Here is a 71670-nt window from a genome sequence, read left to right as displayed (position 1 = left end):
AGAAAAGGCTTCACAAACAAAATATGACTTCATTTTACGTGAAAGGACATCTGTTCAAGGTCTGCTGTTGTGATCTTCATTTTGCCCCGACTTTGTTTGCAGGACATTCGTGCCATTTCACACGCAGTGAGAGCATTTAGGAAATAAAAACGTTTAACCACAATGAATCACTGAAGAAACAAAGGTTATTTTCTAATTTTCTCCATAAGATCAGACAAGTGTCTATGCATTTCCAGTGCCCACATCAGAAACTGAGACAGACACACACGCATAGAGACATAACATTTATTTTTAAAAAAAAACATCCTTTTCTTTGTGAAACCACATTGATTCATCCTCGTCTCCATTGCCTGTTTCAGTTTATATATTATATTATATATATATTTAGACTTCAGATACAGTATTAGGGGACCACTAAGGTCTATATAAAAGCATCCAAAGAGCACCATGTCATGGGACCTTTAACTTGTCCAGGTTTTGAGATACCTGTGTCTGAGATTTCTCCCACCACCACAGCACAATAGATGTGAATGGAATTCCAATTGTGGTGCTCAAAATATTGAAAAATAGCAAAAGAGCTGATCTTCCCACAATTTTTGTTCCCATAGTTTTGTATCTATTCTTTCTTTCTTATTCACAGCCACGGGGTCATATGAAAAGGGCATATATCACTGGGTCTGTATTTGTGTTGTCAATCTCCGAAATTGATTTTATTTATTTATTTCTGTATTGTAATGGCCTATGACAGATGTGTTGGCACATCTTGGTTTCATTTTAATGAGACTAGGTATTTAATTATGGAGTGTATATTTTGCAGTCAGATGGGAAAGCCAAGCCTCTGGAGTGGGAGTTAGGAGCTATCAACTGACAATCATTTCAAACCCCAGGTGGTGTGAAGTCCCCCTCACTGCCAGGTCATAATGTCTGCCTCATTGAACTGGAAGTGAAAACTCTTGAGTCAGAGCAGCAGAAATGTGTTGGCTGTGGGCCGCAAATAAAGCAAGGCTGGATTTTTAGACTCTCAAAACACTGTAATAGTCTACTGCTGTCATAACTTTGGAAGACTCTCAAGGGTGATTCAAATCAGAAGTCAGAACGAAAACCACATCTAGGTTTGAGCCTGGCCAGCCTGAGGAAAATTTCTGTACATTTTTTCCTTTTTTACAGACCAGAAGACTAGACACAAATTCATCAGGCATGTCTGTCATTGATTCTGGAAAGGTGTGTGTGTGTGTGTGTGTGTGTGTGTGTGTGTGTGTGTGTGTGTGTGTGTGTGTGTGTGTGTGTGTGTGTGTGTGAGAGAGAGAGGTCAAGAGAAGGGCAGCTATGGGTAGATGTGTAATAGTTGGATTTAGAGGAATTGTAAAGGGATTACATTTTTTTTGTAAGAAGTAAGTGAGTAGGCTACTCAAGAAGTTTGTTGTTATAAGAAATGACAGTGGTTTCCTCTTTTGGAGCATTCTTCACTCTGACAGTTGTAATCAACCCATGACAGGTTTAAAAAGAAAGAACCTTTTAGAACATCTTTGTTAATCCGAATAATGACATTGTGATTTCCTACAGAGTCAATAATTAACAGCCTCATGAAAAGCTATTGCCTAATTTAGCTGCTCCCAACACCATCACCTCCTCTATGGTATGCACACATGACTGAGTCACCTGAATAATATGAGACAAAAAGGTCTTGCCTATTCTACCTGCAGTATAGCACGTGAGACAGACTAAAGATGTATTACAATACATTGTTTCTCATGCATGAACACAGCAGCTCTGAAAATGTACATTATGTGACCCGAAGCTTAGAAAGCTATAGCATTTTCAAACCTCAGCATGTATATATGGGAAGCAGTGACTGGTTGTAATTTCAGGCTTTGCGAAATAGTGTAACTCTATACATCTTAGTCCGACATAGAAAGACGTCATGGAGCGTATGGTACATTTAAGAAGATCTGTCTTTCTAAGTAATTGTAAGGGAAGTTGACACACATTTATTCACACACGTCATTCACTATAAGTTTCTCCTGGTATCGTATATCTTTTTACTAGTTTTTCCAACTGCCAATCTCTCTTTTTAGTCATGGATACTGTGAGCTATTCAGATTGGATACCATGGTGTTTTGAGTTTATTGTCTCTGTATTTGGAGGGGGGGGTGGGGGCGTGCTGGTAGACGTAATTATAAACCAGTGGCTAGAAACCCGTGGTTATAAACCAAAACATAGAAATACTCTGAGTCACTAAAGAAATAGGAAATAAGAAGGTATGAGTTCAACATTTCTTTTCTTTCATTTTACATACTTTGCACATTTTTCTCAGTCTAAATTGCCTGCACCACCAAGGAGATCATAGTGAACCAAATACTTGTTCTTTCTCTATATTTTTTTATTGAAGTGTTCACATGGTTAACAAAGTAAAATATTACACTTCCTGTTTTAAGACATAGAGCGAGAACATGGCAAAAAAAAACGTTTTAAAAATTCATGAAAACGAAAAAGGTGCAATTTGTTATACTGTATCCACTGCAGAATAGAAATAGTATGTTGTATATTTAAAGGCACAAAACAAATAAGTTAGGTTAAGTTATTAACTTAATATAATACGTTAAAGTGGTTAAATTAGTTGATATGGTATATGCAAGAAGATACTGAAATCCTTGTGTTTACAAGCTGTGGTGTATTGAAAATCTAATTTAAGATGATATGTATTTAATAGGATTAAACCTATATGAGTAAATATGTTTAGTTAGATATATACTTTACAAGTAGCTATGCCTTGGGTGTTAAGATGTTACAGTCTGAAGTGGATAAGCTGGTATGTCAGCCAGTCAGTGTCCAGTATTTTAACTGTAAACCCTGTAAGGTCCTTGTGTAAAAGAGCACAAGCTTAAACAGTTTTATAAAACTCTTTTTACAACGGCATAATTATTCATTGGCCTAAATCACAAAGGCACAAGACTGACCTCTAGTTTTTAAAAGAGGTGTAAGTCCGAAAGCTGATCTAGTTTCACTCTGTTGTTCAGCCAAGTGATCCAATGATCATGTAACAAAGCGACTGAAGGCACTGGGGCACAGACACACAATCCTCTGTACCCACCGAGACACTGAAATGCATTTCCCATGCAAGGCTTGGGAGAGATTGCTCTAGGCCATACTGTTGTTGCAACAGTGTGTGACTTGTGGCTTAACAAATACATCAGTTCTTGGAACATATTATTACGTGAGTTCAGTTAGATACTTAGCCAGGCTAATATTGGACTCTAAGCAGTTGCTGAAAGACATTTTTAGAACAGAAGGTGCTAAATAATCTGCTAAATTTCATTTTAAGCAACATGTGCTTACTGACAGACTGACACTAATAAACCCTACCTGACATGCTCTGTGTACCTGAATAAAAAAAAGTCTAGTAATCCTTTAAGCCAATAAATACAGGACGCCGCAACAGAGATGAAGGACAGAAGTCAAACACGGTTGTGTGAGCAAACATGTGGGAGTGGAGAGCATTTACTGTTCCTAGTTGCACTGCTGTGATTGTGACTGAAGAACAGCTTCTACCCGGATGCGGTCAGACTAATGAACTCCTTCACACTGCCATGCCTTTGAGTCTCAAGAAACATGACTGCACTTTATTTATTTACTTACTTGCTGCTATTCTGATACTGTCTTTGCAAATTATTGCATTTATTTGTAATTGTTTTAAGTATGATAGGGCTTATTAAGGAACGTTTTTAATTATTTATCAATCACTATAGTAGTTGGTCAGCAATGAGAACTGAGTTCTTATTTCGTTCTCCTCATCTGTGTTGTGAGAATGACAAATAAAGTATCTATCTATCTATCTATCTATCTATCTATCTATCTATCTATCTATCTATCTATCTATCTATCTATCTATCTATTCAGCACTCAGGAAAAGGAAAGTTTCAATGGAGCATGTAGGGAAAGAGAAAGAATAAGTAATAACTGATGTGTTCATTTTCTTATGGTTTCACACTGCAGCTTGTGGAAACAAACAGTGTAGCCTAAAATGTATATGTTCTGAGGTCAAACCTAAGAGTAAGCAATAACTTCAAAGGAGATATTGAAGCTATGCTGGTTGTCTACTTTACTGACAGTCATCGATGATCATAATAGAAACTCCAACTTGCAGAAAGATGTCACAGACACCCATATATAAAATTAATATACACACCTTTGTGGGTGTTTGCAGTGATGAGGCTAATGGGTTACTTTATTTCCACTATAAAAAAACGGCAGTGTTGATATGTAACTAAGTACATTTACTGAAGTATACTGTATGTAGTTACAATTTGGATGTAACTTGAGTATTTCATTTTATGATAAATTATACTATATTATACTACACCCATTGCACTTTTTACCCTACTACATTCAACATTAGAATTACTCTGCAGATCAGTATTTTGTATATGTAAAACAGATTATCAGTTTTCAAAATATGCCCTAACTACCCAACTTGACAACATTAAAATGCTGCTTACATGTCAACGAATTAGTGATACTACTCCATTTATGATAAATTACAATGAATCAATCAATCAATCAATCAATCAAAGAATTACAACGTTTTTATATAAACTGGGCTTCAAAAAAGACCCTTAATTATTTCATAACTTAAAGAACAATACCGTAAGTGCCTCACACATTTAATTTAATAGTTACATTTATTCTAGTGCAATTTACCATGTTATGTGCTATGCTCTTGATATTTTTAGCTTATTTAATTTATTCACAACCAACAAGATGCATTATTTTCTACCTCTAATCTGTCTTTATTGAAATGTGTTGCTTTTGTACTCACAAAAACATCTTTGCGAAAAGAAAAAAAAATCTTCTCCTTACTTTAATGCTATACTTGTAACAAGTATGGAACAAACATCATAGTTTAAGAAGGGAGAAGAGACTAAAGTGGGATTACTGTGTTGAAAATAATCAAGAAGCACATGATTACACATCACGAGGCATCCCACTTGTAGCTACAGTGTTTTTTTTTTGTTTTGTTTTAAAGATTCCCATCATGTGTTAATTTTCATATGAAGCTCTATGCCTGGAAGAACTTCCAGACAGCTCAGACAGGGTCATATAGTACACTTATTTGAATTAACTCTTAATGTGCTGTTTCTTATAGTGAAATGCAACACAACAGCTATTGTGTGCTCCTGAATAGAGTAGTACACAGTATTATTGGCTAGTGAGATTATCCTCGTAAAAAAAGAAAGTTTTGATGTTTTCTCTCTCTCTCTCTCTCTCTCTCTCTCTCTCTCTCTCTCTCTCTCTCTCTCTTCATTACGTGTGGTCGGGCCTTTATCAAGTAGAGGCTTCTAATTCCTGAAGTGAAATCCTCTTAGGATCTATGCTCTATTTCTGTCTATGTTCTGGTCTTTTAAAATCTCCATAAGACCAATTTCATTGGCTGGAAGTGACACACACCATCCAGCAACAGATAGCTCAGTGAAGTGATTGAGTGTAGACCAGTGCAAGGTTAGCTATTGACACAAAGGGAGGACTTCACTGAAACTGTGAGAGGTAAGAAAAACTCTATTGCCATCTTTTAGTTTTGGAAGATAATAGATTGGACTTAGCTTAAACTCGTGCTCGTAATGTGTAGAAACGGTTTAGTTTTGAATGGATGTAATAGGAGGTAAGTTATTCTTGTTATTCCTATTATGTCTTTTTATTTTTACATAGCCTACATTTATTTGGGGACCATTGTGAGTTTTTTATGTAAACGTTTTCATTTACACTATTTTTCCATTTTAAGTATCATATATAGAGGTTATACCGTTTCTTTTTTGTTTTAAAATAAAGGTTTCTGCACAGAATAAGAACAAAAGATTCTTTCTTTCTTTCTTTCTGGTACTGAATTTAGTCATGGGTCTGTGTCTAATTGAAAGTCAGCTGTTTACACTAGTTTATTGTCTATCTCTTGCTCACACATACAGAGTTGAAACACTTATGTGACTTCATTTGCTCATGCTGGAACTACGGCAAATCTCTACTTGATTACACTGGATTTGGGGGGTTAGAAAAGTGACCACAAAGATCATCAGACCAGATCAGCCCTGTGACTGCACGCAGGAAGGAAGACACTAATTGAAACACTGGATAGGCTATTTTATCCAATGAGATATTGGCTCTGCCTACGTCACACACATCAACTGGTCCAAACACTGCACCCATTACAAAGCAGTGTGAAACCCAGAGTGCATGGAAGAGTGACTATAGAATTACATTTAAATGCATTGTACATTTTCTATATAAATGCTAAACAATCACATGAAATCACACATCAAAGTAAAGAACCTGAAATTATATATTCATTCATTTATTTCGGTTTTCCTAAATAAATGCATATATTGTGTTATGTACCCACATATATGTTTCATTAAATAATGTCATTGTTGTTGTTCATGTTTTTAGTAGCTAACCCCTGGGGGCTAACAGAAATCAGAAGAGGGATCAGTTGCAGATCAGTAATCCTCTTAGACAGCATTAATTTAATTAAATATCATGGGACTCACTTGGTATAGCCTACAGTAGCTCTGTCACAGTGCAAAGATTTTAAATCTGTAGCGATACATTTACTTTATTGACAACAATGAGAACATTCAAACATTGAAAGCCTCCATAATGCCCACATCATTTGAATTACATCCTTTAACTCAGTCTGATTTTCAAGTTTTTATCTTACAGGTAGCAAACAAGAAAAATGTCTGACAGAATGATTGATTTGGAAGAGACCGCAACCCAGACAGGTGAGTAGAAGCAGTGTTTCCAAACATGATACAGGAACTGAACATGTTTACAACTTGGTGACCAGTCTTTGCGTTTGTGCTATCGGCAGTGGGTCTGGTCGATCTACTATATTATTGCAAACTTACTGTACATTTCAGTTATTAGTCATTAAGAAGCCTTCTATATAAATTACCTTACAAACAGTAAAGCAAAAGCATTGATTACAGAGCAATCGGCTCTAAACGCATTATAGGAAGACCAAAGCAAAGTACAGTGTAGAGCTTCGGCAGTTTACCTGGCACTCTAATCTTCTTTTTGTTTCGTAACAGTGGTGCAATGACCTCACTTCCTAGAGGGTTGAGATGATGCTTTAATCCCTAAAGTAAAACAGGGCACAATACTTACCACTGACTCATAGCTGCACACTATCATTTTACAAAGGAATAAGCCATTCAAGCTTGAAATCCCACATATCATTGATTATTTGTACCTTGAGAGTAAAGTTTGAGAATGTTGCTTTTTTTAAAACCACATCCAAGTTACTCCTACGTATAGGATTGAATTGTGTCTGCAAACTAAAATGTCTTCCTTCTTTCTTGTCTCTATCAGCATTGCAGTCTTACTAAATAGTTATAGATATATACTTATACTTATAATAATAATAATAATAATAATAATAATAATAATAATAATGATAATACAAAGTGTATTTATATAGCACTTTTGAAATTAGAGTTACAAATCTAAATAAATAAAGAATACAGAATAAACATTTGAATTAACAATGAGCGTACAAAAAATAAAACCAAACAGGATTAAAACATAGTTGCAATTTAAGACCAGGCTTTCAAATAAAAGTGAGTTTTAAGCATGGATTTAAAAGAAGCTACGGAGTTGGCTAGCCTGAAATACACTCATCATCACTACCCTTTAATAACTAAATACAAAATACTGTTCGCCTTCTCCATAGGTCCAAAAGGAGTCATCAATGACTGGAGGAGGTTTAAGCTGGAAAGTATGGATCAGGAAAACTTGCCACCTGCAAAAAAGGAACTGCTGAGACAAATGTCATCCCCGAGCAAGCCAAAAGATGACACCAGAGCAAACCTTAACCGCAAGGTACAACAAAACAGACCACATCATTGAGAATTGCAAATCATGCAATTCCATAGCCAATATAAATTCTAACTATTGTTTGATATCATTTTTTCAGATGAGTGTCCAAGAGTATGAGCTGCTTAAGGAGGAGGATGAGGGATGTCTAAAGAAATACAGAAAGCGGTGCATGCAGGAGATGCATGATAAACTCAGCTTTGGGCCCAGGTTTGAAGGTGTGCATGACCTGGCCAGTGGAGAGGCCTTCCTAGAAGTCATCGAGAAGGAACATTACAGCACGGTGGTGGTTGTCCACATCTACAAGGTTGGGGTCAAAGGTTGTGAGGAACTCAACAACTGCTTTAACTGCCTGGCCACTGAGTACCCCACTGTAAAGTTCTGCAGGATTGATGCCGTCGCATCCGGTGCTTCCGAGCGGTTCTCAGATGAGGTTTTGCCTACGCTGCTGGTGTACAAGGCTGGAGAACTATTAGGAAACTTCCTGGCCTGCACGCAGCACCTAAATGAGGAGTTCTTCGCCACTGATGTGGAGGCCTTCCTCAACAGCTATGGCCTGCTGCCAGAGAAAGAGCTGGCCAGCATGGAAGATGAAGAGGAAAACGATGTAGAGTAAACAAAGAGTTTGCCTGCTGAGGAAGAAAGAAAGCTGTCTCGGAGGGCTGGATAGAGAGCAATGAAAGACAATTCATGACATCAGACAAGTTGTTCTTTTGTAAAGAATAGTTCTATAAAAAGCTATAACATCTCCACTAGTTCACTAGTGTTTGAGGATTGCTTTCTAAAGGATACATTTTACATCCAGTTAGAGAAACCATGATGTCCCATATATGGGTGGTCTCAAATATGAGTGTAAAGTAAGGTGAGAAGATAGAGCGATTCTTTTTGAAAATATATCACAAATTACCTCTCCACCACCCAAAGAAAAGCCAAACCAGCTAACTGTAATTTAAAATAATTACAATATTCTTTTTTGTAATAATAGACAATATTACATGCTGTATGTACTTGTAAAAAATATAAATTTGAATACTTTTTTGTAGCATTAGTTTGGGTTGATCTGTACAAAAGTTATTTATAAATCCAGGGTTTGTACAGAGTGAAATCCTCAAATGTCAACAATATTTAAACACATGTATACTGTGTAGGTCTCTATGGTGTTTTTGCCATGATTTAAAAAAAATAAAAAATACTTTAACGGGCTAAATAGGACAGGGACTAAGAAGAGGCAAAAGCATTCTGGATGTGGAAACATTTTTGTGTAAACATGTTTTCCATCTGTCCAGTGCAACATACGCTTGCTTCTTAAGCCAATATGGTGTCTGGAAAAAAACATTCATGAGCCTCTGTATTTTACCATCAACAGTGAAACATCATCAGTGAGTAGTTCATCCATGTCTGTGTATTTCCTATTGTGAAAGTGGGAGAAAGTCATGGAAATATACAAAAAAGAAATCAGAGTCTTGGGCTTTCTTAGTGACTCAGCACGAAGGTCAATATCATCATCATCATCATCATCATCATCATCATCATCATCATCATCATCATCATCATATTTGGTTTTGTTAAGGATTTGTTAACTGCGTATTGGAATATGTTGAAACATAGCCTAGTATAAATGTTGTTAAGAATAAAAAAATATATAATAATAATAATAAAATGACATAAAATAGTAAAGTTTTGCATTGCATTTCACTGATGTATGATACTAGATGGTCTGTTGATTAAACAAACAAGATACAACGTGTTCACTACAGAGCTTTAAAGGTGCTGATAGGTGGAATTATTTTACCTTTGGACAGCGCCAGGCTAGCTGTTCCCCCCCACCCCCTGTTTCCAATCTTTGTGCTAAACTATGCTAACCAGCTGCTGGCTGTACCTTCATATTCAGTGTACAAATAGGAGAGTGGTATCAATTTTCTAAACTCTTGGCAAAAAAGTAAATAGGCCCAGGAGGCAAATGTGTGTACAATCAGTGTATTCAAAATCAAAAGCACCATCAGAAGAAACCTGCAAAATGCACGCATGCATGCAAGGTTACATACCACTGCAAAAGATGTCTCTCTAATCTCATATTGAAGCAGGCTGTCACATGTTAAATAATCTCATCTGTTAGTACTGTAGCATAGACTTGACTCCACTGTGACCCCAATGAGCTGCAGGCATGCCAAAACCACAAAATAAAAGCCAATTAGATTTTTAAGTAAAGACTTGCAATACTAACCCACAATCTTGATATGTCGTGAATCAAATGAACTTGTCTCATATATTTCTACTGAAAATGCCACACACACATCCACTGCTACTGTAGGACACAGAGGTTTGTTATGAAGGTAGACCATTATAAATTCTTATAGAAGGTATATGTACATTTCTATACTATTAATACCGAGCCAATTATTTTCAGTTTCCTTTTCTCTTCAACTGAATTAACAGTGAATACAATGATGCAGTCTCCCTTTTACCATGCAACATAGTCATAATATCATATAGCAGCAAGTAATGCTTCATCAAAGAGTGTTATTTGATGCGTAGTGCAGAGATTTATGCTGAGGTAATCAGGCCGATCCTTTTACAGGATTAAGGTGGTAGCTTTGCTAGTAGGCCTAGCGGTATACTGACTGTATTAACACCTGTTTAGGTCCAAAGACAAAATAGGGTTATAGTCATCTCAATCCCACTGTTCAATTGAATAATATGAGGTTACACAGAGTATGCCATCTTTATGCCTTTGCAAAGCATGATCTTAGGTGTCTGCTTTTATGTGGTTTTATGTAAGTAAATTCCAATAATCTCTGACATGTTGCCTGCAAGAAACTCTTGATTTCTAATTACTCCAAATGTAAGCTAGTGAACTATGACACGCTAACACATATTTCTCTGAGGATATACCTGTGTTTGTGTTTTCACAGCACCGCGTCTGGCACTACTAGCATAGCCTCTAGCTGGAAACACCTCATTTTCTCACAGTAGCGTGTCTAAGATTTATCAAAACCTTTTGGATACCACCCACAGGAGCTTTCTGAGAAGTGATAGGTTTTCCTGAGGTGCCCAAACATGCTGCTGACCTAGACTACAGCACTGTATGCAAGAGTGGAAGCCAACTAGCCAAACACTCCCATTCTGACTTCAAACAGTGCATATGTGCCACCACTGGCCCACAAAGTTCACATCAACTAAAGGAGCTTCTACAGTACCCAGGAATATGCCTCCAAGCTTCAGCCACACTTCACAGAAATGTACAGTACTGTAAGGGGATGAGGGTTCAGTGAGTGCAACACAAGCCACAAGGGTCCAGGCAAGGGTTGAGAGAAGGTTCACTTCAATACAAGATGACTCCTCTGTAAACTCAGAATAAACAATAAATCATTAAGAAGTGAGGAGGTGTATTTTTGCCTCAATATTCTGTAGAACATTTAGGCTACATAAGCATAGGCGTCTTTTTGCAGGTTTACGGAGTTATCTGGATAACTATGAACAAAATTTAGAACAGCTTTTGTGTGTTTCAGGTTTTATGCAGCAAAGTTACTCAGTGATCTCAGTGAACTTTCTTTTTGGAAAAGGCCACAGAGCATGATTTGACTCAGCACTCCCCTCAAACAAACATTTACCTCACTGTTTAACCCTGCAATGACCACCTGATCCTACCCCCATTTCTGACGTTTTGATTCCCCCTTTGTTTATGCTGCTTCGCTAATTGGAGAACTTTTTTGATTTTTGTGTTTGGACTCTTGGAAAGCCCAGCTGCCACGCTCTAGTTCACCCACATAAAAAACAATTTCACAGAAGTGATGTCACGACACAGCAGTGGAGACCTGGTTTGAGGCGCGCATGGCCCCTGTGCCCAAATATGGACAGCGGGTGTGGGTGAGATAACATAACCACAAACTGTGCTCACTGGCTGTCATCATAAATGTAAACCTCTTTCAAGTTACTTTGTTTAGATATTTGTAAGTTCGTCATGACTCATTGTTTTGAAGGGCTGTAAATGTTATCCTTTGACTCAATTTCTCCCGATGAGATTTAACTTGTACATAGTTAAAAACTACTTTTCATATGAGTGGAACGAGAAGATACAATACAACCACTACATCAACCCAGAATGCTATCGTGTTATTGCTAAAACAAAGGTGGAGTGAGCAAACAGTTAAAGAAAACAAGAGGGGGGATGATAAGAATCAGAGGTATGCGGATGAAAAAGACAAAGCTGTAACCACTGCAGAAAATAAATTGCAGTGTATATACCACCCCCACATCACAGTTTATCTTTGGGTTGGTCTTATGGTCATTGTCACGCTAGGCTGACTGGACAGATAGATACATGAACTAATGCAGGGATGTGGGAAGGGATAAAGGATAATACTGTTGAAATCATTACACATCTAAAGTTCTTGTCACTGCTGCATTTGTTTGTCGATGTTGTAAAGGAACTTGTCAGCACAACTCAACTACCTCAAACACCATAGATTGCAGGGTGTCTCTGTCCATGCTTCTAGGCTTCCCTCTCATGACAAGTGCTGACAACAACCAACATGGTTGACTCAGATTAAGAGGTTTGCACAGCAATGTTGCTATAGGTTAATGTACATCTTGGTATCCAGGCGTGACAGCCGAGTGTAATAAATATAGTTCTGCTGCCTGTTCGTGCAATCAGACTTGTGTACCATTGATGTATCACCTTGGTTATGAACCAATAAACCACTGAGGTATTTGTCAAAACTGGTCCAGACAGGGTCTAAATACCTACCAGGTATGTCACCAGGGATGCAGTAAATAAATGACTTAAACTGAGGAAGTAATTAAAGCCCACACAATCCCACTTAAGGCGTATCAATATAACTAAAACTATTAGTTGCTAGTTGCTGTACACATGAAAAGAAAACATGTTTTTTAGAGAATCACTCTTCAAGAACCTCTTGAAGAGTGGTTGCCCTAAATTGTACAAAAGTACATTTTTTATATTATAAATCATGTTTGAGTATGAAGCTTTAAAGGGGATGAAGACAAGGTCAATAATTTTGAAACCCTTCAATGACAAAATTAGCAGTCATTGTGAGAATATATTGGATGTGTTCAAAGCCAAGATATTAAAACTGAGGTCATTAGTATAATCCCCAGCCGCAGTGAACAAAAACAAAAACAAAGTTCACAAAAAAATCACCCTTTATTTATTTATTTAAATATTAAATAATAGTTTTTGTAAAATATTTCTATGGTGAAATATTTCAAAGCTTTCACTTCACTGCCAGATATATAACTAAACCCTTTTTTATTTGGGCGGCACAGTGGCTCAGTGGCTACCCTCACAGCAAGAAGTTCATGGGTTTGATCCCCAGTCTGATAGGTTGGGTTAAAATGCAAAGACAGATTCTCACTACATTGTGCTTCCTGGACCCCACAAATTTCCAGAAATATTCTCAAGGATGTGACCTCTGTGTGTTCAATGGCAGCTACGGCCCTGCGTGGTTTCTGATACCATCATCATCATCATCATCATCATCATCATCATCATCATCATCATCATCATCATCATCACTATCCTGACCTTCTTAAAGGTGCCCTGCCACACATATTTAATTACTTTGTGGTAATGTCTGAAGTTGTACCATGGACTCAACATTTCTTGTGGAAAAAATGCCTTGGTTACCTTGTTTAAAGCCATTCTAGCGTGGTATAGAAAGCCTGCAGGAAGACTCTGCTCGATTTCTGCCAGTTCTCATTAATTCATATTCAATGAGCTAAGCTGCTTGACTCTGATTGGTTAACAGCTAGCCAATGAGAGCCTGGCTATCAGCATCCTTTATCCAGCGCAACTGGGCGAGCTCATGAATAGTAATCAGCTCAGGCAACACCACGTCAGACTGACCAGCTTTTGTAATTGGCCTGATTTCTCCGCTTATTTCTTTTCAGTGGCTAGAGCTGACAGAGGAGGTAGCAGTTCATTTTCACATTCACGACATAACACAAACACATATGGACCTAACATATTTCAAAAAATGCAAGTAAAAAGGGTTTCGTGTCGCAGGGCACCTTTAATAACATTGTAGGGAAAGCTGCAGGAATGGAGAATGAATAGAATCATATTATCCAATCTCAATGTTGTGGATGGTGAAACGTTTGCTACTGTGGTTTGTGCTGTGCTGTTTTGTATTATATTGTTTTTCACCTAATTGTTATATAACTGGAATTCTGTCAAAGGTCACTCTGCTTGGTCATCTCTGGACTTCCCAGGAGTGCACAACTTAAGTTTATCCAAAAACCTCCTTTGCTGAATTACATCTTCCTTCTGAGTGACACACACACACACACACACACACACACACACACACACACACACACACACACACACACACACACACACACACACTGATACTGTATGAATGCACACCTGCACACACACACACACACACACACACACACACACACACACACACACACACACACACACACACACACACACACACACATAACTGTCTTTAAGTAGGTGTTGGCGCCATCTGCTGACCATCTTCGACTGAGGGAATATTCAGTCAATACCAGATGCAAAGGACAAATAATATTAATAAATGAAGTGTTTAATCCATAATGATATTCAATTAGTTATGAAATGCCGAGCTACAACTGTTTTTTTTAGTGTATTCCTGGCCTTGGAAACAGTACTTTAACAAATAATATGAATCCAACCCTTCTTCTTCTTCTTCTTTAGAGTTTAACGGCAGTTGGCATCCAAATCGTTGCATTACTGCCTCCTATTGACAATTTCTCAATATCTATTTATTCAGACCAATACACTACAATTTCCTAAAAACACCAGTACCTTTCAAAAACGCAAATAGATATTTGTAATCCTGAGTTCACCTAAACCTAATTTCCGTAGTCCAGCAAACATAACCCCTCTTTCTCGGACATATTTCCTGCATGACATCAATACATGCTCTACTGTCTCCATTACCTCACATACATTGCACAGGCCAGTCGGATGTTTCCCTAATATAAAAAGTGTACCATTTAATCTACTGTGACCTATTCTCAGTCTACTGACAATTACTTGTTCTTGTCGGTTAAACCCACTGTAACTCATCCCTCCTTGGCCTACCTTAGCCTGAATCATATGCAATTTCCTCCCCTTATTTCCACCATCCCAATACTGTTGCCACTGTCTGGAAATTTCTTCCCACACAATGCTTTTCCCCTCTGACTTTGATAGTTTAGTATTCAGTTCCACAGCACCCTTCTTAACCGCCTCCTTTGCCAATTTATCCACACCCTTATTACCTGGTATTCCTGCATGAGCAGGAACCCACATGAACACCACATTCACACCCTGATCAACAAACCTTGAATTTGTAAACAAAATTTCATACACAATTTCTTGGTGATTCCTACCTGATCCTGATTTGAGACTCGACAGCGCTGACACTGAGTCACTACAAATAAGTACATTGCGCATCATCACCTCTTCCACCCATTGTAAAGCTAACAAAATACCTAACAATTCAACAGCATACACAATTAAATAGTCTGAGGTTCTCCTACTGACTCCAGTCTGATAACTGGGAATCACCACTGCAGCCCCCGTTGCCCCTGTCAGTAAATCTTTCGATCCATCAGTAAAAACCTGTACATACCCACCATAATTTCTATCTCTATAATCGTAATATTCTTGAACTATGTCAACTATCTTATTCTTGCGCTTAATATTCAGCAACGCCAGGTCTACACAAGCAATATTCAGCATCCAGGCTGGCATCACAGGCCACAGAACAGTTGAGCAAAATTCAATTTCCTGGACTTTCATCTGCTCTGCTATTTCCTCACCTATCCATCCAAAACTTGCCTTTCGCTCTTTACCCCTCTCCCAGCAATTCTCCAATACCCTCTTTGTAGGATGCCAGTCATCATGGCCTTTTAAATTGATCCAATAATTGACCATAAGCTGTTTCCTACGGAGCCACAACGCCATTTCACCTGCCTCAACTTGCAAAGCACAAACTGGAGCAGTTTTCATCAACCCCAAACAAATCCTCAGTGCACGGGCCTGAATAACATCCAGGTCAGAGAGTACAGATTTAGCTGCAGATCCATATACAATACTGCCATAATCCAACCTAGATCGTATTAAGACTTGATAGATACTTCAGTGACGTAAAATCCGCCCCCCACTCCAAACCTGCAAGACATCTCATAACATTGATCACCTTTTTACATTTACTAACCACCTGTCTAACATGTTCTTTCCACGTCAGTCTCATATCAAAATACACACCTAAAAAACGAAAAGTATCAACTCTCTCCAACTTATTTCCATATAGTGTCAGATTACACTCATGGAGTTTCTTCCTTGTAAAGAACATAGTTTTAGTTTTTTCCACTGAAAATTTAAAACCCCATTGTGTTCCCCAGTCTGCCACTCACGTAACTGCATCCTGCATTTTCTTAATCAAATAGTCAATATTTCTCCCTCTTTTCCACATAGCTCCGTCATCAGCGAACAGTGATCTACCTATTTCCATGAATCCAACCCGCTTACACTTCCTTTTAAATAATAAAAGCTAGTAGGTAAGTCAATCTCAAATTTCATATTTAGGTCTGGGGTTGACAACGGAGCTAACTCCATGACAACTGAACAAACTGAATACAGTTTAGAAGAAAAAGCTAGTAGGTCACAATTTAAATACTGTAGGCTACATGAACTGTACATGTATTGGAGTCTTGGATTCTAGGAATAATGCAATGCAGGTATTTTGCAAGTCTTTTTAAGATTCAAACTGTATATCACTGATTTTCCCTATCATATTTAATCATTTTGATTATACGAATCTGCACACTGCATTGGCTACACATGCTTGTTTCTGAAGTTTAAATGTAAAAAATACAACTCCCATAATGCTTCAGGAGAATTCAGAAGTCAAATCGCAAACTGCGCCTGCTCGAACTGTTGTTGTCGGAAAAATGGCGGCACTGCTGCTGCAAGAGTTGGAAGGTTCCGAGATATCCAAGCTACCAAAAACAATTCAAAACAAACTCGATAAGATTTTTTCGGATCAGCAGTATGAAATCGATTATTTGAAAGCACAACAGGAACAATTTCGTGTTGACAGCGGTATGATATTTCCTGGTATAATGTTTGCTAGCGATGCTAGTGTGCTGGATAGCTAAATGTTTTACTTTACTCATGCAAACATGCCGGTTAACGGAACACAGTTAAAGTTATTTATTTGTTTGCTTTGAACGTACTAGCTAACACATTACACTGGTAATTGTCTTAGCTATGTCTTTTAACGACTTTGGGAATTTGGACCAACGCTAACGCTTGGCAGCACTGCAGGTTAACCACAGTTTGACGCTAATGAGCTAACGTTAACCTACTGAGCTAGCTAGCTAGCGTTAGCGTTGACAACGTGACATGAACAGTAATAGTTACTGTATAAAGTATATATAACACTAGCGTTAGCCAATTAACCATTTACCGTTTCATGTTTGTGTGTTTGCTGACCTTTTTACAGAGCAACACTTCTTTGAAAAAGTTAAACAACTTGCCCAGTGTCAGGAAGAATTTGTGTCCCAGACTCAAGAACATCTTAAATTGAAAGAGGAGTTTACTAAGCAAGGTAAAAGTGAACTTATTGCAATAGTATAAACGGATTTAACTTGACTTAGCTTCTCTGGTTGGTATTAATTAATGATATCGGCTATCTTCAAATCTCCCCTATTTAGAGGAGGATCTTAAAAGTGTGCGTAGGAAAAACAAGGAATATGAATCCGCACAAGAAAGGCTGTCATCAGAGCAGGTAAGGCATACAAAATCAGCCATCTATTCTGTGTCTACGTATTATGGATATTGTAATAATTAACACAAACTATGTCACAAGTTGCAGGGATGCTTACTTGTCAGAAGAAGTAACATTAGTGCTGTTAAAGTCACAGATGTCAACACTTGACTCAATGAACTTATCTGCTCATTTTAGTGCAGCTTTTCTGTATATTTCAGATGTAAGGACTGCATTAGTTTGCTATATGTTTGATTCTAACAAGCCTCTGTCAAAACTTAAATTTTTAACAAGCTACACAATGCTTAACCTAAAGTGTCTGAAACCATGTTCGCTTTTTGGAAAAGTAAAAGCATGATAACATGTCAGAGGTATATTTGGGTTTTGTGTCTTTGTTTGAATTGCCTACTTTGCATAAATGTAGAGGAGAATATTTTGTAAAATGTTAAATAAACAAACATGTTAAGTTGGAGAATGGACCACATTTTTTGAATTGGCTAGTTAGTTGAACTAAGACGATGGAATGGTAATCTATTTAGTGACTGGTAGATTTTGTAATCCACCAGCCACAGTGGTAGGTGGACAGAAAAGTTAATTTGCAACTCTGCTAAGGGTTATATTGATGTCACCAAAATTCCAGATATTATCCGCAACGCAAGTAGTGCTTAATTTGTATGCGATACCAGCAATTACTATGGTTGAAATAATGCTTCTCTTTTTAGACTTTGCTGTCAAAAGCCAAAGAGGAACTGGAGGCAGAAAAGCGAGAACTTGTGCGAACACTTGAAAGGAGATCCTTGGAAGTGGAGCATTTAAATGGTATGGAAGGATGGATTAGTCTAGAGACCTTTACAACTTTTTATTGCTGTTCATACATACTAACCGTCACTTTGACATGGAACTTGTTGTTTCTGTTGCTCCACTAGATGACTTCCGGCAACTCAATGATAAATTGGTGGAGGTCAACACCTCTAAGATGGCCCTGCAGATGAAATTGGATGAGCTTGAATCAGCTGAAGTCAACATAAAAGTAAGCTATGTTGCTATTTTAACATTGCTTGAATAATATATTTACATCAGGTTTGTCTTTCAAGAAAGTGACTTTGAAAACAGCTATTAGCTTCTATTATACTGCACATGTTTCCTTATAAACAAGTCACTGAATAAAGTTGGGGTGGTTTGCCGTTACAGTACAAGGAGAAGCGCATGGAACAAGAGAAGGAACTGCTGAATGGCCAAACATCTTGGCTGAACGAGGAGTTGAAGGCTAAGAGTGAGGAACTACTGTCCTTGTCCCGACAGAAGGGAAACGAGATCCTGGAACTGAAGTGCAACCTGGAGAACAAGGAAGACGAGGCATGTCTCTTTTTTGTTTACATAAAGATGTTTATAAAGCTGAATGACTTGGAGAATAAAGCAATGAAAGCAGCAGCAACAAATACAATGATAATGACAGCATGACTATTTCATTTGGCCCAATTACATTGCATTATATGTAGAGCTAAGGTGTGATGTCCCACCCATAGACTAATAGTTGTAAATAGACATGGTACATGGTGGATGCAGTCACTTACTGCTCAGTTATGAATGATTACCATCATCTCCTATGGTCATTACTTAATGTTTTTTGCTTGTGACTTTCAGGTGAACAGACTCCAAGACCAAGTGGCCAGTTTGAAGACTTCAAATGAACACCTTCAGAAACAGAATGAGGACATGATCAGCAAACTAAAAGAAGTATGTGTTTGATAATTCTTACAGCCTATCCCACATTTTCATCCTGTCTTGGTTTACACAGAAACAAGAATTCCATTGTTGTCATGTACTTTATATTCTGCAACAAAGTGATCAATATTGTACACTCTTTGTTCATTCTAGGCCAAGGAACAACAAGCTACCATGGAGGAAAAGTTCAGAAACGAGCTGAATGCCAACATTAAACTTTCCAATCTATACAAGGTATGTATATGTATGAGAGCAAGCTGATGTGATACAGTACTTTGTACCACCAAAGCATTTACTCCCAGGGAGTAATTTCAGTTTATGTTCATGAAGTATCACTTTTTCACATTTTCAGAATATGCCAAAGCATCTCATGTCTTTTGGCTTATTTGTTTAGATGAGATTTTTAAACCTAGTCCAAGACAAAATTAATGCTACATATTTCTTTCACCTCAGAGTTTATATTTACCATTACTGAAATGATGTACTGTGTATTAGATAGTTCTTTGTGCCATTTATAAAAACTTTTTGCCAACTCTAACGTTGTTGTGGTGGCAGGGAGCAGCAGCAGATTCTGAGGCAAAAAGTGAAGAGCTGAGTGGGGCAGTGGAGGAGCTGCATAAGCTGCTGAAGGATGCTGGAGAAGGTGCGAGGCAATAACAGAATGACCACATATTCCATTTTTATTATTTAGTACTTGACTTCTTCCTAGACGTGGAGAGTCTGAATATGCTTAATTTAGTTCCCAGTTGTTGGTATTCCCTCACGTTGGCTCTGTTTATTCTTTCTGCCACAGCAAACAAGGCCCTTGAAGAGAAGTTGCAGGAGATGAACGGTGCCACAGACAAAAGTGTTGCTGAGCTAAAGGAGAGGATCCAGGGTCTCGAGAAAGAGCTGGACAATGCCAATGAGCTGCTATCCAGTTCTAAACTTAGAGGTCTGTTGGGTTGATTCTGGTACTTTCTTGAATTTAAAATAAGCCATTATCAAGTCTGGTAATTACTTATTAAATAACCTGTGATCTCTCTACTACTTTTTGAATGTCCAGGCCCTACTGGTACATCGGTGCTCACAGAAGAGCAAATGACAACCATGTCTCCAACAGCAGCTGCTGTATCCAAGATCAAGCCCGGGATGAAGCTGACGGAGGTTTGTGCAACTGATTGTTTTTTGGGGGCAAACTTTTTATTGAACAATGAACATTACATTACGAACATAGTGCCATTGCCTTGCCGTTTAAATAAATAAATAAATAAATAGAAAGAGGAGAAATAGAGGACAGGAGATGAACTAACCTACAAAGATAAAGTAAGCAAAGAAAAAAAAGGGGGGGGTACAGACATTTTCCAGACCCATCAGTGGGAACTCGTTGCATTAGACAACAGAGAGTCTTGCAGTCACACAGCATAATTCACAGTAACCCCTTATATGCGAGCAAGCAATGTTATGTCAGAAAGAGAAGTGATAAGAGCATCCCAGGCCTGCACAGTAGATGCTCGCGCTTTATGTATGACAGCCATTGACCTTTCTAAAAGCAATGTTTCTAAAATAATTTAGTCATTCTTTTGCCGAACGGGATGTCCGGGGAAAACCATGAGTGTATTATGGTCTTCTTAGCGGCAGTCAATCCTGCAAATATAACTTTCCTCTGTGCCAATCTGGTGTTGCCACTAAAAGCAGAGTCATCATTGAATAGAAGTAGGTGGGGTGGGGGGTGGGGGAACTGATTTTTAACACCAAAATTACTTTATTATTAACCTTATTAGGATCTGAGGGAATGCCTTGTGACAATTGGTTTTATGTTGATGAGGTGCAATGGATTGCCACAATAGATTACCAATATTACTTGATGCAATGCAGTCTATAGACCATATTAAGGTCAAGCTTATGTTTGGTTTTATTTTAGAAACCCCTCAGTGTAAAACGAGTGCTGTTAGACCACACCATTATGTGTTTTTTGACAATGTTTGTTATAGACTTGCTTGTGCTAATTAATTCAGTTTTATTAAACCGTTTGAACTAACAGTGAGCCCAGTTGTCTGCACTGCTCATGTTTCCCTTCTGGACTATTTTGCTTTGATACGAGCTCTCATCTGTATTTTCAGTTGTATAGTGCATACGTAGAGAGCCAGGAGCAGTTGCAGCTGGAGCGATTGGAGAACAAGCGGGTCAACAAGTACCTGGATGACATTGTGCAGGAAGTGGAAGCAAAAGCCCCTATCCTCAAACGGCAGAGGGACGAACATGAGCGCTTGCAGAAGTCAGTGGCCAGTCTTTCTGCCAAGCTGGAGCAGGCTGTTACGGTTGGTTATGCATACAGGTTAAATGTATATTCAGTGTAATGTGATTTTTCCATTAGATTGCATTGTTGTTTTTCCTCCATTATGTTTATATTATTGTGTTTACTTCAGGAGGTGCACCGTCTGCAAAAGGAGGCTGATGAAGCTAACAAGCGCTCCTCTGTTCTGGAAAGGGACAACCAGAGGTGTGAACTGCAGCTGGGAGACATGGCTCAGCAGGTGGGTGCTCACTCTCTTATTCCAGTTTAAAGGATAATCCTGGTCAGATTTCTCCAAATTCGTATTTTCCATGCTAACCATGGTCTTTCCTGCCAGGTGCGCGTGCTGCTGATAGAGCTGGAAGAGGCTCGTGGAAACCATGTGGTTCATGAGGAGGAGGTGAGCTCAGCCGACATCAGCAGCACATCAGAGGTGATCAGCCAACACTTGGTGACCTTCCGTGGTGTAGAGGAGCTGCAGAAGCAGAATCAGCGTCTTCTGGTGGCCCTTAGGGAGCTCAGTGATGCCCAGGAGAAAGAGGAGTTTGAGGCCACTGGCAACAAGTACGTTAGACTGAGTGCTGCTGGGTTCTTTTAGTTTCTTTGTTCTTTTGTTTCTTGTAATCAATAACATAACTGTAAGTGAGGTAACTGGCTTTTTTATGTGATGTCTCGCTATCCAAATTCAGTGATTGGTAACAACATTGGGAGGAAAGAATGCTAAAGAACAAGAGTACCAAGCATTAAAAACACCCAAACATGCCATCTCAACATACATTTATATTCATAAATGTATTATTATAAGTAACCAAAGATGTCAAACTGTCAGTTAGGCTAAGAAAGATGATCTGTTACAGACGTGGTGAACTGGAGCAGAGTTTGGAGAAAGCCAAGGTTGAGCTGGAGTCCCTGAAGGAGCAGCGCGGGCAACAGATTAAGATGACTGAGTCCATCGTAAGGCAGAGGGACATGTACCGCATGCTGCTTGCTCAGGCAACCGGAGTCAGCTTCCCTCAACAAGGTAACAGACATGAGATAAACCAAGTTATATACTACTGACACAAGACAGGACATCCTGTACATGCACATTTAACTGCTTCCATTATGGCACCAAGCAATTTTTAGTAGTTCAGTTTTGGTCCGATGACAATGGCTTAAACAGTGATTTGGCTGAACTTTTGAGTGTTTTTCCTTAAGGTACACCACCTGAAGAGTTCTCCCTGGCCTCCACCCCCCGACGCTCACCTGCAGCCATTCCCACCCCAGGAACGCCCACTGCACTTGTCTCCATGGCAACAGAGTCTGCTGAAGCCTTGGAGGCCAAGGCAGCTTTGCGACAGGTGAGCAAACCACGATATAAGGCATCTTCAAGTTTATTATCTTAGCAGTCTTGACAGCCCATGGTGCATGTCAAGCAGTGCCCAGCACATGACCCATGGGAATAACTCAATTTTAGTTACAGGCATTATTTTGCTTGATGTTTACTGTAAAGCACTCCATATTCAGATTTCTCTGTATCAGTGAACATATCAAGGCTATCTGTGGGTCAGTATTTATGGATGTTGTCACTCACTACAAGCACACACTCTACTGATGAGCTTGGCTCACTCGTTTTCCATGACTGCCACTAGATAACAATGTGTCTAAATTGACAGATCTGCATTTAATACACATAATTATTATGTGCCTAAAATATTATTACCCTTTTCTGCTAATGATGCTAGAGAATGAATTGGAGTGAAAAGTGCAACAGTGCCAAGTGGGCAAACAAGAAAGAAACTAAATTGATTAGGATTTAGGTTTATTTGGTTCTTATTTTATTTAAAGTAATCAGAAACTGTAAGTGTGTATGGCTCTAGAGTTGCAGACCCAGATTTCACTGATGTGATATTTTACAGCTAGAAAGAGGGCCTTTAATAAAACTAAAACTAATACTATCTTCTATGTAGTAGAATGGTGCAAACATTTTTTAAACAGGTGCTACATAGCCGGAGAAAAAGGGCTGTGCTATTCCATTTCGCTCAACAGGTAGAAAACCTACAACTACCAGAATGTGCTGCACTGCACCAAATAAATACTCCCGCTGGTGGGTGATGTAATGCGTTAACGTCACAGAATCAATATGGCGGCCGGCTGGTAACAAACAATCTTGTCTGACAGTTAAAACGGTAAGGCGAGAAATAGGCAATGCACTAAAGAATCTTGGATTATATTTGATCAGCGCTGCCTAGTTTTACGATTAATCAGAGCTTTGTCAGCCTCCGTTTTCGCAACAGGAAACGGTATGGCGCCCACTTCCTGTTGACAAACTCACATGAAAATGGTATTTTTCAGATGATAACTAAACTCTAAAAAATAAAAATGTCTGGTTGCATCTGCAGTTGCAGGAGGTGTTCTCCACCAATAAGAAGGAGCATATGGAGAGTACCAAGGCACTGACAGAGCAGAACGAGAAGCTTCAGGATCAGATCTCTGACCTTCATTCCCAGAATGCCAAGATATCCACCCAGCTAGAGTTTGCCTCAAAGAGGTAAGTTTTTTAAAACCACCTTCTGGTTTACTCAACACTAAATGTGTTTTAAAGAATACATAGTAGAGTACATAGGGCACTAAAAAGGATGTCCGTCTCAACAATATCAGGTATGAAATGCTGCAGGACAACGTTGAGCGCTACAGGAAAGAGATTGCTTCCCTCAGAGAAAAAGGACAGAATATGGCCACTGCCTCACAGAAGCATGAGCAGACCATCCACACTTTGAATGAGGATCTGAAAGCTGCCAAAGAGAAACTTACCATGGCTGAGGTTTGTCTTTGTTCCAGCAATCTTTTTCGTGGTGATGTTTGTGCCCGATTTGGTTTTCTTCGCATTTTTATCATCATGTGCCATTTGCAGTGGTGCTCAATTTAGTTTTGGGACTGCTTGAGGAATAGTAGAGCAATCTAGAATGATCTCCTCCTGTCTCTTAGGGCCAAGCTGAGACCCTGCGTAAGGAGAGAGACATGCTGAAGCTGGTGGAGTCCAGGCTGAATCAGGAGAAAGAGTCAATCATGAGCCAACAACAGAGCCAGAGCCTGCTGCTGACCAACCTCCAGGCCATTCAGGTAATCTATAAGTATGACATTTGTCACTCATTGTTTCACACACATAAACACAGTTCAAAATTAAAACTACTGTGCTCTTCTAGGCCACTCTTGAGCGTTCAGAGACTGATACACGTCAGCGTCTAAACAGCCAGTTGGAGAAGCAGGAACGAGAGATCTCCCAGCTGCAGAAGAGGCTGGAGCACGAGGTGGAACAGCGCCACCTGCTCAGCAGAAACCAGGAAGTAAGCATAAAATTGATTGGTCTGCTTTCTGCTAGTATACACAATGGTTTCCCCTCAGTTATGTATGCCTAAGTTATGTGCAAAGGTGTTGTGGTGTACTGATAAATCAGTACTGTTTACTGGATTTAAAGAACAACTTAACTTCCAGTTTAATCTTGAACATACCACCTTTACAAATGAAACAAATGCATTACAACCCAGAACAAGACACAGAAATAAGATAATAATAATAACAGAAATGTGCTTACTTGTCGATGTTACTGATTTCTCATGCACAGGTCCAGTTGCTGGAGGCAAAGAGGCAGCTTGAGCTACAGCTACCATTACACCAGAAGACCAAGGAGCTGCTGAATGCTGCTGAGTTGGAGCTTAACACACTCCGGCTGCAGCTAGGCAGCAGCGAAGCACGTCACACCTTGAGCTCCCCCACCACGTCCATTATCAGAGGTTAGCACAACAAACGCACACACAAACCACCGCAGACGTACATAACACACAGCACAATACACAGAGGAATCCCTACATGTACACACCTAAATGTATAGTATTTCCAATGGTTGTTATCAAATCCCATGACCACATAAATGTAAGCAAAATAAATCCTAGGTTAACGTCACTGGAAGTCAATTCGTTTATGGCTTCTCGTAAAGTCCCTGTCTGTGTAATTATTGTGCACTGCAATCACCATTTACATGCTAGTTTGCATTTTTGGGAATTTTATAAGAGCAATAAATTGTCTATTTTTGTTGTTGACTTGACCTACTTTTTCAAAAGAAATATGCTAGGATGCTATGGTTTCAACTCCTGGTGTTATAACAATTTATATGAGATAGGATCCAGTAAGAGAGACACATTTTTAGACAATATAAAATGTCTGAGCCACACTCTTCTCAAATGTTTGTGGGTTTTAAGTACATACTTCTAACAATGTACTTACTCCATAATCCACCCTCCTTTCCTAAAAGCATACTATTATTACTTTTGTCCAATTTCGTCACTCACTTCTGCCCGTGATGCTTTCTGATTTCAGGCCTGCCGGGTTCAGATCAAGACAGAGAGGACCTACAGTGCCGCCTGCGGCTGGCTGAAACCCGGGCAGAAGAGCTGGCAGAGAGCCTCAGGGCAGCCACCTCCAGCATGGAGCAGTACAGAGCCATGGCTCAGAGCCTGGAGGAGTCCCTGGATAAAGAGAAACAGGTGCAAAACAAACCCAAACTGTCAGTGTTCCACCTCTCATAAAACCATTGAGTATAACCATAAAAACGTTGACGATTTTAAAATAAAAACACATATAAATACTACTACACTCCAGGTAACGATCTGACAAAAACATAAAGATCGTAATTAATTCCATTACACTGTAAGATATTTGAAAATGCAATGTTGAGAAATGCTGCATTTTCAATTAACTGAATTCTAACGTGCGGAAATTTATTGACACCACTTTCTATTGCAATATTTAATTTTCATATGCGGCTGCCTACTATTACCTAGAACCTTGCTGAGTTAGACAAAAGTTGTCAGCATGCCTCTTGCCAATTAAGCAAATAACATGGCTATTTGTAAAAAATAAAATAAAAATAGCCCTGTTTGAATTTGTTTTATTCTTTACTGCAAAGGTCATGGCATTTTATGTTGGTTAGAATACAGATTTTCCTAAATACACACATTTTTATTTTTGATTTAAAACATGGCAAAAACAAACCTTGGTACATTTTTTTAGAGTTAATGAAGGTCATTGTTGTATAAAATACTTATATTTGCAAACGTCTAATCACCAGGTAACTGAGCAGGCACGCTCATCCATTGAAGCTCGTATAAAGGAGGCTGAGAAGCAGCACCATAGGCTGGAGGAGAAGCTTCTGGAAGCAGAGAAAGACAAAGACAATTTAGAAGAGCAGAAGAGGAGAGCCCTGGCCTCTCTGGAGGAACAGGTATATTAAATCCCACATTATTAAGCACTGTTTTGGTGTTCAGTTTTATTTGACATTATACAAGTAAGTCACACTCTTCATTTTTTATTTGTTGTGTGTCTGTTAGATGAACAGTCTAAGGAACAGTCTGAGCAGTGCCCAGGCAGATCACCAGGCGGTGCTACAGCAACTGGCAGTAGTTGAAGCCCAGCAGCAGCAAGCTCTACAAGACAGCCAGGAGCAAGTAAGCAGCTATCACAGCTATCACATATTACTGATAATCTAATTAAATTCAGCGTACCTGATACTGACCACCTTTTGGTTCCTTATCTCATCTATCTTTAGAGAATGTTCCCACAGAGGAAGCTGTGCATAAGCCACCGCAATTTCTTATGTCAACATTTCCCCCCCTATATTTAACATAATATGGATTTCTTAAAATTATTAGTTATATATTAAAATTTTTTTTTTGCTATTTTATCAGTAGAAGAGATTAATTACATATTGTTATATTCTGTCAAATTGTATAGGTGTATAGGTTATATAGGTCTCCCTTCTCTAAATACCTCTCTGAGTGATCACAAAGCACGTTGAAACCTCAAGTAATGTCAAAAACAGCTATTTCTATATCTCTTAGACATCTAGTAAACCAGATGTCATGGTGATCAGGCAGTGAAAAGATGATCGATATTACCTTAACATGCAATGATTATCTCAAATCTTTTTTCCAATTTCCTAGGCTAAGATGGCAGCCGAAGCACAAGATAAGTATGAGCGGGAGATGATGCTGCATGCAGCAGACGTGGAAGCCCTGCAGGCTGCTAAGGCTCAGGCCCTGCAGGCTGTTGGGCTCAGACACCAGCTGGATGAGAGAGCCCAGAGGGTCAGTGCTGAGCTACTGGAGGCCAGAGTCTCCTGGGGGGAGCAGGAGAAGATCATCAAGGTGATTTGATAGACCGGATTAGATATAATAACATAGTTTAAAAGCATTTATTTTGGGTTTGATTTAATCATATTTTACTCAAGGTGGTAATGATTATTTTCTCCAGTTGCTTGTTTTTAATAGAAGTGATCAATAAGTTTTAATTTTAATTTCTTTGCTCATATTATAGGAGGAGATGTCGAAGATGGAGAGCCGCTATGAGGAGTTGCAGAGGCAGAACACCCTCCTGCATGAGCAGATCCAGACGATGAGCAGCAAGATGGCTGACAAGTTGCAACATGCTGCCAGTGAGAGTCCCATGAACATCTCCCTGGCTGAGGAGGGCAAATCTCAAGACCAAGTCCTTGAGATTCTCAGGTAATGCATGTTTATTTCAAATTGCATTATCCTTTGTGTACTCTTCAGATGGTACAAAATGCTGCAGCGCATCTCTTAACAGGAGCACGTAAATATGAGCACATTACCCTCCACTGGCTCCCCGTATATTTTAGGATCCAATTTAAAATTAATTTACTTGTATTTAAATCCTTAAATGGTCTTGCCCCATCATACCTGTCCGACTTGCTTCACCCCTACACTCTGACCCGCTCACTTAGGTCAGCTGATCAACTGCGCCTGAGTGTTCCTAAAACAAAGCAGAAACTTAAAGGGGATCGTGCTTTTGCTGTGGCAGCTCCAAAAATATGGAATGAGCTACCTCTGCCTCTTAGACGGGCTTCTTCACTGTCTACTTTTAAATCTCTTCTTAAAACCCACCTTTTTTCCTTGGCCTTTCCCAGCAGAGGCTGACATTTTTGTGTAATTATTTTGACTGTGATACTGTTTTATGTTATAAATGTAGATGTTGTAAATATTTTAAATTATTTAAATTTTTTCTGTACAGCACCTTGTGCAACGTTGGCTGCTTTTAAAGTGCTTTATAAATAAATTTGATTGATTGAAGGAACCTTGCCAATATAATTTGTTGTATGTTTATGCTGCTTTATGTCATTTGGAAAAATTAAGCGGAGGTTGGACGCTGCAATCTTTACTAGTATGCCTTCCCATGGTCTTGTTCCTATCCTTTCATGTTCTTCATCATTTTTGATATCCTTATTTGCTTTCCATCACAGGTTTGTGCGACGGGAGAAGGAGATTGCAGAGTCTCGTTTTGAGATTGCCCAAGGGGAGAGTTTGCGTTATCGTCTGAGGGTGGAGCACCTGGAACGTGAACTGAAGGAGATGCAGGACAGCTTGAGTGCTGCAAAGGAGAGGATGCAGGTATGTTTTTCTGCTCGTTTTTCTTTATTTTCTTCTCCTGTCCACTAAAAAAAATCCTATCTGTGGATCAGTCAATTTAGTTGATTGTCAATAGGAAGATAGAGAATCTGTTTTCCTGGAAGTTTCATTGCTTTGTGAAAAGAAATCCTCTATTTGTTCACTTTCCTCTATGGAGGTCGAAGTGAGGTCAAGGACATTTTACTTAACGAAATACACAAGACATGAGTCTAACCTGGCCACTAGGACTCAAACCTAGAGAGAAACCATATGTGACTAATAGCCCAATGCTAATCCTACTCAGGTGACCGCAAAGACCTTGTCTCAGCATGATGAGCTGATGAAGAAGACGGAAACTATGAGCATCCTGATGGAGACCAACAAGATGCTGAGAGAGGAGAAGGACAAGATGGAGCAAGAACTGCAGCAAACCCAAGCTAAGGTATCCTTGAAAAGTGTTGTATTTGATGTGCCCCCCTTTTAATATGCTATGCACCAATGATATAATCTATTTTGCCAAATTAAGTAAAAGGACATACTCCTGTTAGGCCTCCAAATGAAGACGTTTCAGCTCATCTTCTTTGTGTTTCAGGTACAAAAGCTGGAGTCCGACATCATGCCACTGCAGCAGGCCAACTCTGAGCTAAGTGAGAAGAGCGGCATGCTGCAGGCGGAGAAGAAGTTGTTGGAAGAGGAGATCAAGCGCTGGAAAGCTCGAACCCAGGTAAGGGAAAAGACTACAAAGAAAATACATAATGTTGTTTGTAAGAAGGGGAGAAATACATAAGCCACATTTTTTTTCCCACCACTAACGCAAAACCTTTTCTCATGTACTTTTAGCATTTGGTGACCCAGCAAAAAGATTCCGATCCGGAGAAGGAGGCCCATCTCAAACGCATTCTGCAGCTCACTGAGGACGGTACCAGACTTAAAGCGGAGGTTCTCAGGTGAGGGATTAAAATGAACTATTGAATTTAATTGACCAGGATATTAAGTGTCTTATTTAATCCCACCAGTTCCTTTTCTGCAACTTTAGTATCATTTTCACAATCTCTTTATTTCTCTCTATAGGAGCAATAATCTAACGGCATCTCTGCAAAGCCAGATACAGAACTTGCGTGAAAATGTTAGTAAGATAACTGATGAGAGGAATACTCTGAAGAAGGAAGTGGAGACCAAGAACCAGGAACTCCAGGAGAAGGGGCGAACTATTACCCAGGTCAAGAAGATTGGACGCCGCTACAAGACTCAGTATGATGAACTCAAGGTGGAACACGACAAGGTAAGAGCTCAGTAGCTGTTAATCACACTACCTTAGTCTTTAATCCAAAGTTTAAAACAAAAGGTGCATGGTTGTATGGATCTGTTCAATCCATTTTGAATAGTTGCCTAAAGCCACCCCTGTTGTGCTTGTTTGAGCATAATTAACCTTTGATACTGTGTATCCTCCAGTTGGTAGCCGAGGCTGCAGCAGGTCCATCCCAAGAGGAGGTGGCTCGTCAAGCCTCGGTTCAGGAGCTGCAGAGCCTCAGAGATTCTCTGAACCAGGCCGAAGCAAAGACCAGAGAGCTGGAAGGACAGCTGGAGAACCTCAACAAGGTTAAACCACACATCACACAAGTTTCAGCCAACGCCTTCGACTGAACTGTCCGCTTTGCTGTTAGACTAGTGTTCTTCTTAGCCTGCTGTCAGGGAGGCAGGACATGCTTGTCGTACACTGATCGGGTTGCAAGATTATATAGCCTGCATAGTTAACCTTTTTAATATCACTGCAGAAATGTTCTTGAAAAAAGTCTTATATAGACAGTGCTCCCCCAAATACGCTTGTTTTTTCTACATGCATAGATTCATTAGTATCATGTCTTCCTGGCCTGTGACAGGTTGTTACAGAGCGCGAGACTGAAGGGCGTAATGCCCAGGAACAGTCCTCCAGGCTGCAGGCAGAGCTGACCAGGCTGAGGCAGGAGCTGCAGGATAAAGTTTCTCAGGAGGACACGCTGAGACAGCAGATGACTGAGAAGGAGGAGAAGACCAGGAAGGCCATTGTTTATGCCAAGCAGAAGATCAACCAGCTCATGAGTGAGAGGCTGTCCTTCATATTACAATCAATGGACCCATAATGCATGCCTCTTTTATTTGCCCCTATTGTAATGTTAGTACATGTTTCTGACCTAAATGATTTATGTCCAGGCTCCAAAGACCAGCTGCAGAAGGAAAATGAGGAGTTAAAGCAGCAGCGTGAGGAGCTGGAGGTGCGGGTGAGCGCTCTCAAGTCTCAATACGAGGGCCGCCTGAGTCGACAGGAGAGAGAACTGCGAGACCTGCGAGGCCAACAAGAGAGACAAGAGCAGAGAGACGAGCCACCTGAGGCAGGTCCCAGCAAGGTGGGAGAGTCTGCTTTAAAGTCTTCGCAAGCCACACATTTACAATTTTTTGTTTTCATTTTACAGAAAGTATGCAGCTGAAGTTTAACACATGCAATGGGTAATTTGCTAAACATGGGATGTCAAGAAAAGAGTTGGAACTTTTCTTATCAGCAGTGTTATTGTTTACAAATAAAATCTTCTTTACATGTTAGTTTTGTCAGTACCTTCCCATACATTCCTAGAAACAACATAAACTTTTCAGCACTGTAAAATGTAACTTACATTTTCAGGTTTGTTAATGGAGTTAAAGAGTTAGTTACCTCTACGTCATATGAAACAACTAGGAGGATTGTCCATGGGCAATGTCTTGAATACATAATTGATAAGTTAATTAGATTGGATCGGAGAATGGCAACTTCCTGATGTCTAAAAAAGCATCTCAAGTGGCATTGTTACAAGTTTGGTGAAACTACAGTATCTTGATTGGTTCCCATCATGACTTTTGTCTTTCTGTCCTGATTTTCAGACCCAGGAACAGCAGAGGAGCACAGAACAGAGACAGATCAGTCTGAAGACGACCCCAGCGACAGACAGGGGCAGGTATGATACACAACCACTAAAAAAATCGTTTCCACTGTAGTGCAACATGGGTATATACATACCTGCAAACTTGTCGCTTTTCGGCGAAAATCGCCGTTTTGAATGGGAAAATGTCATCCACGTGGATCGTGTAGATCCGAAGTTTTTATTTCGTGGCGGGGGGTGCTGATACAGCCTTAACGACCGTTCTCTACCGGACAGAATAGCAACTCGGATTTAGGTGCCTTATTTAGATGCCACTTAAATGCCTCCGCTTCTCTCTGATGCTCCGAAAACAGATGTTAGAGGAAACTGAATGATGTGTCACGTTTTTCAGCCCTTCTGAGTTTGCAAGTATGTATATAGAAGTGAACACATCATAATTTTTCCTGCCGTTCTGGGATGTTTTTTAGTACACTTCCTGTGACTTGGTCAAGTCTTTCTTAAAATGTACATTAGTAGGGTCTTTATTCATGTCCTGGTCTTTGTCTCTGTCAGTGCCAGCACATCTGAGCCTCCAACTGCCAACATTAAGCCAACACCTGTGGCTACAGGCAGTAAGCAGCCTGTCAATCCGGGAAACAAACCCACTCCGAGAGCAAGCATCAGGCCAATGATTACCCCAGCTACTGTACCCACCCCAACACCCACAGCTACGGTCATGCCCACCACACAGGTGGAGACCCAGGAAGGTAAGTCTAGCTTCAGACATAAGCTTCCAATGTAGGAAACCAGCCTTAGGACTATTGCCCCTAAAGATGAGTGTCAAAAGTTATTCTAGTAAAGGACTTTTCCCTGTGCGTGTGTTAAGTCTTATAAATGCAGCTACAGGCTCAATGGAAAGCTAAATCTGTTTTCCACTAACTTAAATCCTCTACAGCTATGCAGTCTACTGAAGGCCCACCAGTGGAGCATGTCACTGTGTACGGCAGTGCCAGCGGCTCGGTGCGCTCCGCCAGCCCCAACGTCCAGACCACTTTAGCAAGCCCCATGCTGAATGTGCAGCAGACCCAGACACAGGCCACAGCATTTGTCCAACCCACTCAGCAACAGAGCATGACCCATGCAGAGCCAGCTAATCAGGAGCCATCACCTGTGGTCATTGAGGCAACCCCTAGCTCGCAGGTGGAATGGCCTTCAACGTCCTCCACTTCCTCTGTGTTTGGGACTGGTGAGAAACTAAACTGTTAAAAATTAAGATAATTTGGGGTTTTTAAATGGAATAGCGATACACATTTATATTAGTGCTGTATTTTGGGAAGATATTGGTATATAAGATGTACAGGAGATACAGCAGAGGTATACATATAATAAACTTATATTTGATGGTTTGATTTAACACCTAGGCTCCTGTTTTGCAGATTTTGGAGTGATGTGGTGGTATTGATGTTTATACAGATGCTCATTTTTAGAATTGTATCATACACTTTGGGAAACTAATACAGTCAAGTCCATTCATGCTGCTAAAGATCAAACAATGATAGACATGAATGCAGGCCCACATTGCTGGTACAGCTATCCAGTGTAAGTCACTCTGAGTTCCCATTTCATTGATTATTTGCTGCAAAAAAAAATTGTGGATTAATCCACAATTTAGACATGGGGTGGTTTTAAAGTATCATTTCAGAAGGGAGAATTCTTAACCATATCCATGCCTTATCTCTAGTTTCAGCAACACCAGGTACCTCCATGTCCAAGAGGCCTCGAGAGGAGGAGGAAAGCGCCACCATGGTCACTGACACAGAGTCCACCCAGGAGGATACGTCCAGGGCTCCTATACCTAAGAAGCTGCGCATCATCCAAAGAGTGGGTCCAGAGGTGAGGAGGGGGTTACATAGAAATCTTAATAGGTCTTTTCATTGTTTTAAATGATCTGCAAACTTGTACAGTTATGTCATGTAGGTGTCATGTGTTCTCCTCAGGAGGAGGTGCTGGTGGAGGACAGTGCTGAGGCTGAGGGGGTGGTACCAACCGACAGTCAAGACGGTGCAGAAGCAAGCCAGGTAGGCCATAACCTAATATAAATAATAATAAATCCCAAAGACCTCATTGCAGTAACAACATTATTAGCATTTCTCAACATTATCTTCACTTTTGCTGTTAACCACATTGTTTTGTAATGATTAGAGTATCTTCAGTCAGAGTTGGCAGTTTTTTCTTTTGCTTTTCAGAAATATAAATATGCTGCAAGTCTTTTACATTTCCTGTTGCAAAAACATTAACATTCTTTTGATGCTGGAGAGTTATGGCCTGCTGCATGATTTTTATCATCAAGAAATCTTATAGCTATAGACTCACCATGAAATTTTATCTCCTTGGAAAGAATGTAACCGTATACAGTGTAACAGGCAGGAGTAGTTAAAGCATGTGGTAATTATTTGTTGGAACTACATGTATCAAACCTTTTTATGGAAGATATTACCTTTTCCAAAAGAGTGTAAATGAGCAGACTGCATGTTGTTTATAGTGTCCATTGTTCTGCCCTGCAGACACAGGAGTTTCCAGTACTGGAGGAAGGAGATGAGGGTGCAGCCTCCCAGTCCGACAAGATGGACCAAGAGGTTACCCTGACCCAAAGTGACACATCTGAACCGCTGCAGCACGAAGTGATCGTCATAGTAACAGACACAGAGAGTGACGATGACCAGGAAGAGGAAGATGAAGAGGAAGAAGATCAGGTAGGGAGTTTCTGTCGAGCATTTAAAAAAGAAAAGAAAAGTGGCATTAAAAACCAGTCGCAGAATTTGTCTTTTAAAAAAAACACTTGGTTTCCTGCCATTAATGATGTGACCACTGCTCAATGTAGGACTACGATGAGGAGGAGGAAGAGGAGGAAGAAGAGGAGGAGGAAGATGAAGAGGATGAGGAGGATGACGACGGAGAGATGGGGGAGGAAGGAGAGGACAGTAACGAGGGGAGCGGAGACGGCAACGAGGCTTACGAAGGGGACGACACAGAGGTTTATTTAGTTTGTTGACCTTTCAGCATTATCACAGATTTATAGACAATTGTCATTAAAAATACTGAATTATTTTGCCTTTTAAAAATGACGCCAATATTAAATAGACCACAACATAATGAACTTAAAAATAGACCCAAACTTAAAATCGCAATTATCGAAGCTAAAACTGATATCTCTTATCTGAAATCTAAAATCCGCTGTCATTTAGGAGTCTGCACATATAGGGGATTGGTGATCTTATATCTCACAGGCCGACATCTTGGGATGGTCTGTTCGTTTGTGATTTACAGCAATTAAAGTAGAGTAACACTCTGCCAGGGGCCCGAGAAAAGTTTCCAGGTTCATTGGCTTTATTATAAATTTGGCCTCATAGTTCAACAATAATATTCAAATTTTGTAATCTAATAGTTCACAGATTACTTTGTAATCTAACAAATCTGACTCTTAAAATCTGCAAATATGTTTAATACAGGTTCTTCTATCTTTCTCATACATTGCTCTTGTGGTGTTCTTTCACATAACCAAGACCATAGAAGTGTAAAACAAAAATGGCTATGTCAAATTATTCCAAGGGACATACATAAGGGGGTTCTGGTATATTCTCAATCTTGTAAAGGTTCCTTGGCTGAAAAAAAAAAAGACTGATCCACAGCATCAAAGGCCTTGGCAAAATCAGTTGTAGTTAGTGTGCACACTGAACCCGGAACATCACAGGCCTTGTACACAAAGTCCATCAAAATAACTAGATTGTGTGTTGTGGAACGTTTCTGTTGGCTGCCAAACTGCATAGGATCTAGATTTGGCATGATGTCATATAAGATCCAGTGCGCAGCAAACTGTTTGCATATTTCTGAGAGCTGAGCTGTTAATGAGATCAGCCTCAGTTTCATAAATGTTTGGAGGGAAAGTTTTTGGTATGGGGACAACAGTTGCCTCTTTCCATTGTTTAGGGACAACTCCCTCATCAAACGAACTAGGTTTGATTGCCTATGACACATAATGTACTCACAGTTAACACTTTTTATACATCCGCACACACAGCTTTCACATCCAGTACACCATGTTAACCTTTCCCACGCTTTCAGTCAAAAATGTACGTACCTTTTCCAGATCACACACACTTTTTGACATTGTCATTTGACTTTCACTTGCAATTTGCCCCTGTGTTGTAACTTTCTGTCTGCGTGAAAGCTGTGTATTGCTGTGTGTTGACTTTAGTTGTTTACCTTTTTACTCTAGTCTTAGTTGAATATGTTCAGTGGGATGAGTCAGTGTCTGCAAGGGACCGTCAACGGTCTTTCACTTGTAAGCTACATGTGGGGAATCTGGTAACCACTGTTGTGGGGGTGGTTTGGACATTAAATCATAAATTGATTACTTTTGAAGGCAGTTGGTAGAAGGAAAAGGGCCATACCCGCTGTTTTACCAAGCAATTAAAATATGAGACATTTCAGAGGCATTAGAGGGGTCATCGTGAACAGTGGAAAGTAAAAAAAAAAGACCTATACAAATCAGAAAAAATCTGAGTAATTTAAAGCTATCTTGTAATAAAATATATTTATTAAACTATGAAAAAAGCACTTAACACATTAAATTATACTAACATAATACGCAAATTATTGGGCCACTCTTTTTAGTTGAATACAATTACATCTAATAAACATGCTCTTTATTTTTCCCATGTGTTGATCTTTTTTGGTGAAATGTATTTATAGTCAATGGGCTGCCAAATCTGCTGATTTTCTGCATGTATTCTTTATCATACCATGCATGACCACAATATGCTCTCTTTTTAAAGTACACATCATCATGTTTCCTCATGGTGATCATGTTTGATGGCCCATATTTTTACTTTTGGTATCCATGTTGGCTTCATGATTAGGTTTTCTGTTTTATTGTTTGTTTATTTCCTCATCTCTGCAGTCAGGTTGGAAAATGAATTTACAATATTGAGAAAGAATTTGGAATAGTTTTTTGAATACAAATAGAATATCTGTCTTTGTGGATTACAGTTAATACCGGGTGTGTCTGCTAGCTTTAAAAATGATTATTTTTTTAGAGGTAGCAGCACAAAGCAGAAAATTTGTAAACAAGAAAAACTCTGAGTTTAATAAAAATGCATGTAAAATGTAAGTAAACAGTCAAACAAAGCATTAGAATATGATTAAAATGATTTCACATGACAAATAAATAAAATGATTGAATAAATAGAGTGACAAACTAATGTTTTTTTCCAATTTAAAAATTGTGTATTTGCCTGCTGTCTGTGGGTTCTTTATGGGTCCTCAACATTTTAAACTTATGCACATATGGAAGCATACGTGTGTTTACTCATCGTTTTTGGCCTTTTCTGAAGGGCACCCTTGTTCCGTATAGGGAGAAAATGAATCATAATCTGTATCCTGAGCTCTGCCAGTATATCCTGGCATCTATAGTGTGTGGGAACCATCCATAACCTGCTTTCTCCAATTCTACCCCGTTTGTCTTTTCTACTCATTTTCTCTTTTTTTTTTTTTTTTTTCACTATACATTTTAACTTTTAAATTCTCTTTGGTTTTCCCTTTTTCTCTTTATTTCCTTTTGTTCTTTCCTTTCTCAGGGAGCTGATGTAACAGACCCAGGCACAGAGACAGAGGAGAGTTTGGGGGCGTCTGACTCCACCCAGAGGCCAGCAGATTCCCAGACACACAGCTGTAAGATCCAGGAAACCCTGTCAAACGCACATACGTAGATCCACCTCAGAGTCTCCACATGCGCTCACAAACTGTCCCGCCATCCAATTATTATCTGACACTTGACGATGACTGAGAAAGCTGTAATATGTTGTTGTCTGTCTGAACGGAAGTGTTGTACGTGTGTGTTAGACAAAATGCAATAAAAAGGTCTTAACAAGGGCACATAAAGGTTGCTTTACTTTGAAAATGAATCTAACGATTCAAGTTATTTTAAGACCCTATATAGCTGGGGGTCAACGTTAAACTTGAGTACATTAGACCAGTCGGGGCTCATAATTAGAAAAAACACATAATACTACTTCCATTAGGGAACCAGCCAGATTCTCAAATGTAATTATTTTTGGAAACCCAAACAATGTTTAGAACTTACAAAGTGTGCCACACCTTTTCAGTTCTTCCCTACAACATAAATGTACCCCTTTTTAAAATAAATACAAGAATTTTAGTTTGTTTCTTGAATGTGCAAGTCATGACTTTCTCTCATTTTTAGTAACTTTTGGATGCTTTCAAGTAATTTGTTTTGGATTTGTGCTGTTTAAAAAAAACAGTCACAAAATCTGAATTTTAGAGCCTATACATTGGTTGGGTTTTTATCATTTTTGTTCCCAATTCTTATTTATTTCAAATAAAATGGACCTCTGCTTATTTGAGCATTTCTACTGTTTTAGTCGAGGGCAGTACAATGGAGACGTACTCCTCAGAACAACCCATCACAAGTTCTGGTACACGGATGCCCCAGTCACCACGGAGACCAACACATCAGCTGCCCCCTCGCTTGAACATTGCCCCGACATCAGAACTGGGACCACCTGCTCAGGTTCAGGTATAACGGAAGAGTAATTTGTCCTCCATAAGGAAAAGCAGAATATAAACTTAAATATAATTTTTATTGTTTTGAGTTATTCATGGATATATTGATTTGACATTTTAATGTCCTCTCTGTGTAGATCACAAGCTATGATAATCAATTTTGTAAACTGTAACCCCACAGCGTATGCCTGTTCGTCGTCAGTCAGTGGGCAGAGTCCCTCAGCTCACTCCCGGGGGGCCGGGCAGTTCTGTAAGTCCTCTAGAACATCAGCGATTTAAGTCCTTTCATTATTTACAGAAATGAGAGTGTGAAACCTTTTTGTGTGTGTTGGTTTGTATTCACCACTTTTCTACCATCTCTCTCTGCAGCAGCACTTCTTTGATGATGATGACAGGATGGTTCCCAGCACTCCCATTCTGGTGCCACACCGCTCAGATGGTTTTGACCAGGCCATTCAGTAAGTCTCACACACAATGGACACAGACCAGGAAGTAGGAGTGGCGAGGAAACATTTGATATGTTGTGTTTAATACTAACAAAACCACTGGTACATGATCTGTCATTTCTGCCATTATATGGCGTTTGGTTATTGTTTTTTAGATTACTTACTGCATAGATTTAACTTCTATACTTGTACTGTTGGTTGCTTCTTTTAATTAAGTACTTTAAGTTTCTATTTTGCCATATCACTCAAACTTCTTTCAATCTTTTAGATTACTTTAAAACTTTCATACAGATTGCTATGTTATGGTCTTGGACATTTATCCCTCCGTACATACATTTACCTTTTTTGAATTTTATAATCAGAGGTTAAAGTGAATATTTAGATAATATTTATATTTAACAGTAAAAAGTGGGGGAAAAGGACCTAAAATACCTGGGACTGCTGTCACTCTGTTGTTTTATGCCACTGAATGACTGTTTGTTTTTTGTTTGTCAGTTCTCCCCAAGTGGCCGGTGTACCTCGCTTCAGGTTTGGTCCCTCAGACGACATGCCACAGACAAGTTCCTCCTTGCACTCTGACCTGGGACAGCTCGCATCACAAGGAGGTACTCCGCCGCCACATGTTGTGCAGTCTGCGTAAAACGGCATTAAACACCCCACCAGCTAACTGCAACAGAAAGATTGTTTTTTTTTTCTTCTTCACAGAAATGTGAAAACTTTTAATTTTTTATTTGTCTTCAGGTCTTGGGATGTATGAAAGCCCCTTGTTCCTAGCAACTCATGAAGAGGAGTCTGGTGGACGCAGCGTTCCCACCACACCGTCACAAGTTGCAGCACCAGGTAGCTGTTTCCATCTGTCTGTCAGTCTGATATAAAGCATCTGTTCCGTTTATCTGTAGACCGACCCTTTTCATCAAATTACTTAACAGTTTCTGAAAGTAGTCAGTAAGCTGGATGGAAAGCGTCAAATTTGGGAGTGTTATCAGATGCTTCAAGAATATCTGTGTGTGTGTGTGTGTGTGTGTATATAATGTTTTTTTTTTTTTTATGCTCTTGTCTTCCAGTAACAATCTTCTCAGAGGTGGCACAGTCTGACACAGCTGAGCACTCCTCCCAGTCGGTTCCCATGGTGAGCACGTCCACACCAGGCCTGCCAGCAGCAGCCGCTACAGGGGAGGATAGAGACGACGTCTTCCTGGAGCCAGACACTGATAGGTAAGGCTCACTCTTCTCTGCTGTTTGTCAATCTTTTCATGTGTCTTTTTTTCCCGGCTGCTGTTGGAATTCAGATGTCTGGCAGTCAGCAAGCCCTGCCCTTTAACTGCAACATTCATTATTTGTTGCCATGTAGGCTTCATATCAGAAATTAGGGGTGGGGGGAAAATTGATACAGCATAGTATCGTGATATTTTATGTGGCAATACTGTATTGATTCACAGATGCCAAGTATCGACCTATTATTATATATGTGTTGGTCAGTTTGTTTGTTTGGCAATCCCATTTTGCAGCAACAAAATTGAAGTGAGATGAACAAACAGAGAAATGTAAAAGTTAGCAGGTTTATAATAAGTGCATCTTGTGATTGATTTTTTATTTTCTTGCATTCATGTTTTCACAGGTGATTTTAAGACTGCATGACTGTTTATTTTGATCAGATCCCAAGCATGTTGTGTGTGGGTCTGTTTATTCCAGGTCCAGCGGAGAAGTGTCAGTAGATCCAGTGGTCTCGCAGGGAGATATAGAGGAGCCAGGCCAGCAATATGACAAGGCCAACCTTCCCTCCACCAGTCAGGAGCCTTCCTCTAGCTCTGCAGGTACAGTGTAGCCACATGACTGTGCAGATCCCTACTGTGAATGACAATTTAGCCCTCTATGTATCTTAATACACTCCACTGGCTCCCTGTTCATTTTAAGACTGACTACGCCAGAAAAATATTTACTCAGTCCCAATACATAGTATGTCAAATGCTCTATGCCAAAAATACCAGTCAAAGTACAAGTCCCACTGCATCCGATCAGATGCAGTAAGCAAGCCGGCATGCTTTTCTGACCCACAATCCTTTGAGCAGCATATATGAGCAAGAGGCTCAAAGTTCAAAGCGCAAGGTTATGAAGAAATGGTATGTCCCAATTGTGTTCATACTGCATGCAACAGTACATACTTTGTACGGGCAGCTGTGGTACGTACTAAAAGCACTGCATGGATTGGCTCCCTTTTTGGGGGCGGCAGTAGCTAACTCCGTGGGGACCTGGCTTGTGAACCGGAGGGTTGCTGGTTCAAGTCTCCACATGGACCAAGTACAGAGTGTGCACTAGTAGCTGGAGAGCTGAGCAAGGCACCAAACCCCTAACTGCTCGGGGGGCCTGTCCATGGGAAGCCCCCTCACTCTGACATCTCTCCAACGTGTGTGTGTGTGTGTGTGTGTGTGTGTGTGTGTGTGTGTGTGTGTGTGTGTGTGTGTGTGTGTGTGTGTGTGTGTGTGTGTGTGTGTGTGTGTGTGTGTGTGTGTGTGTGTGTGTAATAAACATAACATGTAAATTCCCCAAGAGGTATCAATAAAGTATACATTATATTTTATTAATACCTATCTGACCTTTTAATTCCCTATACCCCCTCCCCTAGGTCACTTACGTTCTCAGTTGCGGGCCGCAGTCTGCGGAACAAACTGCCCCATCACATCAGATCTGCCCCCTCTACTGAGTCGTTCAAAGCACCGCTCAAGGCCCACCTCTTTTCTTTGACATTTGAATGTACTTAAAGTGCCACTACTAATTGGCATTTTATAATGGTTGTTAATTTGTTGACTTAATTAGTGCTCAGTTCCGATTGCGGTTATATATTTTTTTTTCTAGATACAAGCAGTGCTCCACTTAAACCCTCTAGACTTGGACACAGCAGACAGCTGCAGCGCTGGCCAGAACACCGCGGCGGCCGCATGAAGAGAGGAGGTAAGCACACAAATTGGGAGGTTATGGTGCTGACATTGCTCATGAGCTTGAAACTGTTCCAGGGACACGGTGACTTTGTGTATTTAGTCCATGGTTCATTTTCAGGGTGCTTGAGTTTGGCAACATAACAAAATGTATCAAAACATGAATAAAAAGCATTTAAATCCTATCTGGTTTACTCCAATGAAAGCATCACAAAAGGATTAACATTTGCTAGAGGTGTGACGAGATCTCGTCCCACGAGATCTTGCGAGATTAAAATGTGACGAGACTTTTCATCGAGGTAAAAATTGTCTCTGGATATCGGTCACAAGTGCAGAGCAGCAGCCAGTAGACGGAGCCTAACCTGGTTGGACTTATAATACATCCAGCTTTGAAGATGAGGCTGTCTCGGACCTCTAAATTAGCATAAAATATCCCCCGCCCATTCGCAAAGTTGATTATTAGTTCACTTTTGCAGAGAGGCAGCAGAGTTGCAGTTGTAAAAAGCAGCCTGTAAAACCCAGCGTTAGAACGTAGAGGGTACGGCCGCGCTCTCGCACTCACTCAGCACTCACTCAGTCACTCATTCGCGCCTGACACACGGACTGCAGCGCGCAGTTCAGTGTGGCGCTGACTGGCGCAGATCGCTCTCTTTCGGTCTATTTTTTTTTATTAATCAGAAGCAGAAAGCAAAAGCTAACTTTACTTTTAGTGATATTAAACAGAGAAATGTTCTCCCCTCATCTTAAAATGGTCTTAAATCAATACAAGAAGTGAGTTGGAAACCACTGGATTACTCAGTCGAGCTGGACGGGGGGTAGACAAGGCTGAATAAATTATAACTGGCCAAGAGGAAGGTGAGCATGACTTATTTTCCATATTGCACCACTCTATCGACCCCTCCTGTATGCAAAATGAGAGAGCTCTTATATTACATGCCCAGTAATACAGCTGAAAATGAGGCAGGGCCATCCCACCCTTCGGTTTAGTCCTCTGTAGATACATCTTCCCAGTCATATTTCTTAATTGAAATAGTGATAATATCTCATCTCGTTCTTGTGAACTGAGTGTCTCGTCACACCCCTAACATTTGCTCATGGTATAATATTGTGATTTAAGCAGGAATAGTTTACAATAGTAATAATAGTAACAAAAGGATGCCCAAAACTTGTGGATTACAAGACAATGACGTCTAATTTTTTTAATATATATGTCTATATAGATATATCTATATAGCTCTATCTATATAGATATATCTCAAAGCATTTGTTTCATTTGAATTACCAGTCATAGCATTTAATATATTTTGGTGTAATTCAGTTTATTGTTGATGAGAATAGCAGAGGAAACAATTGTTTGACATTTCATACAGGTCATACAGCCAATGTATAAAATCTTTACATCAGTATGCAGGCTTTGTTTGAACAGAAACATTTTATATCCCAACAGGTCAGGGATTTCCTTCTCGAGGTGTGCATGGGAGACGATTTGCGAGATGAAGCACTCGTCTAGACAACGATGACTTGTGATTCCCATCAGAAACACATTACACATTTTCAATCAGCGTGTGCAGATTCTGTATTCAACCTTGATAATGTTCACTTGTTCTGAAGCCTGTTTTTAGTTTAGCTTTTTTTTCTTTTTTTTAATGTACCTTTTTGTAATCAGTCCATGCTGAAGCGGTGTGCTTTATGAAGAATGTAATAAACTTTAAAACTATGAAAAAAATTGATATGAGACAACTTTCTTTCATTTTAGCCTTTAGTCTTTTAGCATTTGAAAAAGTTGTTGCTCTGAGGTGACTCGTTGGCTGCAGGAGTAGCAATGACGGGAAGTTTACCATCCAGCCTCACGTTGTAGGATTTGGCTGCAAAAGAAACAGAATGGTTGATGAAGCATTTTAATTAATACATGGAATTCAGTATGTACTTTTTCATCCATGTTAATGCCAGTTTTTAGTGAACATGAAAGTGTCATACAACAGAATCTCTTGCATCTTCCAATGGTCCTGACCTCAGAGTTTTCAGAACGTTAACTTGGACAGCTTTTGGCTACAGCAGGACATGAATCTTAAAAGCTGTAATGTAATTTCTTGAATGGCAAACAACTAGACACCAATGCCTCCTGATGATTAAACTGAGTGAAATATTTTACTCAGACGGGAATCACCGTATTCTTCAAACTGTAGCTATAATTAAAATGGAATATTTTACTGTGGTTACTCCGTTTGAACCGTAGGTGAATGGACACCACCCTTAATGACCTTAACATCTGCTTAATACCCCACCGCACCCTGACACACCTGGTCCTCGTTAGGCCTGTCAGACATGATGTGAATGGAGCTAACAAGTCTTGGTGCAGACAATTGAAGGACGTTCTTTTGAAGATTAGCAATTAAATATTGTAAACGAAGAAATCTTTATAGACCAGTTTCACATTTTATTTCAGTAACCAAGATTTGTGGGGAGCTAATCCAAAATAAGGCAAGGAGTTTTTTTTTTCTTCTTTAATGACGACATTTGGGCCTTTATGTGCAGAAGATAGGTAGCCTAGACTCTGCAAGTCCGTCTGGCCAAGAGCCCATTTCCAATTTTTCAAAATCGAGGCACCAATCAACACCGTTGAGGCGGACTTTACACGATGACGATAGCGCAGCGACGTTGAAGCGTGAGCTATTTTATCACTCGGATTGGTTTTAGGTCTATCCAATTGCGCCCAGAGGCATTTAAGCGGCGTCCGTCGGTGACACCCCTTTGGAAATGGGCTGCGAATGAACCTTCCAGACTTCCAGACCCTTCTCAACTGATGTTAACCAGGCTAGAAGATAGAGCTTGAAAATGTTATTTGCAAACGCATTTTTTTAGTACTAGACTGATTTTAAAGAAAAAAATCTTAAAAATAAAACTAAATCCACTCCCAAAATCTGTTCAATAGAGAGATATGACTGACAGCACGGGTGTGTATGGATGACTTACATCTTGAGAAGACGTAGTATTTGTATCCCTCTGACTCTCTATTGTTCGGGATGGATACAGCAGCTGTGATGGTGGAGGGGAAACCTCTCCAAGATGTCCTGATGTTGACAGCTGGCCCTAGAGCAGACACTGGAAACAAAAGGGTAAAATGAGGGAATTCACATAATAGTTATTTATGTCGTATTTTATTTTTGACATTCTTTTGTTAAAGATCACAACCCTTCAACAGTTACAGTCCCAATAACTGTACACAGCCAACTTATTTCCCATTGTCAGTTATTTACAAGATGGACCTCAATGCCCCTTTCACCTCCACAAAAGCATGACTCACGTTTTCAGAGAGCTGCATGTGTTGTAACTCAAATAAAACACGTTTACATAAGTTACAAGTAAATCTGTTAAAATGCTCAGCAAACACCCAGCACACTCATTATGGTTACATTTATACAGGACCACACAAATCAGGGAAATAAAATGCAATCCATGTCATTGTTGAGATGAATTTGGTTAAAATAGTTTTTGTCTTGTGAATGTTTAATTTTTGGATTACCTGCTTGTCGAACAATTCGGTTGTGGGGTGTGTAAAGATACTGGACTTTCCTGCCACATGTTCGACTGGTGCCAAACTGGTAGGAATATTTCTGAACAAGTCCCCCTGGAAGAATCAGTCAAGAACATTTGCATGATATACACAGTATTTAAATACTTTCATACTGAGGAAAAAATACATTAAGACAAATGGAATAAAGAAACAAAAAAGATAATAATTAGCTTGACTCTGTAAATGCAGTTTATCACCTCTCTTGAAGAAGTAAACTGACTCTGTCCTCGTACTGTACTGAGGCACAGACAGAGCAGCTGTGATGTGGTCCCGAAGCCCATCAAAGCCTGTTGCAATGACCTTTGGATAGTTAGGGTCCAACACATCATTTTCAAATCTCCAGTACTGGGATCCCTGCAAAGATCACAACCCAAAACATTAAAACCTTACAAAATAAGAGGGCTCAAGAGGAAATGTGGCACCAAAGAAGAGCCAAGACTGTATTTAACAGCAGAAATGCACCCTGATATAGTTCAGATTTGTCAAATGCACTCATTGGTTTGGATGAGATGAGTAAATGTACCCTGAAAATGTACGTTTTCCCTTGGCAGTTGCAGCGGGTGAACACTGTGTCGATGGGGGAAGGGACACCCCACACTTGTGTGATGCCGCGAGCCGGACCAGGCACCATGTTGCTGTCCAGAATCCAGAAGTAGTGTCCTAAAAAACAACATTTCTACATTAGTGTGGTCCAATGTACAATATTACTTAAAGGTGCACTATGAGTTCCTGCATGGTTTCCGCGTGATTTTATTTTTGTCTCAAATCGTAGGCATCTCTCCTTGATCTGCTGGCTGCCTGCCCCCGGAATGCACAGGCTGTGCACCAAAATATAAGAAACCACGTTCCAGCCAATCCAGCCAGGATTACCATCAGAGTAACAACAAAGTTTGTTGTATTTTTTAATTAGTGTGAATTACATATTATATTGTCATGGTGATATACATTGTTTATTCAGATTTTTATATACCTCAGGTCATTACTTTTTGTACTTGTTATACTCTTGCAGTGGTGGAAGAAGTATTCAAATCTGTTAATTAAAAGTACCAATACAACAATGTAGGATACTCCATCATAGGTAAAAGTTATTGCATTCAAAATTGTAAAAGTGCAGAAGTGTTATCATCTTAATGTATCAAAAGTAAAAGTACTCTTGATGTAAAACCATGGTCCTTGTGATATTATTATTTATGACACGTCTTAAATAATAATAGCATTTCACTGTTTTAGCTGGTCCAGGTGCAGCTAGTTTCAACTATTCTTTTTTTATAGACTTTAAATAATTTAGTCCAGTGGTATCCAACCTAGGGGCCGGGCCCCCAAGAAAGGATCACAAGGTTAATCTGAGGGGTCATGAGAAATCACTTTTTGATGGAACTCCTAACAACTCGTATGTATTCAATATGTATAACAATGTATTCTATTTTAAAAACTCATCATAGTTTTTTTTATGTAAAATCTTTATTTCAAAAGTAACTAACTATACTTGTCAGATAAATGTAGTGAAGAAAAAATAAAGTGCCAGATTTCCCTATGAAATGTGGTGACGTAGATGTATAGAGTATCATTAAAAAAAACATGCGCCTCAAAACGGTTGTTATGTTGAGTTCTTGAGAAAATATATTTTCCATCACTGCTCTCTTGTATGGTAATTAACTGGTATTTGGTTTAATGTGTGATACCATTCTTGGATCAGCTGCCTGGCTGGCACTAACCTCTGAAAACCACGATTGTGCCGTTCCTCAGCGTAGTGACTGCACTGACCGGCCGCCCACTACACAGATTTGTATCGTTGCTGTCATCTGAGAAAAAAAGACATTTTGTGAGAAAAACCATCTGTTTGGATAAACAAACAATAAGACAAAGAAACCATGCAATCACAGACTGAGTTACTGGGTGTTATATGTAATGTTGTGCTCCAGGAGCTTTAAGGACTTGTTTCCATTCTTTTAAGTATTTGAGCGTTATTTCAATTTTAAAGGAGTGTTTAATTCATTTAGAGTGGGAAAACAGCCACCATTGACATTATATATATCGTAGCTACGCTTTGAAGGAAGCTCTGTTCACCCAGAGGCATAATGAAAAAACAACCAAGCTCATAAAGCAGGCTGAAAACAGTAATAAATATGTGCCAGAAACTAGAGGCCTCCATTTTTGCAATAGTGTTAGACTCATGTAAAATAAATTAGATATCAGCAGAGACTACGGGAATAGAATTTCAATACTCTCATTGCAATTTCCCATTTCAGAGTCACAGAATTAATCCTTTAGGCTATTTGTTTTCACTGGATGTTGTGTTGAGAATCCAGACCGATGGTAAGAACATTTCTTACCTGCTTGGTAGTTTCTGGAATTATCTATGTTGAGAGTTTGTGCAGTGTCCCGAGGCTTAGTCTCAGGTTTGGAGCTGGGTTTAGCCAGGGTAGGTTTAGCCGGAGTTGGTTTAACTGGCAATGGGTTGTATGGGTCAGGTTTGTCCTGGGGTTTTAAGGTGGCTATAGGTGTTGTGGGTTTGGTTGGGTCTGGAGTGACATTTAGTGGTTTAGTGGTTACTCCTGCTGTAACTTCATCTGTCGTGTCATCCTGCACTGCTTCTGTGGATGAGGGAATGTGGGTAATCGGGGCTTCAAGCTCTGGCAAGTCCCCAGGCCCTGCAGGAGAAACACTGGTGGAAGGATCTTCAAGGTCTGCCAGAGAAGATGGAGGGCCTGTTGTGACGCTGTCTGTGTTTTTCTCAGTATCATCTGGCCTGGCAATTGAAGTGGTTGCCTCTGGGTTGGGTGTCAGGTCCAGCGTTGAGGCAGAGATAGTGGTGACCTGAGAGTTTTCCAGGACTGTAAAAGGGTCCTGTGTGGCTCCTGCGGATACTGGGGCCACAGGTGTGTAGGAGGCTGTGTTGGAGGGTAGGGTTGTAACATCTGGCTCATCAGAGGAGGCTACAGTCGGATCATCAGGAAGAACGTCACCCTCAGGCTGTACCTCTGCCTGCCCCGCTGTCTGGAGCTCTGGGGTGTCGGCTGTAGGAGAATACTCAGTTTGGGGTCCTGAGGTTGGGCTAGGCTGGCGGGAGACATGATCAGCTGCTGCTGTGGGCTGAGGGAGAGTTGTTCTTGTCTCGGATGAGATGGTAGGATCACTGGCACCTGGAGGAGGACAAACATGATTATGAATTCAACGCTAGTAAGAAGCATGTTAATGAATTATTGAACTAATGACAGCTGTACAGGTGGCAAAGTAAAGGAAAAAACGTGAATAAATGAGTACATACATGTAACAAATGCAGATACTTGTATACACTGAATGGTTTGATAAGCATGTAAATGACCTTTCTCCTTCGAAAAATATTTATTTTCCATACAAATATGGACAATAATTCAAAATGCAATTATTTAAACCTGTTGTAAAACATCACTCTACAGTGGAAATATGAATTGCACAAACCAAAGACAAGTATAAGACATTGGCCACTAGAAAAACTGGTGGCTATTTTTTTAAGTTAAGTTAGAATAGGAGTAGTGAGAGGAAGAAAAGGGATTTCTTTTAAACAATGATTTAAAGAAAGAATTAAGGTATTTTAATGTAGTATGGCCCTTGTAGTCACTAGAATTGGAGACCTATGGGAGATTTTGGATCGAGATGTAAGACAGCGCTCTCTGCCACCATCATCAAAACATGAGGGAATGAGGGGGATATCTTTTGGAATAATGGTGTTTATCTTCCAGTATAGTTAATAGTATTTGAGAATATATGCAGAGGAGCTTTGAAGCTATTCTGGTAGTTTGTGGTAACACCATTTTATTTGGGTTCTTCATGTTTTTCCCTGAATTTGCCACCCATCTATTTGTGCCTGCCAGCTAATCCCTGGACATCACCTACCTGTGTTCTCAGTGGGGGCTTCCTCGATGATGGGGTAAAGGGTGGTGGGGCTGTCATCGGCCTGTGTTTTTTCGATATCTGAGAGAGTCGTCTGTTTCTGAGAGAAGACTGTAAATGACTCTGTACTGAACTCCAGAGTGTCTGGATTTTGGGTGGGTTCAGTAGAAATTTGATCCGGTAGGTCAGCTGTAGACAATCCATAGCCGCTGGTGCTCTCTGGGATTGGACTTGCCTCTGGGTCCTCAACTTTATTGTTGGAAAACTCATCATTGGGAAAAATGTGGCTGTAGTTATCTAGAGGAAAAGTGAGAAGAGGTGCACACCTGGTTGTCACACTCGTGAAACTTTACTGGGGGAAAAACGTTTAGCTAGATTTATTATCCATGCACATCATTGCTCACCATCACTGGGATCATCTTGTGGATATGATGTTGGACTGACCAGCGGAATCAAATGGTCATCTGTGAGCAAATAAGGCAAAATCAAATATAAATGTTAAGAATTGCTTGTTAATTGTGTTGTAAATACTATCTCTATTTTTCCTGCATTTGTTTTCTTGAGCATGTACATCACTGACTCTGAATGTCTTGGCATTCCAGACGGAAATGTTACGACATGTCTTCCTCCTGAGAGAGAAGTAACACGGATGCAAGAGAATACTCCACCCACAAAACTATTCCAAGCCAACTAGTGAATTAAAACACCCAAGAAAATGTTCTGTCATCCTTTCTTGGCTTCATTTTGTGCTTTCCTCTCTTGTGACTGAGCCTATGTTATCCGTAACCCTCCTACACACTCATGACAACACTGCTTCCTTGTGTTTCTTTTGGCCAGTGGGGCTTGTTTCTCTTGGCTCGGCCACCAAAGCAAACCACAGTAACAGAGCCACAGTGTGGCAGTCAAACGTAAACATATTCCTGCCATCTTCCTGACGTATGCCTTATTAAATCCACTGAGTTCAGCTCATGAAGATGATTTAGGTAATGAGCATTAGTTTCTGTCATTGGAGCAGCAGTTATTCAAGATGTATATGTATATTTCAAAAGCATAGTCACCTGCATTGTTTCCCTCGTTGATTGAAGAAGTCTCTGTTGCTTCATTCAGAGTCGGCTCTGTTTTAATATATTCACGAATAAAGGTTTGAGAGTTAACCCTGTAAAAAAACCTTAAATGCCTTAAATCCTAAATTACTCAAAATGTGGAGAGAAATCAACCTAATTGCCAATTTAAATATACCTTTTGGTTTGTTATCATTTACATTATTGCATGAATTAGTCTTCACTGGTGCTGTTGCACTGGCTGCTCCACTGATTTCTTCTGTGGTAATTAACCGAAACAGAAAATATTGTCAAATTTAACCCAATGCATTTGTGCAGATTACTGCATGCACTGCATGCTACTCCGCATGCTGGTGGACATGCCATGTCAGATTAATCCTGGCTTCACTTCACCAATCATGCACAAATACTCATCTGAAATGATAATTGTTGCATGAGAAAGGGGAGGGCTGACTTTAACATGCAGTCATGCTGTCACACGACCATCACTGTATTTGCTGATCATGTATGACCATCATGACCACCAAATATCCAAGACTCCAAAGATGTGTGACCACTTTAAAATTAATCTGGACAGCAAATATCATGGTAATGCTACTGAGTGTGAAACTGTGGATGACATCTGTCGAGGTTAACATGCAGAAAAACCAACCCAATCATGCTGACTTTGTCAGACAAGGCTTACCTTCTTCATCACAGTGCATCTTGTGATCTGGACAACACTGTTTGTACTTAGCGCAGTCAGAGTCACAGCTACACAGCCGGCCTCTTTTGAAGCCTTCGCCACACCGTCCTTTACATGAGTTTTCTGTTGCACACAAACACAACAGACTCATACAACAAGACTACACAGGGATATAATTATTTTGTTATTCATATGGAACATTCAGGCAGTATATGAAAGGTAGCTCTCTTCAGGGATGGGGATTAGGAAAATTAGTAATAAATTGACATAAAAACATTTGACAATGATTATAAAACTCACTTGTGGTGCATTGGGATTCATAGTCTTTGCAGCACTCTCCATAAGACAGGCAGTTATAATCACACTGGCACATGTAACCCCTGTAGTACTCAACACCACATCGACCTTTACAGCTCGCTGTTTATGAGAAAGAGTACATTGAAACAGAAAAAAAAGTGTCAGAGAGGGACATAATGGCATCTGTGCTTTTACATTTTGCATCATCTTTTGTCCCAAAACATTGTCTACTTGAGGACATAGTGTGTAAATAATACCACTGTGCCAGAAATTGATTTCTGAAGTAGTGACAAATACAGAGACACTACTCTCGTATTAATTATTAACAGAGTAAACATGAACGAGTACAAGAACAGAAAACACATTCTAGGAAAGCCCTTCATTAAAAAACAAATTTCTGGCAGTCAGAATACTGAAAATTGCATTAAAGTTAAATGTTTTTCTATGCAGTAAAAATGTCACACACATACAGTAATACTTACTTTGAGCAGCACTAAATGTGAAGACACATGCCAGCAAAATAACAGCACAAAGTACAGCGGAAGACATCCTTCTGTAAATCTGAAACTAAGCATGAGACACAAAAAAATAAATAAATCGGAGGGCATTCATAATCAGGACTGAAAACCCTAAGAGAGAAAAGATGAAATTAAAGGTAACCTACCTTGTCTGAGCCTCTGTCAGAATCCTGTTTAAGGTTTGCCTCGGCTGCTTTTAAAAGGCTGAGAGAGACCGGCAGACTTCCCGTTAATTGGCGGATCCAGTCTAATTAAAAGTGTGATGATCTCACAGGCTGTAGGGAGGATCCTCCAGTCCAGACCAGACCAGACCAGACCAGACCATAGGTCCAGACATCATGATTCCCCACAAACAGCTGAAAGTACATTAACACACATCTGTGCCAGACAGACGGCTGACTTCACATACTTCTGAGCAACAGGAAAAACAAAATTTGTTGACTTGCTATTCAGTCACAAAATGAGTGAAGTGGACACCGTCACATCCTCACAGACTTGGTTTGTCAAATCAATACCAAATGGACAGTTGAGTAATTTATTTCACTTCATAGGTCAGCAGGGTGTTTTATTGTTCAGTCTTTGAGAGAAAAAGGGTGCAAAAAGAAAGCGGTTGAAGAATAATGGAGTAATAACACACTATAAAGATAAATTACAAGTAAAAGTATTAATGTGTTGCAACATGCTGACTGAGACCACTACAATTAATCTTGAACTGTTTCTGCCTTTCCCTTGGTTTTCCCCCAGGTTTATTTAATTGTTAGCGTCCTCTGCCCGTAGACACGATAGGGACGTAACACATTCAAAATTGTACCCAAGTAAAAGTACATATTATCAGGTAAATGTACTTTAAGTATCAACAGTCAAAGTATTGTCTGTTTTACTGTATATTATGATATTATTGATGAACATGACAGCAGTACTTTTATGTTATAGCTAATAAAGTGGAGCTAATTCCTACTGCTTTATATACATTTGATCAGATTAATCAATAGTAATGCATGATGTCTTATAAACTGATCATATCTTTTTTTTGTATGTAAAAATATATGTCTGAAAAGTATCACTGTTAAATTAATGTAGTGGACTAAAAAAATTGTCCCTGAAATGTGTCAGACTAGAAGCTTAAAGTAGCATAAAAAGGGAATACTTCAAGATTGTACTTAAGCACAGTACTTGAGTAAATGCACTTACTGTAGTTACTTTTTACTGCTGAGAGGGGCGTTGTATGTAACAAACGTGGCCTATTGACTATAAACTCAACTATATTCTATACTATATTCAAACTATATTTGAGGTTTCTGTCATGAACAAATATTTTCTGTTATGGTATATAGTCTGAGTTTACGTGCACTTAAGTAACCTGGTTACTGTTGGCTAAATGCACTAAACCTTCAGTACACTATGACCTTATGGCAACCTGTTTATTGACCCTGTTTGTTCCTGAATATATTCACCACTTCAGCAATTACAGTTATTGTTGTGTGAGTTTTAGTGTGGCACAGGCCTGTTTTATTCTGTTTAAAGAATATGGAGGTATGTCTGTCTGTCTGTCTGTCTGTCTAGTACTTTACAGTATTTCTACAAGAGTTTTTCACATATAGATTAACTACATTTAGCTGTGATTCGTTCTAAAGTTGACAGAATTACTGTAGGGCTTGTTTCATTATAGGGGGACAACAGGCAGGATCCCTTTTTACTATACAAGACTAAACACTGTGTTTATGTACTTTTATAATTCAGGGCTGGTCTGCACTGTGGGCATTTTGTGGTTGGAAGTGTTGATGGACCATATCATGCCTGTGGTATTTTCCTATCATGTCATGGTCCAATTAGAGGAAAAGTGCTCATTAGTGTACTTGTGTCAATGCAATAATGATAACAGGATCTGGTTGAAATGACTGGGCCTACCAAACAGTCAGGTAAACACAATCACTAATGGTAAACAACTCCCCAACTACAGCACCATGAAAAGAGGAAGTATCAAGCTCTTGGTATTTTAAATTGAAAAACACTGACCAAGAGATACATGCCACACTCAGAAGTTGACTGGGTCAAGTTGAAAGTTTAGTCAATAGAGTAGAGTCAGTGCGCCCCCTTGTGTTTACAAGGTTGTCTGAGTTTGATGTCTGCTCTGCAATAGTTTGACATCTAAAAGTTCAAGAGAAAAGAGTTTCTGAACACAGTCTCTTTGCAAAACCTTTAACTGTCAAGCTTTTGGTCCCAATTTGACAAAAGTTTTGCAATTGAGAAGCTGTCTTCTTTTTCTATACTATTGTCTCTTTAGCCTCCTGCTTAAGTGTGTCCAGAAACTGCTGTCTAGTTCAGACAATTTAGAAAGTAAACCTGCTGTGATATTCCCCAGCGCATGACATGGCAGGCTTAAGTTAAGAGAAACCAACTTGTGGTCCATCTGAATAGAGAGTGAATGACGTGTGCTCCCTAATAACAACTTCCCAAATGATCGAGGAGTGAAACGCCAAGGTAAACTGTGTGTAAAACAATTGTAGTCATGCATCTTGTTTTTGTAGCTTTTTTTCCCTATCTGTGAATCAGGTGAGATCCCAACATTTAAACTATACTATATAATAATGTTACATATATGAATATATGTTCTTGCCACTTTCTCTCTGATTATATTTTGGCAATTTTTTGGTCATATTATATATATATTTATATATACACAGTATATATACTTGAAAAGAAGTCCTGATGGTTCACAGACATGAGCAGTAAGCAGTATCCCTGATCATGTCCCTGCAGGCCAACAAGCCCACAGAGGGCAGACACCTGACACAGAGGGGCAGCCAGCAAAACAAAACAAAAAAGTTATATCACTGAGACAAGGCACAAAACCTTGTTACCACAGATGGATGTCGTACACACTGGATCTCCCAGGGAGATGAGAGGACCCCTGTGAGGAAAGTCAGCTTCTTTTTCTTGATCCAAAACTGTGTCTGTGCTTTGTCAGCAGTGAAGGCCATCTTCTGTCTTGGCAGCTTTAATCAGCCAGCCTGCAGGGAGCCTGATGAGAGGCAGAAACACACAGACACACAGGAGGAAGGGTGATTCAGAGCATGTGGGTGTACACATTGGGCCTCATTCAGTAGATGCATTTTGCTCTTGCCATCTTCCAAGTTGAATAGAGGCTCAGTAACCTCTGCAAAAATTCAGTTCAAAACAGGAAATAACACACTTCATAGCCTGCTTTCATCAGAGGACAAGCACAGCACTTTGTCTTGTGAAACTCTTTTTCAGTTTGATTCCTAATCAATTTTCTATAAATTTGTTCTTAACATCATGCTTAATTAGACAATCAAAAGAAGGTTCACACAGCTGTGAAATGATCCAGCCATGTAAGCCCTTCATCTGGCATCTGCGAAATCTAGATGAAATAATGAAAATCTTTGTCACAATAAATTGTTTACAGTGTAATGATATGATGAATGAAACGTGATCACAAAGGACCTTTAGAGGGAGACAAATTAGAGCGTACCGGCTGGTGTATGAAGCAACACTCCCGCAGGATAAGAATAGGAACACCAACAGGTGACGGGCACTGATGATAGATCATTCGACAGCTCATTTCATTTTGTTTGGAAGATTTTTTTTTTTTACCATGGATTAAAGGCTCATCCTCCGTTTCATTTGTTTACAAGCAGATGGAAGCGAGGGACACTGCCAACAGGCTGTTTACAGAAAGATAGAGTTTGTATATACCGACCCAGCTTGCATTTCACCCTCCTGTATGTGATCTTATACTTAACATATGGATAAGTAATACTCTACATAACATAAATCTTGTTTTATTTATGTCTTGTATTAATTCAAACACTCCTAGATAACGTGGATATCTTGCGACGTTGTCTAAAATGTTGTCTTCTTGACTGCAGCTCACTGCAAGTCTGAAGGTGGAAGTTGATAATCTAATCTAACCATCTCAATTACTTCACAGGAAATGTATTCCAGCTATAACCTTGTGCTATGCTACCTCACTGTCTGACATTTTCTTCTGCTGCACTCTGTCTTGATTTTAATATTGCATCGCATCAAGCATCGACACCTCCAGCAGAGGCCTCTCACCACTCACGTCTTTGATGTGCAAGAGCACCTGAAACTACATGTGAAGCTGGAAGCAGTGAGTCATAACAGCTGTGCTTGTGTCAGGGCTCTCAGCGCCAAGACCAAGACACCAGTTGCATGTACCCAGATAGACAGACAATGCCCACATTTATACATTTCAAAGTCCTTAGTCTAAAAAAAACTTAATCTGTAAGTTTTTGCAGAGATATTCAGCACAAACTACTTCATCTAAATCCACTACATGGTTGCTGGTTGAACCAAATACAACAAAATGTCCATACCTTTGCACAAAATCGAGCTACTGTATTTTCCTTTATTATTTATGCCAAATAGCATGAAACACCGCTGATCAGTTTTGGAGGCCTGCCTTTATTATCAACAAGTCTTTATCCAGTGTTGATGCTCTTTTAAAGTACTTGTCGATGCATGGATGTTAAAATAGCTTCCACTTGGGGCGACCTCTAGCTCACCCAGTAAGCGCGTGCGCCCCATGTAGGCTGAGGCCTTTGCAGCGGCACAGGTTTGAATCTGACCTGCGGCCCTTTGCTGCGTGTCATCCCCCATCTCTTTCCCACCTCTCCTGTCTATCCACTGTCACTCTGAAATAAAAGGGAAACAAATAATCTTAATAAATATGTAAGTTCCACTTTTCTGACCAGTTTCCTAATTCTGAATCATAATCAATCTTATTTTTTTCTTTTGTTACAAAGTCATTATGTAAGGGCTCCATGTGTGAAGCACAGCACTGAGAGAGATCTGCAGTAGGGCTTAAGGGATAGAAACAACCTTGTCTTGTGCTGTCTGCTGAGACATTTAGACAGACTCAGTACAGACTCAGCTGTTGATACCAGCTGATGGAGAAAACAGATTTATTTCTCGCTATTTCACTATCAATCAACATGCACCTCACCAGTGCTGCTGCCCTAGCTTCCTCCAGGACTACTGTCAGCATCTTAACCATTGAGGTTGGCCTGGAGGTACATATTTCTCTGTCCCTCACCCCCTGAAATGTATGCTGAACAAGTATGGACATGCTGTTTGATTATCCTTCAAGCTGCAATTCGATCATATGCATGTACATTTGGTGAATTGCAGGTCAAAATCCTTATTTTGCGCTGCTACCTTTTTAACATACTGTACATGTATTACAGCACTTTAACAAACTATACAGTCAAATGTTTGTTTTTTTATGTTCATCTGGTTTTATATATTTTAGTCTTTGTATTCTTACGTACGTCTGTATGATTGTTGTCTTTTTCTGTTGCATTGCAAGTGGCTGGTGAACTGTTTTTTTCATTTTCTTTACGTATGCAAGTACACATGGAACTATGACAAATAAATTAATCTGAAATCTATTTTGACCGCATTTAAATTACTATGTTTCATTTTGTAGGTCCTACTATGACCTGCAAATCACGAATGACATGCTTCTTTACTGCTTTCTGCTTGTATACGAGTGGTCATTTATACATTTCTTTATAGCCAGCAAGGGGGATGCATTTTTCTTGGCCAGAAATATCGACCTACACAAATCATTAGCTGTATAACTACGATTATTCAGACTGAATGTGCCATTATAAAAGAAAGCAATACTGCAGCTATGTTTTATAACTTTTAAGGGTGAGGTAGTAAGGTACATTTCTTAGTAAAGAGTGGCTGGAGGACAAGTCTTTCCCAAAGACACAAAACAAACAAGAGATGGTGTTGTGGTTATAAATAACATCTGTTGTAACTGTATGCAAAAGGAATATGCAAGTCTTTCTGTTTTGGTGGCAAATAACAGGGTTTATTTAGTGTCCCAAGAGGCCTGACTTGTGGATATGGGGGTTAGGGTTAGGGGGGTTACGGTTATTATTGGATATAGAGAAGTCAATATGATAGATGAGCATTGATTTTGATGGAATGGTGCAGCCATAAAAAACATTTTGAATAAGTGTACAATTTTTTTTATTTATCTACCGGTATGTTAGTTTATTTAACAGGGAAAATACAGATAAACATTGTTACATGGGATTGCAACAGATGGCACACGGTTGTCCCTGCTTTGGCTTTTGAATTCAGATTAAAACAACTAAACTGTGGCCAGGTTGGCTCAGTGGGTAGAGCAGGTGCACATATACTGAGAGGTTTGTGCCTTGATGCAGAGGTCCAGGGTTCGACGATTTCCTGCATGTCTTCCCCCTTTCTCTCCCATTTCTCACCTAGCTGTCCTGTCAAAAATTAAAGGCGGAAAAGCCCAAACAAATAATCTTAAAAAAATAAATAAATAAAAAATAAACTAACAATTTGATAAAGCAGTTTCAAGATGAAAACAACAAAACAGACTGTCTGCATGTAGCCTACATGACTGTTTGCAATGACATATAGGTCTTTGAGCAAGTTTAAATGCTCTGAACACCCACACAGGTGTTTTGAATGAATGAATGAAGACATTTATTTCAGACATATATATATAAAAAAAAACATAGACATATCTGAAAAGGAGTAGGAAGAAGTATAAACTTATTTAATCCTATCCCTTTTCCATAACTCAGAAAATTATTATTATTATTATTTCAACACATATTTATAACTTATTCACAATTATCTTATGATATATAGCCTATATATATACTATACATACATACACACATACATACACACATATACACATACACATATACACACACACACACACACACACACACACACACACAGTATATTGCAGTTGTTAAAGCCCTCTTTCTTTCATATAATTTTTGAAAATCATTGCTTTGTACCTTTTTTTTTAACTGGATTATGTTTGGACATTGCTTAAGTTCTGTGCACAGACCATTCCACAATTTCACACCACTGATTATATTGCACTCACTTTTTATAGTCGTGCAAACAGCTCGAACCTTTAATTTAAACTTATCCCTTAAATTATAACCCCCCTCTCTATCAAAAAAGAAGTTAGTAGTCTGTTTTTAGCTTTATACATGATTTGTGCAACTTGAAATTCAACTAGATCAATGAACTTTAAAACTCTGGAATGTAAAAACAGTAAGTTGGTGTGATCATAATATCCTGCTTTATGAACTGTTCTTATGAATCTTTTTTGCAGTGTGATCAGTGGTTGCAGTGTGCTTTTATAGATTTTCCCAGACCTCCACACAGTAATTTGAATAAGGTAAAACCAGTGAACAATATATAATATGCAGTGATTTGTGATCCAATCCATGCTTTGCCTTACTCAGGATTGAGATGCTTCGTGACACTTTAGATTGAACATGTTTTATATGAGGTTTCCAGCAGAGCTTGTGATCTATAATTACACCGAGAAATGTATTTACATATACTTTTTCAATAGTCACACTATCTATCTTAACATGCACTTGGTTATTTGACTTACAATTTCCAAACAACATGATTTTAGTTTTACTCAAATGTAATGATAATGTATTACTGTTTTCAGTTAATCTGGCTGATTAGACCTCTTCCCAGGACTGTGTGGATGATGGACTGTGATTAATTGACATCTTCCGGAGTCACCTGTTTGCTTTGTTGCACCTGTGACAGTAGGTCAGAACAAGTGACACCTTTATTGTTCTTACTGGTAACGTTAGATGAAGATTTGTGACCTAATAAATTCCCATCAAAGCTCTGGCCCACCTTCAACCTTGAATCAGCCCAGAATAACTGAAAACACCTGTGTGGATGTTTAAAAGCTTTATAGCTATATATATATATATATATATATATATATATATATATATATATATATATATATATATATATATAATATATATATATATATATGGATCCATTTAATCATCATAATAGCTTCACTGAGGTGTTGAAACAAGCAGATGCATAATATATATATAAATATACATGATACCCTAAGACAGTGAGAAGTAAAAAATGGGTTACAGAAGTTAAATATATTACTAAACTTTGCTTACCCTTTGTTTCTTTTCCCAGAAAGTCATAATCATACAGAAGTCACGTCCTTTTGGTCCCTTCATAGACAGTATATAAGGGTCCCTTACATTTCATTTATACTTTCTGTATTTTCGTCCTGGAAACAAATACCCAATAGGCTGCTAGTATTCTCGTTAAGATCCGCCTTTTTATGGTTGCTATGCCTACTACGCGTTTCTCTCTGATGGACGGACTGATTAGCCAATCAGCGTCGAGCTGGGCGGGAGTTTGCGCGCACACTGAAACTGCCTGGTGAAATTTCTACTACTATGATCAAACCGCTCAGGGTGCATTCAAGTGTCGGACTGTGGCTGCCGAAAGGACTGGGGATGGAAAATGTACAATAAACGCTATTGGAAAAGTCTATACAGGTAATGCATTATTCCTTGTCTTCTTTTTACCTAATTCTGTTACACTAATATAATTCAGAAATTGGCTCGAAAGACTGAGCTAATGCTAGGCTATTAAAAATATCGAGTTGGTCATGCATGGCTGTGACATTGTTGAAATGAAACTGGCAGCAGTAACGTTAGTAGACACGTTTGTTTGACATATGAACGGAAGGAAATTGAGCTGACATTGAACGAGAAACTTAACGAGGGACAAGTAAATGCATGAGCTTAAAATATAACGTAAATCCAGAATTTAAACTTTAGTAGACCAGTGTTTACTTTCACAAACCAACATATCTTTCCATACATGGATTCAGAATTAGCATCATCTGCCGGGCTGAGATAAGGTTTTTACTGGACTGAATTTTGATATTAGTCCTACTGACATACATTAATTTGACACTGGCTTCCACTCACAGGGTATTTCTGTCATCTGATGCTAACTTAGAGTCATTTTTGGAGCAGGATGGGAGATTTTTGGTCTGTCAGTTCTTGTGCGACTAAATAACACTGGTCAAATGGTCCTCCTGCATCCTAAGACAGATTGTCTTTTGTAATGGGGACATTTCCTAGATAAGTTTGTAAAATCACGTGAACCTATGACTGAGGCTTATATCCATACTAATATTTGAGACTTTAAAAAACCTGCTAATGATGTATTAGACTGGACATTTTACAGTTGACAAAAACTCACCAGGGCTTTCCTGTGGACTGTTTAGAAATGATCTCTTTATATCTTTGGCATTTCTGTACTGCAAGGTTTTGTTACTTAATAGTATATACTGAGCTAAGCTAAGCTAAGCTGAAAGTGGCTAATACCTCATTAAACTGGCTGATACCTAATGATACCAAAACAAAACAGCAAGCCAAGTTATGGGTTTACTGCTGGAGATCAAAGATCAGAGACCCATTATGGGGGTTCTAGGTTAGATGGAAAGAGCTGCTCATGCCTCCACATATGAACTGGTCTGTCCTAGATATCTTATGCGAATGCTTCGAGGTATGGCAGGTATTTGTTTGCCTCTACTGGAGAATGGTACTCAAATTTGAGACACCCTGGTCCAGGTTTTGTAAACAACCTCTACTCAGGAGGGCTCAGATTAAACCGAGCTTTTGATAAGAAGTTGTTTATCTCTCTGGGTTTTTTATATGATGACTCAGTTTTATACTATCTTGAATTGAAATGTAGTATATTGCTGTAGTGTTTTGAATTGACAACACTGCAGTGGTACCTTAATAACCTTACCAGATAGGCCCGTCTGTTTTTTTTAACTTAAAAGACACAATCTGTAATACAAAAGGGTAGACTGACTCCTGATAATCAAATACAGGAGTGGAGCCTGCCAACACTCAAATAACCTGAAAGGTATTTTAATATGAGACTTAACAACAACCTAAATTGTTAATGTTTTCAGATATCCGTAATGTTTGTAAACGTGCTTACATTTCAAAGAACACTCAAAACGCAGATATTTCAATTACGAATGTGCCACAAACTTTTATGGTAGAAATACATATTGGGGTTTCACTGCGGCCTACTTGTCTACGACCACAATATCCCTTATTTCCTTTCTCTTAGCATTTCCTGTCACTCTCTACTGTATGCTATCAAATGCAGTAGAATGTGATAGAAATCATCTTTGAAAAATACAGATTGTATATCATTTGTCAGCCAGTAGTATGATTCCACTCTGCTTGATTCTACCAATATTTGATTGGGTAAAATATCTTCAAAAGCGAAAAGTAGGAACGATCATTTTGGTGAGTTTAGGGTTTTGAGGTGGGCACACGCTTTATTGCATCACTTTTAGGAGGTGCAAACTGTCCGGTTGCACCAAAGCAACCAAACTAGATTTCCCCTTTTTAACTGTCGGATAGACGGTTAATATCCAAACAGTTAGAACATTAGCCACAGTATTTGCATCTTCACACTGCAGCACAGCTGTCTTCTTGTGCTACAATGGCCTGTCTGCCGGTGTTGTTTTTCTCTCTCTCTGATTGCCTCAATGGCAGGAGTAGAGTTCTCTCTCTGGTGCCTTGTCTTCAACAGGAGATAGACTTTTTCCTTGCTTAACGCTCAGAAAGTGAATCAGGATGAGTGGGATGGAGAGAAGGGGGGGGTTTCTATAATCATTAAATACAGAGAAGTGCACCAGTGTTGGGAGGAACAGTTGTTTTTTCTCACCTCTCCTCAGTTAACAGGCTCAATCTTGGCAAGTCATATTTGCTGCTGCATAGTTCTTGACGATCGATGGTCATTCACTGACCAAAGGCTGTTTTCTAGTGTCTGTTGAGGCTCAGTAGTAATGCTTATCCAAAGGTATGATTTATGCCTAGACTACAAGTTAGATCGCAACCTAGAAGAACATTTTGGCTTGAATAAAGATGCTTTGCTCTAATTTTGTGAATTTTCATAAGCTTTTTGCTTTATTGACTCTGCCTTAATGCTGCTGAGATACAGAGATGTTTTTTTTACCTATCATCGTTGTGTGGCTCTATAGTAATTTAGTTAGGAGTCTCAACAAATATTACATTGATTGCCATAAAATTGTGAGATTATGTCGATTGAGTGAGTGAGCTCTGGGCTAGATGCGAGCATTCAATACCAACGATTATGATAAATGAATAAAAAAGCTCAACAGTGACCCCACACTGTGACATATTTACTGGATTCACAGTAGTGCAAATACATTGGTGTAGCTGGGGAGTTGGACAGTCTGTAAAAGCACTTAACATCTAATGTAAAGCTTGGATATTTTCAGATGCCAGTGTTAACATGTTTTTATTTTGGATGTGCTAAGTGGAGGTCATTTTGAATTTCAAACCCAGGATTTGACAACTGGTGGATATTTATGCGATGATTCACTGTTTTTTTTTGTTTTGGTCTTAGTCAAATGGTGAAAATTTTGCGTTCTGCAAGATATTGATGCTATCACAGCAAAATCAATAGAAATGCTGTCTGAAACCAAACTTCACCTTACCTGATGACTCCTCTTTCCCCTCTCTCCTCTTTTTTTTTTTTTTTTTGAAAATTATTTTTTTGGCCATTTTTTAGGCCTTTATTTTCACAGGAGAGGGTGAATGACATGCAGCAAAGGGCCGCAGGGCGCTGTCGAACCCGCGGCCGCTGCGTCAAGGAGTAACCCTCCACATATGTGCGCCTGCTCTACCAACCGAGCCAACCCGGCCACACGATAGGGATCTTTTTATTATTACTTACTCCTGCCTCCCTCCTCCCCTATTGGCTGTCCTACAACACATTATATGGTGCCAATGACAGATATTAATTATACATGTGTAGCCTCTCATATGTAGGCTGGAGTGCTGCAAGGCCTTCCCTCTGCTTTGCCAAGCAGGGCAGAACCCAAAGGCAGGAAATCTGAGGCAGGAAACAGTAAATCTACCCTGTTACATAATGAAAACACAAACAAAACTCTTAATACTTTCAATTCAAAGCTCTTGATTTACAGTGCAATCATTTTCAAGTGCAGTTAAGATTATGTGGCTAAAAGTTGAGGTGACAACAGGCTGTGAAATCGTGTACCTTGTGTAAACCATGACCTGTGCCTGAGGTTGTGAATGATCCCAGCCAAGATGTCCTCCTGACAGATGGGGGATCCTGGGGCAGAATGGTCTGTGATCTGTTTCTGGGTTACTGGTTCTTGTTATGCTCTGCTTTGCTCAAAGGCCAAGCATGATAAGGAGAAGTGAAAGAAAAAAATTGTTTTGTTGATTTGCTTAATATCAGCATTGAGGGTGATTTCAATTTGAGATTACTCGGCCACAGCCACGAGGAGGGAAACCTTGAATACGGTGTATTAATTTACAGTTTTACTACATAGTGATCTTCATAATCTTTTGGTTAAAAAAACTGTTATATCTTTTTCCTACATTATTCATAGACCAAAGCTGAAAAGATTAGTAAATTAACCAATGGACAGCAAATTAATCTGTAACCATTTTAATAATAGATTAGATTTGCTTCTCAAAGTGGAGGATTTGCTGCTTTTCTCTTTGTTACATCACCGTGAACTGAATATCTTTTGGTTTTGGACTGTTGGTCGGACAAAACAAGCAATTTGAATACGTCGACTTGTACTCTGAAACTCATGATCTGTATTTTTCACTATTTTGGGATATTCTATTGATCCAAACGATTAATCAGTTAATCAAGAAAAAATGTAAATGCCTTCTGATCATTTTTTCCTTATATTAGTCATATGACAGATATCCGATAAATAGAGCTGGAGCAATTAGTCATTAAAGAAAACTAATCTCCAACAGTTTTGATAATCAGTTCATCATTTAAGTAATTTATCAAGCTAAAATGCGTAATATGTGCCTGTTGCAGCTTCTAAATGTGAGCATTTGCTGTTTGCCATCATGAATCTTCATCATTTAAATTAAAGATTTTTTTTTTTTGGAGTGTTGGTCAAAACCAGCGCCAATTTTGCTAATCGATTTAGTTTTTTTAAAACGACAAACGCACCTATTTGAACTCGCTTTCCAAAGCCCGGCCTGCTAGCCCAGGCTCTATCGACTTTGACTTTGAGTACCTTGAAAAGCGTTACTGTATATACATTTTATGTATTATTATTATTATTATTATTATTATTATTATTATTATTATTATTATTATTATTATTATTATTAGGTTACTTTTCAAGCAAAAATAGCAACATTTATCCTCATTCCAGCTTCTTATGTGTGTATGTGTGATAGTAAACTGAAAGTGTAAAAATGAGAGGGGGAATTTGTCCTCCTCAGATACAATAAATTGAAGTGTTAGACTATGCTCTGTCTTAATTCACAGCTGCACTGCTGCATGTATGCTCATCTCTAGTGTGTCAATCTCTAGCTGTGTACGGACGTCGACGTGTATTGTGAGAGTGTTTGCGGCCATGCTGCGTGCACTCTCGCACAGCTGGTCATGCCAGGGCTTGGAAGTGATGCCCGCCTGGCACGTTGTCCTAGAGTGGACTGGACTGTGGCTGTATGCTGCAGTGACAAAAGCACATTCAGGCCAGGACAATGGGGAGCTGACAGCCTGGGTTGTGTTTATCACTCTGCTTCTCTCTCTCTCTCTCTCTCTCTCTCTCTCTCTCTCGCTCTCGCTCTCGCTCTCGCTCTCTCTCTCTCTCACTGCCCTCCTGTCTGTTGTGTTTGCTGTCTCACTATTTCTCTCGTTCGGTCTCATTCACTGAAGGCTCGAGCACACGCTCACCCAGCAACCTGTTTATCGCTTTAAGAGAATAAGCTCTACACAGTGTTGTTTCTGAAGCTGCTTTAGTCATTAAATACAGGGTGTAATTCTGTTATCAAGTTGGCGGTGATGTGATTGTTGGTTTCAGTGTGTCATCACTAAAGTGCATGCTCTGGTTTTAGTTCTTTAGTGTTTATGTTGACGCATTTGGCTTTGTGGGCTTTGCCGACAATTTGGGCGTGCTGGATTTGTCATTCATGATTGTAGCAATCTTTCTCTTCATAATAGACGCACAATGAATCCCGACCAGGATCCTGCATATCGAGTAAGATCAGGGTCCGATGCGGACAGTTGATCTGTATTTCTTCTTTATACATGCGCTTATTGACTGACTTATGTTTTTGATGATTTTTTTTTTTATTTGTAAGATGGAAAAAATGTCCCAGTTTCCAAGCAGATGTGTTCAAATTGCAGTCAAACAGTCCAAAACCCAAAGATATTCACTTATATATAAATCAAGAAAAGCAACAAATCCTCACATTTTACAAGCTGGACCCAGATAATGTTTGGCATTTTTGCTTAAACTTGAATTAGTATTAATCGATTATTAAAATAGTTTGGAACTGAACAATTAGGTGATCGACAGAAGACTTTTCTCCGATAATCTTTTTTTTTTTTTTTTTAGGTTCTCAAATGTGAATATTTGCTGATGTTCTTGCCACCTTGTGCACTGGGATGCTATAATGGGATTTGTTCTCTATTCCCGGACTTTTTATAGACTAGAAAAGAAAGAGAGAATAATCTGCAAATCAATTGATAATAAATAAATATTGTTAGTAGAAACCCTTAAAGTGTTGTTTATTCATTTTCAGAGAAGGGTTTATGATCTATTCCCCCCGCGTACTTGTTATCATGAGTCCAAAAGTTCACATGTAGGTCACGTGATGCCTCAACTCCGTTGAATGAAGACCATGAGATGCATTGAAAGCTCTGAATCATTTGTAAATTGACCTTTTGAACTTCACCATAAGTTGTCCCCAAAGGGCAAGCGTTTCACTATCCCCTGATCCCCCTGGAAGTCATGTATTTGTCCTGACAGTCAGTGGCGATGATGCCGACAGGTGAATTGAGTCGTTGACAGAAATAAGTATAGAGAATAAGTGTGCAGAAACAAGCTTTTAGTTGTGCTTCTTTTTGTGTCAAAAATCTATTCTGACAAATGGAAGGAGAAACTCAATTGAATTAATCCAGATGAATTGAAACACCATATTGGAGCACAGTCAAGTCTTGCTATAAAATTACCAGACACAGCGGTGAGTCATCGCACGCTGCTAGATGTGGCAGAGGAGTGCAGAAAGCTGTCTGGTGGCAGTGAAGGGGAAATTAGGCCTGACACAAAATGATCTCTCCTCCACACTTCGCTAAATCAGGTTTAAAACTAATACTGAGGGACAGAAGAGTCGATCTGCAGTGCAACAGACTTCTCTGTAAGCCTCCAGCTGCCCCATAAATTCTGTCTGTTTGTCCTTGTCCAACTTCTCTCACAGCTGCACTTGAGAAGTAGAAATCTGACTGCATTGCTGGTATTTTAAATAGTAATGACTAAAAACATGTTTGGACACTAGGGGTGCAACAAATGATTATTTTCATTACAGATTAATCTGTATTATTTAAAATAGTGAAAAAAGCTCCTCACAGTTTCCCAGGGAATTAAAAACAATTTGCCATTATAGGACATGCAGCAAAGGGCTGCAGGTCAGAACCGAACCCACGGCGGCTGCGGCGAGGACTGAGCCTCTGCATATGGCAGTGTGCTCACCAGGTGAGCTACCCAGGCTCCCAGAATCCTCACAATTTAGAATTGGATGAATAGTAATCACTTTGGTTATCTTTTCATTGAGCTCCATTATCAGATCAATTTTTTTATTTGTCCAATACTTTATGACCAAAAAACTAATGACACTCCCAACATTTCTGGGGTTAATCTGCCGCATGTTTTAGGGAACACATTTTTATCCATCTTACTTATGCCACAGCCACTATGTCGCTTTTTGTCTCATCTCTTCATCTCGTCCATCATCCTTTTGGAGGATTGTTTATGTTTACCCGTCTGATTCTTCAAGACGGCGGTTTGTTTTGTCTCACCATTCACCCACCTCACCTCACTCCTCTATTTGTCACCTCTACCTGTCCTTTTTCCTTTTTGCTCAATTCCTTTGTGTCCTTTCTATCTCCCTTCTGCTTTGCTCCCTGAGCTTGTGACAATGTGCCTGTTCAGAGGTTAGTGAATCATCTGTATTCCACATTTGGCTGTGTCTTTACATTTAACCATTTTTATTTTGCTCTTTGAGCCAGAGGATGCTGTTCTTCGGCGCTTTCACCGACAGCGGTAGCAAAGGGTGCAATTCTTGTCCAACCTCTCTCACCTTTTCTCCCACTCAAAGGAGAGAGACAGGCAGGTGGAGGTGGTGAGGAGGCAGGAGATTGTGTTGACCTACCCTCCTTTCCTTCCTCCAAAGAGGCATCTGTTGGTAGATTGCTCTCTGGCAAAAGAAAGAGGAAAGGGAAATAAAAATGCTCAATTCGGGCAGAGAGGATGCACCATTTATTTCCTGCAGGAATTAAATGGGATGTGGATAGTGCTTGTCTGTAAGAGACCTTCTTTCACTCCTTTCCATCTGCTTTTACTAAGTCCTAATTTTTCATCTGTGTGTTGTCAAGCAGTGTGAGGGTGGCAGAGAGCAGGAGAAGAGGTTAGTGTGTCTCCATTGATAAGGCTGATTGCCTTGTATCTCTAACTGACCCTACTGTCTGTCTGTTGATGATATGATCCTTACCTTAAACCTTGTGTTTCTTTTCTTGCTTTTACTGTCTGTGTGGCTGTGCTGCTCTCTCTCTCTCTCTCTGCTGGCTGCTGACTCTCCTGTTATACATGATCATCTTGCATAAAAATCAATGATGGTCAAGCACGATTGAATGTAAACATATTGGCAGGGAAACAGGATTACAAGACATGTAGTATGTAATTTTCATGTGTCCTTGTGTGTCAAAATATCTGTTTCTAAACCAAAGAAAGTAAGGTTTTCCAAAACATGTTCTCGATTTTTTTTTTTTTTTTTTTTTTTTTTTTAAGCCATGCTAGTGGTGTGGTTGTAGAGATGGCAATGTTGTTCTGTTATTCCATCACTTTGGTCTATTGAAATATCTGAACAACTACTTTTTTTGCCATGAAATCTTGCTATGAATTCTACAACAACAATCAACAACAATCCTCGCCTTTATGTTATTATAAAATATCGTATTCAATAGGCCTGCACGATTTGGGGAAAAATATGAATCACGTTTTTTTTAGCTTAGAATTGACGATCACGATTCTCGATTCTCTGCCACGATTTTTTTTTCTCACAAAGTGTAATTTTTATTGCACACATGAACCATGACAAAACAAAACAAATTGGCAGTACCAAACATTGATTTATTTTTTTTTGTTGCCACCTATGGCACATTGCGCATCACCACTAGCCTGTAAACATAGAGGCTTCAATGAATTAAGAAAATAGAGTACATACTGGCCATTTAAGTACAGTAGGCTACAAAAAATAGTGACATATAACACATTGAACAAAATATGGCCCTGATACAGGCTCAATCTTAACTCCTTGAACATGTCTTTACATAATTAAAACATGTTAATGTCAATGTGAAATGCTTTCAATAAATTAATTGAAGGAGAAAAAAAAAATCAAAGTCATTTCAAAATTAAATCGCGAACAGGGGTGAATTGAGATCGCGATTTTATAACGATTTATCGTGCAGGCCTACTATTCAATCTATTTAAAAATTAAAAGATTACAAAAAAGGCTAGATGATGATAAGAAGATCAATTTGGGTCGTCTATTAAAGTTGGAGATCTCTGTGTTTAGGAGTCTGTTCCTCACTGGTCCCAGTTTACTTCTGCGTTGCTGACCAGACTCATTTTCTAAGAATCGTGGTCCGCTTGAAACAACTTTCTTGCCTTTTCTTAAGACACCATGGCTACATCCCAATAGCTGTAATGTATTCATTTAGAAAGTCTGTTATGAAATACATGAAGAAATCTGTGAAGCACTAAGTTTTGAATTTACCAGTTTTGTTTTTCCACTCTTAGTACAATTTTGGTAACAAGTCATAGTTAACAGAAGAAATGTCTTCTTTTTTTTTCCTGACATTCTACTTTCTCTTTTTCTCCCTTAAAGTGCTTACACGCAGCATTAAAACTAATATGAATGTATCGGTCTGTCTGTGCCCTGATTACACTTGCAATGTTCATTTGCACTCACAGAATACCTGCAGCTATTGTTAGAAAAAGCTCCATGTTATTGGGCTTAATTATCGTCTGAAATTCCAATATTGTAACAATAACAATAATTTAATTTTCTCATTTATTGAATAATATATCGGCCACTAATTTGTATTGAGCATCCCTAATTACTGTCATTTGTAGCAGGCACTGTGGCACTGAAAGCGATGCACAGAGGCAACTCAAGATAATCCCATATATTTATATTTATATTTATTTATATATTTAAGTCTCTTTGTCTATCTTAGGTTTCTCACAGTTTACCATAGTGCCTGCAGTAGGTTGAGATTTGATGCTGTGATTAAACCATATTTGCATGGGGACCCGCAGCAAAACCAACATTTGTGCGGGCATTTCATTTCTGAATAAAAAATGATCTTGAACCTGAGGAATTAAGGTCACAGTGTGTCACACTTCTTCTCTGGCCTCAGAGCTGATTTTGGCTCAACGGTTAGTTGCAACCAGATGGAGAATACTGGATGTCACATCGTGGCTGCTATCCACATGGGGTCCCAGTGCACACCTCATTCTCTGTCTTTGTGTTTCTGGATCATGCTGAGTCTAAACAGTCAGGGTTAAAACAAAATGACTCAGATCTATAGTATGTTATATGGCGCATCAGGCTGTCAGAAGATGAAAACAAGAGGCTTCTGTCATCCCTCACCATGGTGTGTCTGTTTTTTGCCAAATTATTGTTGAGATATTGTATAAATATTACAATTGGGCAACAAATTGAATTTATTGACATCATATATCTTACATATTCACTAAATAATATGTCTGAATCCCATATCATTTTACTAAGAATATTAGCTACAATAACCAGTGATATATAACCAATCAATCAACCAATCAATCAGCCCATAGTCCAGTCCAGAGATTAAGAATCTATTGGTGGCAACTGTATTAATCAGGACAAAAACAATCTGACATGAGCTGGCACTAACAATGAAATATCTACACTGGTATAATATCATTACCTATAATTTCCTATATGTTCTGTTTTAAAATACCTTATGTTGACAAGGTTATCCTTGGTAAAATATCTTGTGGTGCACAAAAATGTATCAATAAAATAAAACAATAATCATTATCAAAAGTATGCATTACATCAGACAAACCTTTTCACACATTTAAAACTAAAACTTCAATAGCTAAGTTTGTTAGTTAAGTTTGAATAATTAATTTGGAAAACTAACACAGGATATGATTATGTTGTCAATCTATTATTCCATTAAAAATCAATTAATGGGGATATATTATCACCGAGATCCTACTCGATAATATTTGAGTCTTTTTGTATCTTTCTGCTGTGCCGAGCTAACCTGCTCTGCCAAACAGAATGCTGTCTGCAGGGGCCTCCAGTCCCACCGCTGAGCTAATTAACAAGGTGTGAGGGGTGTGTCTGTGTGTGTGTAGTAGGTCTCGCTGTGTTTATATCTGTGTGTTGCAGCCTAATGCCAGGTCACCCGGACTGAGCTGAGTCTGTGCCAATGCAGGGAAAGGGCTGTTGTAAACACACACACACACACAAACACACAAACACACACACACACACACAGTCAGCAAAATAACAGAAAATCCTGTATGAGGGCAGCTCTGGGGAGACACTTACATTATGGATTCTCTTGGAAGGGGCAGGACAGTGTGTGTGTGTGTGTGTGTGTGTGTGTGTGTGTGTGTAAGGGGTCACAAGGTGTATGCTCAGCTGCTGTATTAATACAACAACAAAAATAAGATTTTTTTATTTTAGTAGTTTTGAATTTAAGTATAATTATATTATTTATTTATTTTGGTGCT

General features: G+C 39.3%; 4 protein-coding genes across 5 annotated transcripts in view; 3 read left to right on the top strand and 1 right to left on the bottom strand.

Moving 5' to 3' along the window:
• The first annotated feature begins 5479 nt into the window (after positions 1-5479).
• Positions 5480-8479, top strand: pdcb (phosducin b). Its single transcript, XM_028587004.1, has 4 exons — positions 5480-5541; positions 6709-6770; positions 7721-7869; positions 7964-8479. The coding sequence occupies exons 2-4, from the start codon at positions 6725-6727 to the stop codon at positions 8477-8479; spliced, it is 711 nt and encodes a 236-aa protein (XP_028442805.1). The 5' UTR covers positions 5480-5541; positions 6709-6724.
• An 8304-nt stretch (positions 8480-16783) lies between these two features.
• tprb (translocated promoter region b, nuclear basket protein) lies at positions 16784-43633 on the top strand. Of its 2 annotated transcripts, none has more exons than XM_028586829.1 (51): positions 16784-16966; positions 17370-17474; positions 17581-17654; positions 18356-18452; positions 18560-18663; positions 18825-18989; positions 19278-19370; positions 19512-19592; positions 19914-20001; positions 20152-20292; positions 20404-20504; positions 21461-21658; positions 21767-21874; positions 21971-22197; positions 22491-22654; positions 22831-22973; positions 24015-24163; positions 24274-24436; positions 24601-24735; positions 24819-24959; positions 25238-25406; positions 25990-26156; positions 26741-26893; positions 27000-27116; positions 27612-27815; positions 27985-28172; positions 28928-29075; positions 29377-29514; positions 29665-29796; positions 29913-30019; positions 30144-30354; positions 30525-30671; positions 30953-31151; positions 31263-31456; positions 31965-32038; positions 32516-32709; positions 32898-33188; positions 33684-33835; positions 33940-34020; positions 34507-34695; positions 34824-34976; positions 37579-37672; positions 38383-38537; positions 38706-38774; positions 38894-38982; positions 39466-39575; positions 39712-39810; positions 40035-40185; positions 40663-40784; positions 41824-41919; positions 43351-43633. In XM_028586829.1, exons 1-51 carry the CDS (start codon positions 16816-16818, stop codon positions 43398-43400), a joined length of 7071 nt encoding a protein of 2356 aa, XP_028442630.1. In that variant the 5' UTR covers positions 16784-16815; the 3' UTR covers positions 43401-43633. The 2 variants fall into 2 exon arrangements, with proteins under 2 accessions (XP_028442630.1, XP_028442631.1); XM_028586830.1 differs by having other exon boundaries at positions 16816-16966; positions 38897-38982.
• On the bottom strand, positions 43227-52138 carry prg4b (proteoglycan 4b). The gene is made up of 15 exons (XM_028586831.1): positions 52058-52138; positions 51876-51960; positions 51397-51513; positions 51097-51219; positions 50590-50670; positions 50409-50465; positions 49755-49814; positions 49354-49647; positions 47811-48620; positions 47193-47279; positions 46001-46137; positions 45675-45831; positions 45427-45531; positions 44877-45005; positions 43227-43768 (listed from the first exon to the last, which is right to left on the bottom strand). The coding sequence occupies exons 2-15, from the start codon at positions 51940-51942 to the stop codon at positions 43671-43673; spliced, it is 2322 nt and encodes a 773-aa protein (XP_028442632.1). The 5' UTR covers positions 51943-51960; positions 52058-52138; the 3' UTR covers positions 43227-43670.
• An 8046-nt stretch (positions 52139-60184) lies between these two features.
• Positions 60185-71670, top strand: part of fcho1 (FCH and mu domain containing endocytic adaptor 1) — a 68014-nt gene continuing 56528 nt past the window's right edge. Inside the window, exon 1 of the mRNA XM_028588061.1 lies at positions 60185-60307. The gene's annotated coding sequence lies outside the window, so the exon portion shown is untranslated. The remainder of the gene's footprint in view (positions 60308-71670) is intronic.

This window comes from Perca flavescens, chromosome 9, assembly GCF_004354835.1.
Source record: "Perca flavescens isolate YP-PL-M2 chromosome 9, PFLA_1.0, whole genome shotgun sequence".
NCBI classification, from domain to species: Eukaryota; Metazoa; Chordata; class Actinopteri; order Perciformes; family Percidae; genus Perca; species Perca flavescens.
This window is presented reverse-complemented; position numbering and strand designations above follow the sequence as displayed.

Excerpts from the sequence above, each read along its gene's own strand:
- pdcb (XM_028587004.1), top strand. The coding sequence starts at position 6,725 with ATGTCTGACAGAATGATTGATTTGGAAGAGACCGCAACCCAGACAG. Across the intron at positions 6,771-7,720 it reads AGAGACCGCAACCCAGACAG|GTCCAAAAGGAGTCATCAAT; the intron begins GTGAGTAGAAGC and ends CCTTCTCCATAG. Across the intron at positions 7,870-7,963 it reads GAGCAAACCTTAACCGCAAG|ATGAGTGTCCAAGAGTATGA; the intron begins GTACAACAAAAC and ends TCATTTTTTCAG.
- tprb (XM_028586829.1), top strand. The coding sequence starts at position 16,816 with ATGGCGGCACTGCTGCTGCAAGAGTTGGAAGGTTCCGAGATATCCAAG. Across the intron at positions 17,655-18,355 it reads AAAGGCTGTCATCAGAGCAG|ACTTTGCTGTCAAAAGCCAA; the intron begins GTAAGGCATACA and ends TTCTCTTTTTAG. Across the intron at positions 39,576-39,711 it reads ACAGCTCGCATCACAAGGAG|GTCTTGGGATGTATGAAAGC; the intron begins GTACTCCGCCGC and ends ATTTGTCTTCAG.
- prg4b (XM_028586831.1), bottom strand. The coding sequence starts at position 51,942 with ATGTCTTCCGCTGTACTTTGTGCTGTTATTTTGCTGGCATGTGTCTTC. Across the intron at positions 51,514-51,875 it reads CACATTTAGTGCTGCTCAAA|CGAGCTGTAAAGGTCGATGT; the intron begins GTAAGTATTACT and ends TCTCATAAACAG. Across the intron at positions 51,220-51,396 it reads TGAATCCCAATGCACCACAA|AAAACTCATGTAAAGGACGG; the intron begins GTGAGTTTTATA and ends TGTGTGCAACAG.